General features: G+C 40.0%; 1 protein-coding gene and 1 long non-coding RNA gene across 2 annotated transcripts; both read right to left on the bottom strand.

Annotated features, from left to right (window-relative positions):
• Positions 1–1696: 1696 nt before the first annotated feature.
• On the bottom strand, positions 1697–3918 carry MRPL17 (mitochondrial ribosomal protein L17). The gene is made up of 3 exons (XM_068988362.1): positions 3728–3918; positions 3340–3408; positions 1697–3010 (listed from the first exon to the last, which is right to left on the bottom strand). Exons 1-3 carry the CDS (start codon positions 3899–3901, stop codon positions 2735–2737), a joined length of 519 nt encoding a protein of 172 aa, XP_068844463.1. The 5' UTR covers positions 3902–3918; the 3' UTR covers positions 1697–2734.
• Positions 3919–6915: 2997 nt separating this feature from the next.
• LOC138093055 (uncharacterized) lies at positions 6916–36109 on the bottom strand. The gene is made up of 3 exons (XR_011146013.1): positions 35956–36109; positions 23829–23897; positions 6916–8418 (listed from the first exon to the last, which is right to left on the bottom strand). It is a non-coding gene; the product is annotated as an uncharacterized lncRNA (long non-coding RNA).
• Between the last annotated feature and the right edge of the window lie 24839 nt (positions 36110–60948).

The following is a 60948-nucleotide window of genomic DNA, read 5'->3' as shown; positions in this document are numbered from 1 at the left end:
TGGGTTGCCATGCCCTCCTCCAGGGAATCTTCCCCACCCAGTGTCTCTTCTGTCTCATTGGCAGGCAGGTTCTTTATTTACCACTAGCGCCACCTGGGAAGCCCATGTATAGGGAAACGGTCAAAATAAGGCCTTCCACGACTCTGGAACATAAAATGAGACAAGAGAAGTTGGAGCAATCAGCAGATGCCTACTCACTGAGGAGAGTCACAGTAAGGAAGCTGGACTCCTTCCCTATTGGAAAAGAAGAGCAGAGAATTAAGACAGCAGATCCCTATCACTATGGCTAATAATGATCCAGGATAGAGAGGTCTTGGATTTCAGACTAGGGAGGGGTGTTTACAGATTTGAGAAACACTATGGAAATAAATTTCATATGATGTGCTAATTTGACTGCAGAAAATGAGTGTAATATAATAGCTTGACTTTTGTAGTAGTTTCCTTTGGATTCTGGGCTTACACTGCCATTGCTCTATTGAGACTAAATTTGTTACATTTTGAGAATGGGCATAACTTGTAAGCTGGCACCTGAAAAGAGAAACTTTGCAAGTAGGAGGGAATTTTTACTATATATGGGCCTCTCTTGGGAGTTTGGAATTTATTAAATAGGTGCCAGCATGGATTTGGGGGCATATTCCACCTATTTAGGTGGCGACTTGCCATTTATAGGCCTGATTAGTGAAACTACTATACTGTTTTTTCCCTGGTGTTATCCCAGTGTTTACGTTCAGTCCAGTCCAACTCTGCGACCCCATGGACTGCAGCCCATGAGACTCTCTGTCTATGGAATTTTCCAGGCAAGAATACTGGAGTGGGTTGCCATTTCCTACTCCAGAGGATTTTCCCAACCCAGGGATTGAACTCGTCTCTTGCATTGGCAGGGGAGTTCTTTACCACTGCACCAATCCCTGAGCCTTTAGTAAATGCTTTAGGGTTCACATACTCTATCTACTATATAGGCTAAAACATTAAAGGGGATGCAGTGTCTCTTGAGACTACTGTGGCACTGGACATGGCCCATCAGGCTGTGAGCTCCTTGATGGCAAAGGTTGTTTCTTCTCAATTCTACATCCTAACATGTAGCCCAGGGCCCAACATATGGCCGACACTTGTTAACTAGTATATCCCTAGTGCCTAAAATGATGCTGGGTACTAGCAGATGCTGAAATAAAACACTTGGGGAACTACTGAAAGCCCCAAAGGAAGGAGTATTTCTGGGGCTTAAGAGGAAAAGATGTAAGAGTCCAGTCATAACCCACCTGTTAGCAACATTTAGAGATGTGGTTTTAATTTTAAGAAAAGTGCTTTTTCTATGAGTCAAGGCTGACTCTAAGATATCTGGCTGAGGGGAATGAGTTAGTGCCAAAAACGCAGAATGGGGGCAAATTTTTTTTGAGGAGCATTCAGAGTTAAATGTTAGTCAATAAATATTCTAAGTGTCTACTATATGTCACTTAAAATATAATGTCAGAAAGAGCTTTTTTGTAACAGTGCAGAAGACCAACTGGAGTAGAATAAAAGAGACGAGATCTCTGTTGGGGGCAGATCAGTTTCTCACTTAGGCAGCTGACCTGAAATGGGACCAGAGTAGCTGGCGCTGAGGCTAGCATCTGTCTGCTAGACTGGGGAGCCCTCCACCCACAACCTTATTATCTCAAACAGTGTATCGGATTGGTGGGCCAAATACCCTCTTAAGGTCTGCCCTAAGATAAAAATCTCTATTTTTTAACTGTACTAGAAATCTGGGATCTGCTAGGCCCTGATATCCTGTATTCGTGCAGGGATGATAGCTCCAAGACTTCCCATGACTATCTCCCAAGTGAAGCCTGTGAGTGTGAGGGATGGGCAGCCTGGCTGGGCCCAGTCTGGCTTCACAGCTCCTAGTGCACATAAAGGAACTTCCTACTTCTCACATCCTGACCATTCTGAAGATGCATTTCCTTCTTCCGAGTTCCCAGAGAGGCCCAGATTTGACAACAATGAAAACTTCCAGGAAATTCCCATGTATTTAACTTCCTAGTCTTTCTTCCACTTCTACCCTCTCCTTCACCCCTCCATTCCCACCCTCAAAGGAAGGAGCTTATCCTGCAGTCAACATCCTCTGCTAAAGGCTTCCACTCTCCTGGCCAGGTTGACGGTCCTCTCCTCTGAAGTCCATTCAGGGTTTGAAGAGAGCACTTGAGGGTAACATGTGATCCTGTCCAGAAACAGAGGAATGGAACCTTGAAGGTTCCTAGGGTGCCAGATTATTACAGAAAGTTCACTTCTAGATGTTCACCCTCCAACCCTTCAGGAAGTAATCTTTTAAGAAATCCCAGGGGCTCAGTCTCTGTGCTAGATAACAAAACTCAATCACCTATGGGGGCCAGTTTGGAATTACAGAATACATGCCCCATATAATCAGGCATGAAGAAAAACAAAACCGTGTTAATTCAACACAAGCCAGATTAAGAGCCAGAAACATGCCATGAATTTACTATCTCATACAGACCGATGTGGAGAGTTCTCATTCTCCAGAAATACGATGGGGGGAAAACAATCAGTTTATATGCATACAATGAATTTTTACCTATTGTGCAAAGAAAAGGGTATCTGGCTCTCAGAAAGTTCTGGGCTCCAGACTCCAATCAGACAGTCCATTTTACAACTCAAGCTCCAGTTCTTGGAGCTTAATAGAGCTCCCAAGGCCTGTGATCACGGGCACTGATGAGGGCCACATGCCCTTTGGCTTCAGTTAAACCTCTGGTGTTTGAGCTGGGTGGGAGCTGCGGGTGCTTGCTTCCTGGTCCTGCCGCAGCCCCTGAAGCAGCTGGTTTAGGAGTGTAAGGTTGCTGTCTCTGCGTGGCAGGGGCAGGGGTGGGAGACAGTTCCCTTTGTACTCAATCACTGCCATTTTGGCCCGATCCTGCTGATTCCGATTTGGGATCTGCAGCATTCTCGTGTAGCCCCCATTCTGACCTTGGTACCGAGGGGCCAGTACTTGAAACAGCTTTGGGATCAAGTCTTTCTCCTAGAGGGCGAGAGTTTTCCAGGAGAGAGCAGAGTCAGACACCATCACCGAGACATTAAGTTTCAGCATCCCCAAAGGTAGGGTCCAAACACACACACACCCACAGCCCTTCCCTCACCCTCTGACATGGTATTATAAAGTGATCAATTACAGGCAGTTGTGTAGACTGAGATTCACGTTGAACTCAACGTAGGACATATATCTCTAACTTAGTTCACATTTGTCCCTAAGTGCGTGCCTTAATTTCGCCCAGTTCTCTTTCCTCTAACAACTCCCTTCCACTTAGGGACCAAAGGATAAGATCTGGGACGTGGACAGGATGCACTCACCGTGAGCCAGAAGTCCGCCATGCGCATGGCTTGTTCGTTGGTGTCTCCCAGCTTCCCGTAGTCGATGAGCTGTGAGGACACAACATCACTGACCAAAATCCGAGCAAGAAAGGAGGCGTCAATCTTAATCCTCTAATGCCAAACTGCAACCTATTCATTCCATACGCTAGCAAAGCATGTCGCTAATTCAGGCTACCTCGCAGGCTAACCACGCAGTCCTAATCATGTCTCCATTTGAGGGGCCCCAGGAGTAGGTTCAGCTCATGGTAATAAGGAGAGAGACTTTGGGCACTCTTTACCAGGGCGGTCCCAATTCTTCCCCAACTCCAGCCGAATCCCGCCCCCTCAGGCCAGACCTAGGAGAGAACAAGAGGGTCACGCCCCTTACCTTCTCGGCGTAGCCCCTCAGCTCGTCCACGCGTGCCCATGACGCCTCGATGCGTTCGTGTCGCACCAGTCCCGTAAGCAAGTTCTGCAACAGGTGAATGCGGGACTCGGGACCAAGGCCTAGACGGCGGTATACGCGGCCGTGGGAGACCGCGGCGGCGAACGACAGCCGCATGTTCTCGGCTGCTCCCCGGCCCTGTGAGGCCGGAACTGGAAACTCAGAGACGCGGCCGAGAGGCGGAGCTTATCGGAATCACGCGCCTTACGTAGCTGCGTGGTGGACGTGTTTGCGCATGTGTATCACAGCCTGCCTCGTTGGCAGTCTTGCGGAGGGCGGGGACGGGGCGTTGACCTCGTCCGGAGGTGGAGAGACGGGAGGAGTTTGGTCTAGCGAGCGCGGCTGGTTTGCCCGGGAACCAGGCGCCCCCTAGTGTGAAGTGAGCAGGCCGACGGTTTCTCTGGTGCTGCGACAGTCGTCATATGACCCCGCTCTGGGAAGCTCGGCTCGGAGCTGGCTGGTAGAGTGAGGACCTGAAGAGGAAAGTGCCTGGCGGTGTTCCAGTCTTCAGGCCGGTGGACCTGCTCTTTCTGAGGCGCGGGGCGTCTGACACGCTGAGCGTGTCATTTTGAAAGAAAATTGTTTTCAGTAGTAATGGCGAAATGAATGAATAACAATAATAGGAAAGAAACGGAGATGGTGAAAATTTTCTTTCCTTTAAGTTGTTGGCTGGTAAAAAAAAAAAAAAAAAAAGCACAACGTGAAAGTTGAGAGTTGTTTTACCTAGCAGACAAAACTGAGGACTTGATCCCACGACACAGTAGCTAACATAACTCCAAGAGGCTATGGTGGCAGAGGGGGTTGTAGAAGGGGTTTGGAGTGGGTGGAGGGCAGAAAATATAAAAGATTTTGCAGGGAAGACAGGATAGTTGGAGCATCAAAAGATTACTCTTAAAGAAAGTCAGATATCTCAAGGGATTTAGTGCTTTTCTATGAGAAAATGCAGGAGTCTATGCTCACTGAGATCATTGTTTTGATATGCACCCCAGCTATTGGGGGCTAGTATCCTGTTTTCTCATCCTGTCTCCTCAGGTTGCTGCATTCAGTGAGTGGCTGCAGTGTATGATGATTCACTGGGGAGGGTTGTGTTTCTGTCCTGAGTTTCCTTGGGGTTTACTGTGGTGGAGAGGAGGTGCCTGCAGTGGCTGATGACTGCAACATCGTTTGTTTACTGATGTGGCAGGCGACATTTTTAATTTGCAAAGCACATAGAACCATCCTAGTTCAAGAAAAATTAACTGTGCTCAAAGGAAAAGTAATGATTTAATATTTTTAAATTAATCACTGTTTTTTATTTTAAAAAGGGAAAACATACAATGCATTTATGTGTTAAAGAAATGAACAATAACATTATAGTCTCTGGTTTTGAGCCTTTGTGTCAGCTGATTTGCCATGACTTAGTCAAAATTGTTCCTTGTTGAGAAGGCAGTGGCAACCCACTCCGTACTCTTGCCTGGAAAATCACATGGACGGAGGAGCCTGGTGGGCTGCAGTCCACGGGATTGCTGGGAGTTGGACACAACTGAGTGACTTAATTTTCACTTTTCACTTCCATGCATTGGAGAAGGAAATGGCAACCCACTCCAGTATTCTTGCCTGGAGAATCCCAGGGACGGGAGAGGCTGGTGGGCTGCTGTCTATGGGGTTGTACAGAGTTGGACATGACTGAAGCAACTTAGCAGCATGTACTCAGATGTGTCCCCCCGCAAAAAATATATGCTAAGTCCTACCCCACTCCCACACCTCCTGTATCTCCTTCACCCAGTACCTCAGGATGTGACTTTCTTTGAAAATAGAGTCCTTGCAGATGTAATTGGTTAAGATGAGGTCATGCTGGACTAGTTCAGTTCAGTTTAGTCGCTCCATCGTGTCCCACTCTTTGTGACCCCATAGACTGCAGCTGGACTAGGGTGGATGCCCAATCCAAAAGGGGTGGTGTCCTTATAAAAAGAACACTTGTGAAGAGACAGAGACACACAAGGAGAATGCCATGTCACCAGGAAGGCAGAGATCAGAGTTGTCTAATGCAAGACAAGGATTTCTGGCAAACATAAGAAACTTAAGAGCAACTGAAACTGTCAAGTGTCCTGTTGGGAGGCTCTGAAGAGTTGTGGTCGTTTATGTCTCAGTGCAGAAAGAATTCAGTGACAGGCAAAGTGATAGGTAAGAACTGATTTATTAGAATAGGATGCTTGTGAGACTTAAGCAGGCAGACAAGAGGTTGCTGCACCCCAAGAACTTACTGGGCTACAGTTTTAAAATCAAAAAGTGAGGAGGAGGAGAATACTTCTTTGTCATTCTTGAGTAGAGGTCATGCTTCCATCATTTGTTCCTCCTCCAGGCTGGGCAGGGGAGTTTTCTTGTCCCTACGTGGTCAAGCTAGGTTCACAAATTACTGTTTTTTATGTGTGCACAGAACATGTCCTAACTTACTCAGTTCATTGGTCAGGATGTGGGGCTCATGCTACCGTTGTTTTCTTGTTTGGGGGATGTGTCTTGCTTCCGTTCATGGTTTTGTTGCTAAACAAGCCTGCTTGGTTTTGTGGTTAAGCAAACCTGCTTTCTTGAGTAATCATTAACTTACAGGGGTCTCCCATATATTTTTCTACTTGCAATCCCTTGGAGGGATTAACTATTTAATCACCTACTTCTCTCCTTTACTCTGTTCCTGTCACCAGGAACAGATTCTTCTCTAGATTCTTCAGAGAACGCTTGGCCTAGCTGACAAGTTGATTTTGGACTTCTGAACTATAAGATAGTAACTTTCTGCCCAGTTTGTGACATTTTGTTATGGAAGCCCTAGATACATACTCATGTTTGTTAGAAAGCATATTTATATTTGTCATTCTGTTTTCCTCTTAGATAACCAGAGAACACTTGTTAATTTTAATTTTGAAAAATTTCCTTAGTCTGAAGCAACAATTATGCAAATAGGAAAAGTCTTAAACATATGGATATGTTGGCAGAAAATAATACAAACCACAGTTCACAATAAATTTCAGAAATTGCAGTATTCTCTGTGTCTCATTTATTTGGGATTAATTTTTACAGCTTTCAGTTATCTCTGCATTTCAGTATAACATCATCATCAGAAAATTCATCCTAAATTTCTACTGGTAAAAGTTGGTTAGATTTTCTTCTTTGCAAAATTCAGGGAAATCGAATATTGACATGTGTTATTTGATCCATTACTTTAAAAAAGAAATATCCACATGGTGAAAATGTACAGCATCAAGCATTGTCTTTATTCATTTAGGTAGGTGCAAATGTAAATGTAATTGTAGTTTTGGATCACAAATTTTAAATCATTATAACTAGGCTCAAATACATCTTTATTAATTAAAATATGAACCAATACAGTCAACACATTTTTGCCAGTGAGGCATAAGTTTTGTTTATTCCTGTAGTGTAAAAATCTGTGCTTCAAGATTGGTCAAACTTCTGGGAAGCATTTTCTGCCTCCTGCTGGTTGTGGAAGCGTTTTCCCTGCAAACAGTTTTCGAGATGCTTGAAGAAGTGATAGTTGGTTGACAAGAGGTCAGGTGAATATGATGGGTGAGGCAAAACTTCACAGCCCAGTTCATTCAACTTCTGAAGCATTGGTTGTGCAACGTGTGGTCAAGTGTTGTCGTGGAGAATTGGGCTCTTGCTGTTGACCAATGTCATCTGCATGTGTTGCAGTTTTTGGTGCAACTCATCTATTTCCTGGAAGGACTGATGCTGAAGCTCCAATGCTTTGGCCACCTGATGCAAAGAGCCAACTCATTAGAAAAGACCCTGATGTTGGGAAAGATTGATGGCAAGAGGAGAAGGGGACGACAGAGGATGAGATGGTTGGATGGCATCACTGACTTTATGGACATGAGTTTGAGCAAGCTCTGGGAGATGGTGAAGGACAGGGAAACCTGGCGTGCTGCAGTCCATGGGGTCTCAAAGAGTCAAACATGACTGAGCAACTGAACAACAAATCAATTTGCTGAGCATACTTCTCAGATGTAATGGTTTCATTGGGATTCAGAAAGCTGTAGTGGATCAGACAGACAGTAGACCACCAAACAGTGACCACGGCCTTTCCTTGGTGCAAGTTTGGCTTTGGGAAGTGCTTTGGACTTCTTCTCTGTCCAAGTACTGAGCTGGTCATTGCCAGTTGTCATATAAAATCCATTTTTCATCACATGTCACAATCTGATCGAGAAATGGTTTGTTGTTATTGCATAAAATAAGAGAAGATGACACTTCAAAACATCAATTTTTTAATTTTCCAGTTAGCTCATGAGGCACCCACTTATTGACTTTTTTCACCTTTCCAATTTGATTCAAATGCCAAATGACTGTAGAATCGTCGATGTTGAGTTCTTTGCCAACTTCTTGTGTAGTAGTAAGAAGACCAGCTTTGATGATGGCTCTCAATTGGTCGTTGTCAGCCTGTGATGACTGGGCAATACACTCATCTTCCGGGCTCTCATCTCCTTTGCAAAACTTCTTACACCACCACTGCTCTGTACATTGGTTAGCAGTTACTGGGCCAAATGCATTGTTGATGTTGCGAGTTGTCTCCTCTGCTTTAGACCCATTTTGAATTTGAATAAGAAAATCAATCATATTTGCTTTTTGTCTAAAATCTTTTCTGTATTCTAAAATAAATATAAAATAGCAAATAATGTCATTAGCAAAAAACCATAAAGCAAGAAATGCACATTAAAATGATACCTAACATAACCATATAAGTTCAACAATGCAAACCCACAGTTACTTTTGCACCAACTTAATATTTTTTGGCTATATGAGACTGTCATCTCGTTTGTTCTCCTGGCAGTACTCATATTTTGATTCTTTTTTCTATGACACTTTCCTTACATTTTGTTGGTGCATAGTTAATGGCTTTCTATACAATTTTGTGGATTGATGTTCAAGGAACAATTTTAAACCTTGGTGTCTTACTGGTGTCCAATGCATATTCTGGCTGTTTGCAGATAGTTTTGTGTCTGATTGATCTCATTTGAAACTTCATCTCAAAAAATAACTCAGGAGAGAAATATCTTATATGAGTAGGGTTATTTTAAATTTATAGTTTTAGAAGCAGGGCTATGTTCTACCACAAGGATTGGAGGCACAAAATGTGCCTGATGTGAACTTGAAAGTTTACAAATTGTTATGAGTTTATCAGTACTGTGAAAAGTAATATATGTGGCTGAATCTGACTATGTAACTGATAATTTTTCAAATTAATTTGCCTGTGGAATAAAATGTTTTAGTGGATTAGTTTGTAAAAAGTGATAGTTTGAAGTTTACATGTATTTTATTATAATATGATATCAATTGTAATCGTATCATGCAAAATGCTTGGCTGGATGAATCACAAGCTGGAATCAAGATTGCTGGGAGAAATGTCAACAACCTCAGATACACAGATGATACCACTCTAATGACAGAAAGTGAAGAGGAACCAAAGAGCCTCTTGATGAGGGTGAAAAAGGAGAGTGAAAAAGCTGGATTGAAATTCAACATTAAAAAAGCCAAGATCATGGCACCTGATCCCATCACCTCATGGCAGAGAGAAGGGAAAAAAGTGGAAGCAGTGACAGATTTTATTTTCCTGGGCTCCAAAATCACTGCAGATGGTGACTACAGCTGTGAAATTAAAAGACACTTGCTCTTTGGAAAGAAAGTTATGACAAAGCTAGACAGCATACTAAAAGGCAGAGACATCACTTTTTTGACAAAGGTCAGGATAGTCAAAGCTGTGGTTTTTCCAGTAGGCATGTATGGATGTGAGAGTTGGACTAAAAGCTGAGTGCTGAAGAATTGATGCTTGTGAACTGTGGTGTTGGAGAAGACTCTTGAGGGTCCTTGGACTGCAAGGAGATCCAACCAGTCCATCCTAAAGGATATCAGTCCTGAATATTCATTGGAAGAATTGTTGCTGAAGCTCCAGTTCTTGGCCACCTGATGCAAAGAGCTGATTCATTGGAAAATACCCTGATACTGGAGAAGATTGAAGGCAAAAGGAAAAGGGGGTGTCAAAGGATGAGATTGTTAGATAGCACCACCAACTCAAAAAACTTGAATTTGAGCAAACTCAAAACTTTGAGCCAAACTCATAGTTTTGGCTATGTGAGACTGTCATCTCTTGTTTGTTCTCCCAGCAGTATTCATGCTTTGACTCTTTTTGTATATGTCAGTTTCCTTACATTTTGTTGGTGCATCAGCAACGGCTTTCTATACAATTTTGTGGGTTGATGTTCAAGGAACAATTTTAATCTTGGTGTCTTATTGGTGTTCAAGGAATATTCTGGCTGTTTGCAGATACTTTTGTGTCTGATTGACCTCATTTGAAACTTCATCTCAAAACAAAAGTTAACTCAGGAAAGAAAAATCTTACATGACTAGGGTTATTTTAAATTTATAGTTTTAGAGCAGGGCACTCATCTCACATGCTAGTAAAGTAATGCTCAAAATTCTCCAAGCCAGGCTTCAGCAATGAATGAACCGTGAACTTCCAGATGTTCAAGATGGTTTTAGAAAAGGCAGAGGAACCAGAGATTAAGTTGCCAACATCCGCTGGATCATGGAAAAAGCAAGAGAGTTCCAGAAAAACATCTATTTCTGCCTTATTGACTATGCCAAAGCCTTTGACTGTGTGGATCACAATAAACTGTGGAAAATTCTGAAAGAGATGGGAATACCAGACCACCTGACCTGCCTCTTGAGAAATCTGTATGCAGGTCAGGAAGCCACAGTTAGAACTGGACTTGGAACAACAGACTGGTTCCAAATAGGAAAAGGAGTGCGTCAAGGCTGTATATCACTCTGCTTATTTAACTTATATGCAGAGTACATCATGAGAAACGCTGGGCTGAAAGAAGCAGAAGCTGGAATCAATATGGCCGGGAGAAATATCAATAACCTCGGATATGCAGATGACACCACCCTTATGGCAGAAAGTGAAGAGGAACTAAAAAACCTCATGATGAAAGTGAAAGAGGAGAGTGAAAAAGTTGGCTTACAGCTCAACATTCAGAAAACGAAGATCATGGCATCCGGTCCCATCACTCCATGGTGATTAGATGGGGAAACAGTGGAAACAGTGTCAGACTTTATTATTTTGGGCTCCAAAATCACTGCAGATGGTGATTGCAGCCATAAAATTAAAAGATTCTTATTCCTTGGAAGGAAAGTTATGATCAACCTAGATAGCATATTGAAAAGCAGAGACATTGCTTTGCCAACAAAGGTCCGTCTGTCTAGTCAAGGCTATGGTTTTTCCAGTAGTCATGTATGGATGTGAGAGTTGGACTGTGAAGAAGGCTGAGCGCTGAAGAATTGATGCTTTTGAACTGTGATGTTGGAGAAGACTCTTGAGAGTCCTTTGGACTGCAAGGAGATCCAACCAGTCCATTCTGAAGGAGATCAGCCCTGGGATTTCTTTGGAAGGAATGATGCTGCAGCTGAAACTCCAGTACTTTGGCCACCTCATGTGAAGAGTTGACTCATTGGAAAAGACTGTGATGCTGGGAGGGATTGGGGGCAGGAGGAGAAGGGGACGACAGAGGATAAGATGGCTGGATGGCATCATGGACTCGATGGACGTGAGTCTGAGTGAACTCCAGGAGATGGTGATGGACAGGGAGGCCTGGCGTGCTGTGATTCATGGGATCGCAAAGAGTCGGACATGACTGAGCTACTGAACTGAACTGATGTTCTACCACAAGGATTGGAGGCACAAAATGTGCCTGATGTGAGCTCTGGGAGATAGTGGAGGACAGAGGACACTGGGTGCTGCAATGGCATGGGGTTGCAAAGAGGAGGACATGACTTAGCAATTGAACAACAACGATCATTTGTTTAGCACTTGAGAAACGAAAGATTTTTCTTTGAGAGTTATCATATCACCAACATTGTTTAGCATAGTCATGAAATGTGATGAAAATCAGATTAACTTTCTTTCAGTTTTATTACTATTTTAAAATTCTTTACAGACAATTCACCTGCTTATGCTTACACTGGGCCAGGCTATGTCTACTTCCCAACCCTTTCTACTCATTGTCTGAGAGATTTTAAGAATAGAATTGCTCTGGTGTCAGAAGTGTTGTAAATAGAGAAACATGCCTTTTCCTCTATTCTGAATGACTGCATCCTCTTCTGCTGATGCTGTCATGAAGCAATGTCCTGCAGCCTGTACAGGGATCAAGTGTTCAATAGGGGATTTAGTGATGATGGTGAAAAGGAATTGTCGATTGGATTCCAAGCCAAATTTTGATTCTGTCCCTAGAATCCTGAATGTTGTGAAGTATCATAGGGACTACCTCCTTCTGGATTTTCTTTTTCCTCTTAGGTCATGGTCTTCACACATTTCTGGATCAGTCCAGCGTTCTAGGAAGGATTGGACAAAGACAGAGCTCATCTCTGTTGTCAGATGAAATTGTGATCATATTGGGCTTAGTTAAAATGAGTTTCCCAAATTTGAATCATTGAAATATTGAAGAATGTAATTAATCAAACCATCCCAAATGAAAACAGGAAATCTTGTAAGCAGTTGATTTTAGGAAAATAAATCACTAATCTATATGCAACTAAAGTTGAAGTGGTCCAGGGCTATAGAGGGACATGGAGTTTTGATAGAAATCAGCATAACCCTCTGTGGTGACACTTCCCTCTGGAAATGACTATTGATAATTCCAGCTTGGCTTATTCTCATGTGTGTTCTTTCCCCTCTCTACTTCATTTCCCTTGTATTATTTGTGAGATGAACTGCCTGCTGCTGAAATTATAAGGTCCTTTAAGGTCAGAGAAGGACTGTGATTCATATATCCTATCTCCTCTCCCTGCCTACCTCCAACCTAGTTCTGTGCTGCTCTCACCACCCCCCTGCAAAGTCTTTCAATACAAGTTTGTAAAAAAGAGAACCTGAATTTTTGTTTCTTTGTGTCCCTTGATGATTTCACTTTTACTTATATCAATTGTTTATCTTCCCCTTTCTCTTTCATCTGATAAATATTTGCTGAGAATTTACTATATGGCTAGGTACATTGCTTGATAGCTACCTTTCATTATAGTTCAGTCGCTGAGTCGTGTCTGACTCTTTGCAATCCCATAGACGTCAGCACGCAAGGCTTCCCTGTCCATCACTAACTCCTGGAGCCTACTCAAACTCATGTACATTGAGTTGGTGATGCCATCCAACCATCTCATCCTCTGTTATCCCCTTCTCCTCCCACCTTCTATCTTTCCCAGCATCAGGGTCTTTTCCAATGAGTTGGTTCTTCGCATCAGGTGGCCAAAGTATTGGAGTTTCAGCTTCAGCATCAGTCTTTCCAATGAATTTTCAGGACTGATTTCCTTTAGGATTGACTGGTTTGATCTCCCTGCAGTCCAAGGGACTCTCAAGAGTCTTCTCCAACATCACAGTTCAAAAGCATCAGTTCTTCGGCACTGAGCTTTCTTTATAGTCCAACTCTCCTTTCATGACACTTCAACACCAAACATCTCACTAATAGTACCTCTCACAGTACATCCCTTTCTCTGTGATTTTTTGCTATTGAGTTTAAATTATTAAAAAGGTTTCTCTAGCGCATTTCTTCTTATGAATCTGAATTCACACATGTCACTGACTGTATGTAGTATTTGCAGTGTATCAGACTTGCTTTTGCTTTGGGTCTGTCTCTTACCATAACTGACATATTTCTTCATCACTGGGAGTTGGAATTTTCTTTTATAGTCCATGGCATTCTCTAGGCCAGATTACAGAGTGGGTAGCCTTTCCCTTCTCCAGGGGATTTTCCCAACCCAGAGGTTGAACCTAGGTCTCCCGCATAGTAGTTGGATTCTTTACCACCTGAGCCACAAGGGAAGCCCAAGAATACTGGAGTGGGTAGCCTATCCCTTCTCCAGGAGATCTTCCTGACTCAGGAATCAAACCAGGGTCTTCTGTATTGCAGTGGGATTCTTTACCAACTGAGCTGTCAGGGAAGCCCACCCTTTTATTCCCTACCCACTATCTTAGAAACCCTTAAGCTATTTAAAAGTTGGACAGTAGACCCATCGGAGTAGATAATAGCTATAAACCTCATCCATTTGAAAGAAACCTTGCTGATTATCCAGCCCACCTGTTCTTAACCTTTTCTGTGCCTTATGACCAAGACTGATGAATTCTGTTCTTCTGAAAAATAGTTATTTTTAAATGTAAAATGAATTTAAAAATATTATAAAGAAACCAATTATTAATATATTTAAACACCTCATAATATTTATAAAACTCTCCAAATTGCTTTACAACCCATTTTGAATTTGATTAAGAAAATTGCTAGAATTTGCTTTTTGTCTAACATAATTTCCATACTCTAAATATAAAATACACAATAATGTCATTAGCAACATAACATAAAGTGAGAAATGAGCTTTAAAATGATGTGCAATATAACCACATTTATTGAGGAATGTATTCCAATAGCTAAAAACAGCAAAGTTGAGCAATGCAAAACCATACTTATTAATAGCTTCTCTTTCTTTACTGATTTCATTTATTTTGTCTCTCTTTTTCTTCCTTGATATGTTTTACTAGAGGTTTATCAATTTTATCTCATCAAAGAACTATCTTAGTTTCATTGACCTTTTCACTTGTTTTTCAGTCTCTTTTTCAATTATTTTTTCTCCAAGCTTATTATTTTTCTTTCAGGTTTTGCTTGCACTTTTTATTCTCATTCCTCTAGGGATAAGGTTAGTTTGTTTATTTGAGACATTTTTGTTTGTTTGTTTTCTTTAGGTAGGCCTATATTACTATATACCTCCCTGTTAGCACTTCATTTGTTCTGCCTCATAGGTTTTGGAGCATTGCGTTTTCATTTTCAATTGTCTTGAGGTTGTTTTTTAGATTTTATCTTTGATTTCTTCAAGGAAACATTTGTTGTTTAGTAGCATGTTGCATCTAGAGGCAGACATCCTGGAATGTGAAGTCAAGTGGGCCTTAGAAAGCATCACTATGAACAAAGCTAGTGGAGGTGATGGAATTCCAGTGGAGCTATTTCAAATCCTGAAAGATGATGCTGTGAAAGTGCTCAATATGCCAGCAAATTTGGAAAACTTAGCAGTGGCCACAGGACTGGAAAAGGTCAGTTTTCATTCCAATCCCAAAGAAAGGCAATGCCAAAGAATGCTCAAACTACCAAACAATTGCACTCATCTCACATACTAGTAAAGTAATGCTGAAAGTTCTCCAAGCCAAGCTTCAGCAATATGTGAACTGTGAACTTCCTGATGTTCAAGCTAGTTTTAGAAAAGGCAGAGGAACCAGAGATCAAATTGCCAACATCCACTGGATCATCGAAAAAGCAAGAGAGTTCCAGAAAAACATCTATTTCTGCTTTATTGACTATACCAAAGCCTTTGACTGTGTGGATCACAATAAACTGGAAAATTCTGAGAGAGATGGGAATACCAGACCACCTGACCTGCCTCTTGAGAAATCTGTATGCAGGTCAGGAAGCCACCGTTAGAACTGGACATGGAACAACAGACGGGTTCCAAATAGGAAAAGGAGTACCTCAAGGCTCTATATTGTCACCCTGCTTATTTAACTTCAATGCAGAGTACATCATGAGAAACGCTGGACTGGAAGAAACACAAGCTGGAATCAAGATTGCTGGGAGAAATATCAATAACCTCAGATATGCAGATGACACCACCCTTATGGCAGAAAGTGAAGAGGAACTCAAAAGTCTCTTGATGAAAGTGAATGAGGAGAGTGAAAAAGTTGGCTTAAAGCTCAACATTCAGAAAACGAAGATCATGGCATCCGGTCCCATCACTCCATGGTGATTAGATGGGGAAACAGTGGAAACAGTGTCAGACTTTATTTTTTTGGTCTCCAAAATCAATGCAGATGGTGGCTGCAGCTATGAAATTAAAAGAAAAGACGCATATTCCTTGAAAGAAAAGTTATGACCAACCTACACAGCATATTCAAAAGCAGAGACATTACTTTGCCAACTAAGATCCATCTAGTCAAGGCTATGGTTTTTCCAGTAGTCATGTATGGATGTGAGAGTTGGACTGTGAAGAAGGCTGAGCGCTGAAGAATTGATGCTTTTGAACTGTGATGTTGGAGAAGACTCTTGAGAGTCCCTTGGACTGCAAGGAGATCCAACCAGTCCATTCTGAAGGAGATCAGCCCTGGGATTTCTTTGGAAGGAATGATGCTGCAGCTGAAACTCCAGTACTTTGGCCACCTCATGTGAAGAGTTGACTCATTGGAAAAGACTGTGATGCTGGGAGGGACTGGGGGCAGGAGGAGAAGGGGACTACAGAGGATGAGATGGCTGGATGGCATCATGGACTCAATGGACGTGAGTCTGAGTAAACTCCAGGAGATGGTGATGGACAGGGAGGCCTGGCGTGCTGCAATTCATGGGGTCGCAAAGAGTCAGACACCACTGAGCTACTGAACTGAACTGAGCATGTTGTTTAGACCACAAGTTTATGGTTTTTCTAGTTTTTTAAAGTTATCTTCTTGTTTTATCCTGCTGTGGTCAGACAAGATAGTTGATATAATTTTAGTTTTCTATATATACTAAGACTTGTTTTATGGAGTTGAATATGATTTATTGTTGAGAATGTTCCTTGGGCACTTGAAAAGAATATGTATTCTACTTTATTTGAATGATATTTTTTGTGTATCTAATAAGTCAACCTGATCAAATGCATTGTTTAAGGCCCATATTTCTTTATTGATTTTCTGCCTGGATCATCTGTCCAGTGATGTAAGTGGGCTTTTAAATTCCTGTACTTTTATTGTATTACTGTTCATCTCTCCCTTTATGCCTGTTAATATTTGCTTTATGTGCTTAGGGGGCACCTGTATAGGGTGACTTGATAGTTACAAGTTTGGAAATAAGAGCTGGATCCATAAGAAATCAATCGACATTCAAATTTCAATTTTATGTACTTTTTTTTGGTAGGGAAATCATTATGCAACACATATATCTGATAAAGTGCCTACATGGAAAGAACTATAAAATCACCACAAAATGAATATGGATGAGAGACTTGAGCAGGTACTTTATAAAAGTGAATATTCAAATAGTCACAAGGAGTAAAGGAAGTCCACTCTCAGCAGTAATCAGGAAAATGCAAACTATAGTGAGTTATTAGTGCTACATAGTCCAGAGTGGCTAAAATTTAAAAGTGATAATAGTGTTAATAAACATGAGAAGCAACTGAAATACTCATACATTGCTAGTAAGGTTATAAATTTGTACAGCTACTTTAAATTTGGCTGGAATTTTCTCCTAAAGTTGAAGAGATATCTAGGTATATAGATAAACTATGACCCAGAAATTATTCTCCTGGTATATACCTAATGGAAATGTGTGAGCAAATGCGACAAAATTCATGTGCAAGAATTCTTAGAGCAGCAGTATTTAAATAAACACAAGAAAATGCAAATGTGTGCAGTAGTATAATGGATAAATGAATTGTGATACATAGTGGGATATTATACAATGATGGAAAACCCAACTGTAGCTCTATTTAGTAACAGATAGATTTCCCAAACATTGTTGAATGAATGGAAGTCAGACAAGAAACAATTACACTGAATCATTCAATTTGCCTGTTCAAAAACAGAACTCATCTATGATGTTGAACCTCTGGAACAGAGAGGGTATAGTTATTAGAAGAGGACATGTTGTGAAGGAGGTGATTCTAGGAGGTTGGTGATGTTCTGTAACTTTTCCTCCATGGTGGTTAAATTGATGTGTGTTTTATGGAATAATTCCATGAGCTATACATGTATAATTTGTGTTGTTGTTGTTGTTGTTTTGGTAGTATAACTCTTATATTTCAGTTAAAAATAGGTTTAAAAAAATCACAGGTTTTATAGCCTCCTGACTCTCCAAGAGTTATTTCTCTCTCATTCTATGAGGAGGTGTGATATAATGAATAACAGACTCCCCCAAAAAAGACATCCATTTTCTAATGCCCAGAACCTGTGAATATACTGCTTTGCATGGCAAAAAGAACTTTTCAGATGTTACTAAAGATATTTAGTCACAAGATTGGGAGATTATTATGGGGGTTGTGACAAATGTAATCAGAAGGGTCCTTATGAGAGGGAGGTGTGGAGGTCAGAGGTAGAGTGATGTTGCATGCAGACAACTTGACTGGTCACTGACAGCTTTGAAGATGGAAGGAGATTGTGAGCCTAGGAAGGAGGGCAGCCTCTAGAAGCCGGAAAAGGCAAGAAAACAGACTTTGCTTTAGAGCCTCCAAAAGGAACACAGCTTTGCCAATAATTTGTGTTTAGCCCCGTAAGACCTAATTTTGGACATATCGCCTCTAGAAGTATAAGAGAATTAATCTGTTTTAAGTCACCAAATCTGTAGTAATTTGTTACAGTAGCAATAGGAAACTAATAGTGGGTAATTTCTGTGCAGTGTACTCTGATATTGTACCTGTCAGAGTACACTGTCCATAATAGGTGCTCTGAAAATTGTACTGAATGTATGATCAACCTTCAAAAGTGTCATTCCTCAGAATGGTAAAGGGATTTTTGAAATAAATAAAGATGTTGAGGATTCAACCAGTATGATGTGATGTGACCAGGCAGTTTGTACTAGTCTCTTTCCCTCTAATCTTCAAACTTCCATAAACATGAAAGGCTTAGAGTCTGGAGGTGAAGGAAAAGAGCACAGGGTTTGTAGTTATCAGGCACAAAAAAATTGGAGATGAGGATGCAGATAAAGATGGTATGATTAGGACTTTCCCTTGTCTGTGGAAGGCATTCATTGTCAAGAGGGTGATTACAATATTTTACAAAAGAAATAAGACGGAGGTAATAATTCTCTTGATGTCCCAAATGGATTTTGTTGTTGTAGTTCAACCACTCAGTCGTGTCCGACTCTTTGCAATCCCATGGACTGCAGCACGCCAGCCTTCCCTGTCGTTAACCATCTCCCAGAGCTTGCTCAAACTCATGTCCATTGAGCTGATGCTGCCATCCAGCCATCCTGTCCTCTGCTGTCCCGTTCTCCTCCTGCCAACAGTCTTTCCCAGGATCACAGTCTTTTCCAAGAGTCCGTTCTTCACATCAGGTGGCCCAAGAATTGGAGCTGCTACATCAGTCCTTCCAGTGAATATTCAGGATTGATTTCCTTTAGGATTGACTGGTTGAATCTCCTTGCAGTCCAAGGGACTCTCAAGAGTCTTCTCCAATACCACAGTTCGGAAGCATCAATTCTTCGGTACTCAGCCTTCTTTATCATCCAACTCTCACATACATTCATGACTATTGGAAAAACCATAGTTTTGACTATAGGACCTTTGTTGGCAAAGTAGTATCTCTGCTTTTTAATATGCTGTTTAGGTTTGTCATAACTTCTCTTCTAAGGAGCAAGCATCTTTTAATTTTGTGGCTGCAGTCACCATCCACAGTGATTTTGGAGCCCAAGAAAATAAACTCTGTTACTGTTTCCATTGTTTCCTCATCTATTTGCCATGAAGTGGTGGGACTGAATGCCATGATCTTCATTTTTTGAATGTTGAATTTTAAGCCAGCTGTTTCATTCCTCTTTCACTTTCATCAAGAGGCTCTTTAGTTCCTCTTCACTTTCTGCCGTAAAGGTGGTGTCATCTCCTTTTCTGACGTTATTGATATTTCTCCCTTGAATCTTGATATCCGCTTGTTCTTCATCCAGCCCAGCATTTTGCATGATGTACCCTGCATATAAGTTAAATAAGCAGGGTGACCGTATATAGCTTTGACCTACTTCTTCCCAATTTTGAACCAGTCCATTGTTCCATGTCCCGTTCTAACTGTTGCTTCTTGACCTGCCTACAGGTTTCTCAGGAGCCAGGTAAGGTGGTCTGGTATTCCCATCTCTTGAAGTATTTTCCACAGTTTGTTGTGATCCACAGATTTAAAGGCTTTAGCATAGTCAATGAAGCAGAAGTAGGTATTTTTCTAGAATTCCCTTGCTTTTTTTATGATCCAGCGAGTGTTGGCAATTTTATCTCTGGTTCCTCTGGCTTTTCTATATCCATCTTGAACATCTGGAAGTTGTCAATTCATGTACTGTTAAAGCCTAGCTTGGAGGATTTTGAGCATTTCTTTTCTAGTGAGTGAGATGAGTTCTATTCTGTGGTAGTTTGAGCATTCTTTGGCATTGCCTTTCTTTGAGATTAGAATGAAAACTGACCTTTTCCAGTCCTGTGGCCACTGCTGGGTTTTCCAAATTTGCTGGCATATTGAGTGCAGCACTTTCACAGCATCATCTTTTAGGACTGTTTCCCTTGCTGCCCTGTAACTAGGTTCATAAATACTGTCTTTCTAGATTCCATATATATGTGTTAATATGCCATATTTGTTTTTATCTTTCTGACTTACTTCACTCTGTCTAATAGCTCTAAGTTCATCCACCTCATTAGAACTGGCTCAAATGCATTCCTTTTTATGGCTGAGTAATATTCTGTTGTAGATATATACCACAGCTTCTCTATCCATTCATCTGTCAATAGACATCTAGTTTGCTTCCATGTCCTAGTCATTACAAATAGTGGTGCAGTGAACATTGGGGTACAGGTGTCCTTTCAGTTACAGTTTTCTCAGGGTATAGATAGCCCAATAGTAGGATTTTTGGGTCATATTGTAGTTTTATTTCTAGTTTTATAGGGAACCTTTATCCTTAAAACTATAGGAAGGCCTATTTTGTGCCTGATTCCTTCACGTTTTAATCTTTCTGAAGCTTTAGGGAAAAGTTGTACAATCATACTAAACAGATTAAGACTGCAAATCTCTTAATTCTTACAGATGGTGAGAAATTTCAAAATTGTCAGGTCTTGATTTCTTTTTGTTTAACAGTTCTTTCCTCAATTCATCATTCTCCTCTCACATATTATCATAAATATAAAAAAGAATTCGAGTCACTTTTAACCCTTTACTTGGAAGTCTCCCTAAATATAAAACCAGCTTTTAAGTATTTTCTTGAACATAACTCCAGGATATAATTTTGCTAAGTTTTTTTTTTATCACTTTGTGACAAGAATCTTTTTCCTTCTGTTTCTAATAACATGTTCCTCAATTTCTTCTGAACTCTCACTGTGGCATACTTAAAGATTAGATTTCTACCAACAGTGTGTTGAAAACATATAGGCTTTCTCTCAAAGTTCTTCTAGTCTCTGCTCACTTGACTGATTTCAAAGCTATTTTCCAAGTTTTATGTACCAGTTCTAAGCATCAAAATCTATTATTTTTATATTGTTTTATAATGGATCACCACAAACTTATTATCTCAAAACAGAGATATATCCCAGTTTCTGTCAGGAGTCTGGCTTGACTTAGCTGGGTGCTGTACTCGAGGTTTTATAAGGCAGCACTCCAGGTGTTGGCTGAGCTGTATTTTCATCTAGAGTTTCAACTAGAAAAGCTGTTCTTAGCTTATACATACTGACAGAATTAATTTTCTTGTGACTTTAGGACTCTTAACAGTTCCTGGCTACATTATCTTTTCCATAGGCCTTCCTTCAACATGATAGCTTACTTCTGTAAGTAGCAGGAGGGAAAATTATTTCTAAAGAAGGGCTGAGTCTCTCTTTAAGGCCTTTTGCCTGATTAAGTTGAGCATATCCAGGATAATCTTCCTTTTGGTTAAAGCAAAGTCAACTGATTTGGGTCCTTAATTTTATCTGAAAATTCCTTCATCTATGCTACATTCTATTATTTAGGAGCAAAGGGAGATCATTAGGAAGGCCTTCAATCATGGAGCTACCCTCATCTGCATGCCAAGTGGTAAAGTATGTAAAGTTCTCAGTCCAGTATTTGACATATACTAAGAGCTCAATAAATGTTAACACCTCTTATCTTTCAGTTGTTCTAAAGTCTCTGTTGGAACCACAGTCTCAGTGCCCAGAGGGATGTGGGACTCAATGAGGTAAGTCCCACTGAAGGGGAGGGAGGAAGGAGTTTGCCACCACCTAGCCAAAGGAGAATCAGATTCTCTTGCTTTCTTCGCAGTTTAGAGAAATCTGTAGAGAGTAACTGTTAGTGGAGACGTGAAGACCTAAACCAGAGAACTTGGAAGGAATACATATGCAGATTAGGTTCCAGGGAATTTTTCAGTGCATCAAGGTAGAGTATAGAAAGGAATTAAGAGAGAAGCATAGCCCAGGGAGTGTATGCCATCCAAACAAGTAAGTTGGCTGTTATATGGAGATACATATAATCTTCAAGATATCCTTTTAGTTGACCAAAGGAACTTGGAGTTTAGGTGGCTTAGGATTATAACTGAGCTATTGTGTACATGGAATTCATTTGGTACCTATACCTATTCCATTGGTAGAGGCAAATTTTAAGAGATGACTGCCGGGAGCCAGCATGGGAGACCCATCCATGACAAGGTCATGCAGAAGAGACCTGATGGGCAAGGTGGATCAGGACTTTGGGGGCCCCCTGGACCTGCTCGAGCGTCTACCCCAAAACCAGAATCTGTCTGTCTTACTTTTTTATGTCTCTCACTAAACTCTCCTGACATTAACAGGGGGCTATCTCCGATCACCTTTCTCTGGAAAAAGTTAACTTAGGGCTTTAGTTAATAAGTCTCCTGGGCATGATAAGAGTGTTTCAATTCAAACCCCTCAGATGGCTTTCTAACTTGCCTGACAGGTTTATCTGTACACTTACAACTACATATGTGATTGTTTACAGCCTCCCAACCACAAGAGGCACAGGAAGCTTAAAACATTCTAACAATGTAGAGCCTTTTGAGGAGTTAGAAATTAGTAGAATAGAACTGGTGAAGGATTTCATTGTTGAGCCATTGCTTGCTGCCAAGTTTCCATATCGCCTACCCATTGTGTCCTTGGGAGTATATTAGTTGATATAGTTGGTATGTAGAAAAAATAAGTAGTAGTCTTGGTGTTAACAACATTAAACCTTGAGTTAATAAATTCTTTCTTTGTTATAGCCCACTACACCTTTACCCTATAGGAAGGGAACTTTATCTAGTGCTTTCAGAGAATAGCGCCAGACTTTAGAAAAATCACCTTTAGAGAAAATAAGTTTTCTGGTTGACTAACCTTTATCAGAAGAAAGAGTCATAAATGTTATCAGGCCTCCTGGCCAGAAGATGATGCAAATCATCTAAGACCTTTGTATATGGAAATGTATGCAGAAGGAAAGCCTGGTCTCGATAAGGGTCAGGACTGCTGACCCTGCATGACTCTGCACCTTCCATTATTCTCTATGTACAACTTAAGGTATAAAAGCTCCTTTTGAAAATAAAGTCACGGGCCTTGCCTACTGAAGCTTGGTGTCCTCGTGTCATTCTTTCATTCATTCTCTCTCTCTTTTTTTCTCTTTCTTTTTCAGGCTGATCCCTTGGAGCACAGAGGCTCTCTGAGTTCACTTTCCTGCCCGGGCTTCTAAGACCCTCTTGAGAAGGTGCTCCGTGCCTTCGCCACATCGAGGGGGCACCTGAGGCCTTTGTGAACAGAGCAAGTCCCATGTAGGGGCTTTATTGGCTTTCTGAGTAAACAAAGGAATATCAACCTCATCCTCTCATTCTCTCTCTCTCTCTCTTTTCACCAACGCCATTCATCCTGAGGGTATCCCTGGATCTTGCTGGGGCTGGACCCCAGTAGAAGACATTCAGTTAAGATTGGCCTATGAACTAAAGTAACCTGAAAAGTGGCAAGTGTATCAGGGAAAACATCATGAAAAGAGACAAAGGCTGTTTGAATGGGATGAATAAAACCCAAAGACTAGAGGATCCTGTGGGACAAAGAACGGAAATGTAGGAAAAAGAGAAGCTCCCCAAGGTAGAAGCAGGTTCCAATCTCTAGCAGACCATGAAGACTGAAAGTAAAATGTCAGATCCACCACTCCAAGGAGAATAAATATAGGGTTTAATGATAATATGTCAAGTCCAATAAAGATTAGGAAGTTTACATACATTGGAGAATGAAAGGAAAGATCAAGATTTAAAGGTCTAAATTAGGGCCAAGGTTTGTTTTTTGTTTGTTGGTTTGATTTTTACTTTAACTAGAAACTACATACCACAACTGCAGTCAGGAATGCTGATCCTGTAGGTTTTCTTTCAGAAGTGGGTCCTATCTCCTGAAGCTTCTGCCATGAGATAATAGGAAGTATTAGTTATGGAAATTACTGCAACATGGAAAATAACTTTCAACATTTTAGTATAGATTGAAAGTTAACGGAGATGCTGTGTGTCTCTTCTGCTAATGTTTTAGCAATTCTATTATTTTCTTGTTGTCTCAAAATGGGGGGATGCTTTCTTTTAGGAGATGTTGGAGACTGTAACCCAAAGAAGGCCTCTTCAGCATTTGAAATCCCATAGTTATTGACCTCCACATAGGTTAGGAAGGAACAAAAAATGTAGGACAATAGCTCTTGCTGCTTTTTCCTTCTAAGACTTTAAGACTAAGCCTACTGACCTAGAATTCTCAGAGCTGTCAGTTTGAGGGCACAGACAAAGACACATAGGGAGGAGAGTAGACTTCTCAATGATCATCTCCACTGGATGGTCTGGTTCATATTTGGACAGATACTGTGACACTGGAAAGCTGGGGAGTCTGTCTGTCTTGTCAGACTCTCAGGCTTGTATCATTTTCATTCTGCATAACTGTGCTGACTGTCAGGTAGGAGTTGAATGCGTCAGAAGACATTTTTCAAGATTACCATCCCTGAAGGGAACTAGCACACTATGGATATATCCCCGCATTAGGAGATGATCTGCCTGTGATTTGAGAGCATTCGTTATACCCCAATGGACACAACCTTTGATCACCAAGCAGCATGGTAAAAGTAAGATTTTATATTGACTACAGAAAGTGTAACATAGAAATCAATCCATATATTCAATTCTTGCTAAAGACTGAATCCTTGGTATCTACTGTAACCTAACAAAATGATCTCTGCTGAAGATGAATGCCAACGCCTTTACTAGGTATATGTAGGTCCAGAACACACTAGTATTTCCCTCAAGAGTAAATCAATTTTACAGTTAAGTTGTATACCAGGATCCCTCCTTTCCACCTCCAACTAGAGTGTCTGGGAAGAAATCCTTTGAAGTCACATAAAAATCACCTTTGTCAGTTCCAGCAGGGATCTAGTAATAGTCATAGAACTACATCATTGTTGAAGATCCTGTTTTGTCTTTCACTGACTTATTTTCTAAGAAAAATACATATAAAATAGTGTGTATATTTGAGCACTTGTTCTGATACTTTCCAATGTCAATGAGTCATTCCTTGTAGCTTTATGTTCCTCAGAGCTGATACTGGTGTTGTGTCAATGAAAGAGAAGTAGAGACAGGTGTAGTAGGAAGAAGGATGATGAGAAGAAAAGATTCTTTTAGTTCTTGTCTGCTTTGCATTTGCCTACAGTGAAGGACTTTTGGGCTAGAGGTAGATTATTTACCCATTCTTCGTGGTGTGGAAAGATTTTATCGATGATTTCTCTACCTTGCTTATCATATGAAAATGAAGTGAAAGTGTTAGTCTCTTCATCGTGTCTAACTCATTGTGACCCCATGGACTATAGCCCACCAGGCTCCTCTGTCCTTGGAATTCTCCAGGCAAGAATACTGGAGTGGGTTGGTATTCCTTTCTCCAGGGAGTCTTCCAAACACAGGGATCAAACCCAGGTCTCCTGCATTTCAGGCAGTTTCTTTACCATTTGAGTCACCAGGGAAGCATATAGTTTGGTCTATTTGAATGCCAAATTATAGAGATAGATTTAAAGAAGGCAGGAATCTATTCGAAAAAGGCAGAAATTGCAGCAAATTAATGCAGGTGTTAAGGATTGTATTGTCCTCACTCTTCTGACTGATTGAATTTAACTTGGTTGTAAACCGATTTAAAGTTAAAAACATGAGTTAATCTCTCAAAGTAGCTGTTCTCAGACTTTGTATTGTATAATGATTACCTGAGGACATCTTAAAAATGTGTAGTCCCAGCCCCACTCACAGAGAATCTGACATGGAAGGTCTAGCTTGTTGGTCAGGAACTATGGTTTTTATAAACACCTCAACTTCCATTTTGCAAATGTTGCCAAGTGGTAAATCACATTTTGAAAAAAAAACTCTATTCTAAGAAAACATTTTTTAGTGGAGAAAGGGTGGGAGTGTAAAAAATAAATTTGCTATTTCTGTTGGCCTGAACATGATGATGTATCATTTGACTCTCTTTACTTCTTAGTTTCCAGTGGAGGTACTCTTTCTGTCTCAGTAGTTGAATGAATACACATGAAAATTCAACTGCTGTGCTAGAATGTTCAACTGAGTTAAAAATTTTAAGACTTTAACTTCAAAGGGTAAAGAAATGCAGTGCTATAAAGCTTTTTAAGGAGACAGGTAGGCTAGATCCAGAAATGCTGCTGACATGTGCCTGAGTTTAAAATGGTCAGAAAAATTACCTGAAATTTCTGATAATTTCAGAAATTATCAAAGGAAAAAAAAATAGACTATTTCCCAGAGCTGTAGTAGGCCTGATTGTCCATAATGAAAATTTAAATCAAATGTTGTATGAAGTTAACGACAACAACAGAAACCACTTTGTTTAATATATCATAGAAATACTCTCCTATTAGTAGAATAGATAGTAAGGAGTTTGAATATTAAACAAATGAACATCTTGGTTATTTACAGATGTGTTATTAATAAAGACAGATGGATTTCAGAGTTCTCAGTAGCAGCATGACATTGCTACATGATATTATAGCACTACTTTTTAATATTCTTAAGAAATATAATTTGGATCCTAAGATTATCTGTCTACCAAATTAGTAGAGGTAAAAGTAAAGCTACTAGTGTAAATGATTTTTGTTGTATAAGGTAAAAACTAAAATCAGTTATAATGAAAATTCTAGCTAGTTAATACAAGCAATGAATGCTTGAGAGGGTATGGAGAAAAGGGAAACCCCTTGCACTGTTTGTGGGAATATAAATAGACACACCCTTTAAGCAGAACAGTAGAAATATTTCTTTAAAAACTAAAAATAGAACTAAAATGTGACCCAGAAATCCCACTACTGGGTAATTAACCCCCCAAAAAAAAATCATATTTCAAAAAGACACCTGCACTCCTGTGTTCATTGCAGTACCATTTACAATAACCAGGATATGGAAACAACCTAAATGTCCATCAACAGAGAAATGGATAAAGAAGAAGTAATACATATATACAATGGAAAATTACTCAGTCATAAAAAGGAACAAAACTGGGTCATTTTTAGAAATGTGGATGGACCTAGAGACTTTTATACAGAGTTAATTAAGTCAAAAAGAGAAAAAATATAGCATATATTAATGCATATATGTGGAATTTCAAAGAATTGGTATAAATGATCTCATTTAAAAGCAGAAATAGTGACACAGATGTAGAGAACAAATATATAGATATTAAGGGGGAAAGGAGGATGTGATGAATTGGAAGGTTGGGGCTGACATATACATACTATGTATAAAATAGATAACAAATGAGAGCCTACTGTATAGCTCAGGAAACTGGACTCAGTGCTCTGTGGTAACCTAAATAGGAAGGAAATCCAAAAAAAGAGAGGATATATGTATTTGTATAGCTGATTCACTTTGCTGTACAGTAGCAACTAATACAATATTATAAAGCAACTATACTTCAATAAAAACTGTAAAAATTCCAGTTAGCTCAATACAGGATGAGGTGGTATAGGTGAGGATACTGTGTGTGTGTGTGTGTGTGTGTGTGTGTGTTTGGTGGTACTGTGAGTGAAAATGCACCAAGCTGGTAAAAATTTATTTTTGAATGTGACAGATAAAATGAAAGTTAGTAATAACATGAAAGGGTGATTCCTTTCTCTCTGTGTGTGTGCATGCTCAATCATGTCCAATTTTTTGTGACCACATGGAATGTAGTCCCCCAGGCTTCTCTGTCCATCATTGTAACTAATGAAATAATAAAATGAAATAAAGAAATCTCAATTGGTATCACAAAAGTAGACATGAAAAAATTCAAAGGAAGAAATTATGGGTACATATAAATAAGTGACAGGAATAAGTCAAGTTTTCATCTTTATGTATTTGCCACTAGAACTGTGTATAAACATACATCAAGACATATCCACCAGAATGTTCATAGGTCACTATTCATAAAAGCAAAATATTGGAAACAATCCCGATGTCCTTTCACAGTGACATGGTAAATAAAAAGTGACATATTCATACAATAATAAAAACAATATCATAGTGATACACAGTATGTGTAAATCTCACAATTTTAAGTTTGGAAACAAGCCAAACACAAAAGAATACGTATAATATGATTCCATATACAGAAAGATAAATACCTGCCAAAATGAATTTGTAATATCACAAGTCTGAGTAATGACTAGTATAAACTGTAGGAAGTAGAGAGATTAATGATAAGAAGTAGCTAAGGGTATGAGAGATTGTTCTGGAATATGGGCTGTGTTCTAATACTCCGTCTGGACATGCTTATGCAGTCAATTTGTGATACTCATTAAACTATAGATACTGGTAGACTCTAATCTCATGGCATGATCTTCTCTATGGTTTGAGAAGTCATTGGTCAGTGGAGGAAGGATCAAAGAGACCAGGAGAAAAGACCAAAGCAGTCTTTGTTCCATCCCAGGAGGATTGTCATGTTAATCTGTGTTGTTGGGCTCAAATCTTTCATAGTCACATAAACAGAAAGCAGAGAATCTCAGACCTTATATGGAAAAACCCCTGAGAACCTGTTTGTTACTTCCTGAGCTAAAAAGCCTGAACATGGTCGGTCTGAGACAAATTTGAGGATACAGTTGGACAGGACTAGAGGAAGACATAGTTCTTTAGGGTAAGGGTCAGGCCACTGGAAAATGGTGATTTTCAGAGACTAACAGATAAACTTAGGATTTTATTAAATGACTTGTCCCCTGTGAAAAAGGAGAGCATAATGCTTTGTTTAATTTCCTGTTAAGTAGGAAAAACACAGATAAAGTTGTGTGGACATCTATGTGACAGAAAAATAACATCAGATAACTTGTATTCTGAGATTTTCTCTGACATCCCCTAACTCAAAGTTTCCTTTCTATTACACCTCAGGTTCTAAAGAGGAAGATTGTGGAGAATAGGCCTCTCAGCCATATTTAGCAGAAATTCAGTAGAAGGGATATAGTTGATGACATAGATGTTATAAAAGTTCAGATATTTGTTCATTTTTCTAATCTATATTGATCTCAGGCTTGTTAAAGTTCATGAATACTATTAATTCCAACTTGCTGAGATTGTCAAGAAGCTTTGAGCTATTCAAACTCAAGATGTCTTCTCTCAGAATTAGGAATTTTTTGGACTCTTTTGTTCTAAGTAAATTGCACATGTATATGTGGTTTGGGTGTGTATGTAAAAAAGAAAGAGTTCGTTACATTGTCTCATTTTAAGACTTACATACAGCTAACAAGAAGAAGACGGTATTAATGAAGACAGATATAGGTCAATGAAAATCGAAGAGTATAGAGCATCTAGAAATATACTCATACATATATGCTACACCGATTTGCAAAGAGGAATGGAAAATCTTTCAACAAATGGTGCTGGGACAATTGGACATCCATGTGGAAAAATCCTGATCATCGACCCTGCTTTATACCACACCCCAAAACACCACACCGAAAATAACTCAAAATAGACCAAACCTTAAATGTAAAAATTAATCTATTAAACTTCTGGATGAAATAAGTGTGAAAAATATTAATAATCATGGCCTGCAGTGGGCAAAGCTTTCTTAGGATACTAAAATCATGAGCCATAAAGAAACTGATCAATTAGACAATGAAAAATTTGGCTCTCTGAAAATTACAATAAGACAATTAAAGGTTGAACTAAAGGATGGGAGAAGATATTTTCAATGAATCTATCTGACAAAAACCTGGTATCCAAATTATATAAAGACACTTACAGTTCAATAATAGATAAGAGAATGCAGTAAGAACAGGGTGAAGTGTTTGAATAGTTGATTTCATAAAAGAAGGTATTGAGTGGTTAGTAAGTTCATGAAAAATTGGTCATCATCATTAGTCACTAGGGAAATTCAAATTAAAACTGCAATGAGAAAACAGGGCAAACTCATTAGAGAGGCTAAAATTAAGAAGACTGACAATATCAAGTGTCAGAGAGGATGTAGAGCAGCTAGAACAGCCTCACTATTGGTAGTCCATTTCAGAAACTTGTTAGGCACTTGTGAAACATGCACACACCATGTGACTCAGACATTTCACTGCTAGATATCTATCCAAGAGAATTAAAAGTTTTGTCCACACAATGATTTGTTTATAGATGTTCATAGTAGATTTTTGCATAATAGTTAAAAACTGGAAATACTTAAAATGTCCATAAATAGATAGATACTGGGTTGGCCAAAAAGTTCTTTTGGGTTTCTGTGTAACATCCCCTGAATGAACTTTCTAGCCAATCAAATAGCTAAACAAAATACGCTATACAATAAAATACTGTTTAATAATAGAAATGGATAACTACTCATAGAAGCAACAACACGGTTGAATTTAAAATTTATTATGCTCTGTGAAAGAAGGCATCAACGAAAGAATACTTATTGTATTATTCCACTTATATAAAATGCAAACTAATTTATAGTAAGCCAATGTATATCTGGTTGCTCAGGACTAGAGCAGAGGGAGGAATAGACTGCAAATGGGCCCTGTAAATTTTGGAGGATCATGAAAATATTTTATGTCTTGATCATGGGAATGGTTTCACAGGTTAAGAGGTTTCAGCTTGGCAAAATTCGTCAAAATATGCACCTTAAATGGATGCATTTTTTTGTGCATAGTTTATTTCTCAGTAAAATTGACATAAAAGTAAGTAAATAATTTTAAACTAGGATAGAGGAACTCACATGATTCCATCTTCTGTGGGACCTTTCAAGTGCAAGAACGTAGGGCCCATTTATGTGGGAGGGTATGTTTACACTTAGACATGACTTCCGTGAGACCATTATATTCCTATATTCTAATTTGCTTTTAAACTAGTGAGGCTTCTGGGAGCATTGTAAAACAACATACATGTACCTAGCGATTAGTAGCAAATGCCCTAGCTACAGTTGAAACATGAGGCATTGTCTTGAGGACAGAAAGAAACTGAACTGGGACCTGAGCCAGTAGCAGCCAAGTGTATAGAGGATGTTTTTGAATAACTGAGGAGATGGAAGAAAAGAGTTGAATCCCTGGGGGCCCAAGGGAATGTGAAACCAGCATGGGAACAGCCTAGGACAGAGTTGTACTTCTTACCAGCAAGTGAGACCCTTGAGGTGGAACATACGTGCATCCCAGCTTGCACCAGTAACTTGTTTAAACCTCTTTCTGCCTTTTGTTTTCTCAACACATCCATTCTATTGCCATCTTCCCAGTGTCTCAGGCCCCCAAAAAGTCTAGTTTGATTCTTCTTCATTCTCTTCTTCACTTCCCACAATCAAACGACTCATCTTCATAATTTTACATATAATTTACACTTATTGGTCTAGTCCTAAGTGCCAGTCACTTTTCGAGACAGTGGGGTTAGGGAGATAAATACGAAAAAGGCTGAGTAGGTCCTTGAACCCAATAGTCCAGAAGCATTGATAGGGGTCTATGATTGCAGGAAAAATTACATCAGAGAGCATTGGTTGGGGCTCCTCTCACATTTGGTGACATCCCTTTCCATTTCTACAGAATGTAGAAGCTATGTGGTCAGACGTTCCTCATCTTCAAAGATTGTCACCTTCAAATTAAGACTCTTATCCATTCTTGTGTTCTTCCCTCTGGTCCCTAAGGAAGAGGCATCCCTAACCTCTTTGCAATACTAACTCTGTCCTCTAAATCCTGCTGCTACTCACCTCCCGCTGGGCTTTTTCTTTTTCTTTATCTTGGGTCTAAAATATCTTGAGTATTTTACTTTTGTGGTTGCTTCGCTTTGGATAAGAAAACACACATCTTCCCATTTTGTTTAAATATAGAGTGGATCTTGCCTCCTCCATAAGCCTTTCTTTGTATTTCTTTTATTGCCAGATTTCTCTAAAAGGAATTTCAAATTTAGCACTTCTGGCTCAGTAAATGTTTCTTGGTGAAATAAATTGCTGAATGCATCCTATCCAATTATTATTATTTAGTTTCACTTCTGCCCTCACCTTTTTCTAGAAAAAGTTCTCTAGAAGCCTGAGATTCACATTCTAATTATCCAGTCCAGGGAGCCTTTCCAGCTTTGTATCCTGTTAAATCTGGGAGCTCCTCTTTGTGGACCATCTCTCCTCTCTTGTACCATTCATGATAATGTGCCTTTGAGTGAATGAGATCATACAAGTACTGCTGATTGGCAGTTTGGTAAAAATTTTTTTAATGTCAGCATTTATTTCACACATATTTATTGAGGGCTTTCAGCATGCTGGGAAATAATGTTTTAGGTACTACGTGTTGACCAATCAATAAGGCAGGTTAGCTCCCTGAATTTACATTGTTTACCTCTACTGACGGAAGCAGACCATAAACTTCAAAATATCAGAAGAAGGAAAATAATTTCAGGTTAAGTGTTAGCGAAGAAACAATCAGATAATTGGATGGAGAGTAACCTGAGACTGCTTTTGATCATGTAGTTAGAGAATATGTATTCAAAGACTCTGCTGCTAATCGTGAGCTGCTTTAAGATCTTTATGCAGTGTTTAGCCTTTTTCAGTTTCTATCAAATGTCATGATCCACCAGTGACACCACTGGGTATTTATTTAAAGGAAAAGAAAATACTAATTTGAAAATATCCTCCGCATCCCTGACCAGGTTCATTCCAGCATTATTTACAATAAAAAAAGTTGAAAGCAACGTAAATGTCCATTCATGGATGGATGGATAAAGAAAGTGTGGTACATTTCAAATGGAATATTATTCAGCAAAAAAATAAATAAGTAAAAAGAGAGAGAGAAAGAAAGAAAGAAATCTGCCATTTGTGACAACATGGTTTGACCTTGAGGTCATTATGTTAAATAAAATGTCAGACAAAGATAAATACCTTATGATCTCACTTACACATGGGATCTAAAACAAAACATAACATAACCAAAACAAGCTAAATGATAGAGAGAACAGATTGGTGGTTGCCAGAGGGTGGGGGAGAAGGACGGAAAATGAGTGAAGGAGGTACAAAGGCTGACATTTCCAGTTATAAGGGAGTGAGTCCTCGGGATGTTATGTGCAGCATGATGACTACAGTTGATAATACACTATTGTGACTTGAAAGTTGCTAAGAAGACTGTAACATTTTTCATCATAAGGAAAAGTAAACTATAACTGTGTGGTGATGGCTGTTCACTAGGCTTGCTGTGGGTTATCATTTTGCAATATATACACATATGGAGTCATGTTGCACAGCTTAACTAATATTATATGTGAATTATACCTCAATAAAAGAGAAAAAAGTAACAAAATGTTAGCTTGACTCTTAATCTCTACCTCCTACTGTAGATTTTACTATTTCTGTAGCTGCTCTTTGTACTTGGATTTATGGTGTTGAATGGCTTATCCAGTGAGAAACTTATTTTGAATCCCTAACTCTGGCCCTTTGGAGGTATTATTCCATTTTGATGGGCAAATGGTGATGTGGGTACCTTTTATTTCTTGGAAGCCATTTTTTCCTACTTCACCTAAACTATGTCCCTGTTACCTACTAAATGCTGGGCATTCAGTTCAGTTCAGTTCAGTCGCTCAGTCGTGTCCAACTCTTTGCGACCCACATGAATCGCAGCATGCCAGGCCTCCCTGTCCATCACCATCTCCCGGAGTTCACTCAGACTCACGTTCATCGAGTCCATGATGCCATCCAGCCATCTCATCCTCTGTCGTCCCTTTCTCCTCTTGCCCCCAATCCTTCCCAGCATCAGAGTCTTTAGTTTGTGCTATTTGACTTCTCTGAATAAGAAGCTCTCAAATCTGTATCTCTATCCTTGTATGGTCCACCTTTCACAGCACATCCTGGAACTCATAAACTTGTTTACAAAACTCAAAAAGTCCTCATTGGTTTATGATATGATCAAATTACTTGGCCCTAGCATTCAATCCCCCTCGCAATCTGGCAACAATCAACCCAGTCCCCCCTTTTTTCTTTGAAGTTAAGTTGCTCAGTTGTGTCTGACTCTTTGTACCCATGGACTGTAGCCTACCAGGCTCCTCTATCCATGGGATTATCCAGGCAAGAGTACTGGAGTGGGTTGCTATTTCCTTCTCTAGAGGATCTTCCCAACCCAGGGACTGAACCCAGGTCTCCAGCATTGTAGGCAGACGCTTTACTGTCTGAGCCTTCTGTTATAATATTACTTATGTTTTATGGTTTGGATTCCTGGCTGCAAGGCAGGTGGCATCTTGACTCCCCCACTGGGGATCAAATGTCAAAAAGCAAAGTCTTAACCACTGGACTGCCAGGGAAGTCCCAACTCAATTCTTTTTCCAACCACTCTTTTTCCTTTTCTGAACTTCTAGTTCACTTTCTTCCCTTAAAAGCTGTACTCTGTCATCTTTCCTCAATCTCATAGTTTTGTTAACCCTGTATGTTGAGGTGGAGCAGAATATGCCACCTCCAAATCTGCCACTTTGACATGCGGATTGTTCTGAGCAGAAGGCAATTAAGACCCAGCAGACTCAGGAAAAGCTTTTTTACCTCTCCTTGAACTGCCTAAAAGAATTATATAGAAGGCCTGTACCAGAAAGTCTTGGAGAAGGAAATGGCAACCCACTCCAGTATTCTTGCCTGGAGAACTCTATGAACAGAGGTGCCTAGTGGGCTACAGACTGTGGGGTAGCAAAGAGTTGGAGCGACTGAGTGACTAACACTGTACCAGAAAGAGCTATTACCAGAGACAGCTTTTTTATCAGAAAGACATATTTGCACGGCATTGCAAACATTTCCTTACTAATCATTTGCTCTTCCCATCTGCTTAACTGTCCCCCTCCACTTTGAAGCCCCAGACCCCTACTGCCTCCTCCTTAGCTTGAGATGGTATATATGCCTCAATTGCCAGACCATCTTTGAGTCTTGGTGGGGATTCTGTAAGTATGTAATTAAACTTAACTTTGTCCTGTTAATCTGTTTTATATCAATTCAAATATTAGATCAGCAAAAGATTATGTTAGATGAGCATTTCCCAGGACACTATACTGCTAACCCATTTGCCTTATTTGTGAAACGTTCCTTTATTCTTCCAGGTCCAATTAGTTCCCTTCTCTGTATTAACCATAGCACCTCTTACTTACATGAGTCATAATAAACTTAAACTTTTCATGAGTCCTTTGCTCTTGGAAAGCAGAGATGGTTAAAAGAACTCCATGCAACCTTTTGTGTTCTGAGAATTAACTTACAGCAAAGAGCCACCTTTTTGCATATGACTTAGGTAAGACTCATTTGTGTGTTCCCCTATTACTTATAAGGAGGCCAGACACAGACCCCCTTTTTAAAATTTACTTTTCTTTCTCTGTTTCTTTATTGTTATACAGTAGATCTTTCTTGGTTACTTATTTTAAATATATCATCAGACAAAGACCCTTTAAATTCCATTCTTTGCCTCATGAAACTTTCACTGAACTGTTTGTCCCCCTGATCAATTGGAGTGTTTGAAACTAAACATTAATTAAACTTCTCTCCTTTATAGCCCCCTTAAGGTTGACCCATCCTCATTCTGATCCAGCATTACAACCCCTCCTTAATATTTCCTTTCATACACACCCTCTATTCTGTGTTCATTCTAGCCTGTTGACCCTTCCCTACAAAAGAAAATTCCTTTCTTCTTGTTCTTTGAGATGCTTGCAGTTCTATTTGAATTGTTTTCTCTATTACAATAGTCTCTTTCCCTTGATTGCAATAATCCTTTCAAATGAAGTCTCTTTTTTATGTCAGTGTAGATTTATTTTTATTTGATGATAGAAGTTACCAAATTGTTTGTCTCTTTTGATAATGTACTCCCTTTCCCTCCCATTTGGAGCCGTTTATTGGAATAATGAGAATGTTAGCTTCATATTTCTGTTCTCATCGTGCCTTAATCTGCCTTGATCGCTGCCTGTCCCTGTTCCTGTTTCCATCAATTTCTGTTTTTATTTTAGTCTGTGAGTATGCTGTTGTCTCTCTCTGTCTACCCATTTCTCTTCTTTTCCTTCACTTACCTGTCGTTCAAGCCAAGCTCCTGTCTTCAGTTTGCTCCAGAGAGATGAACGAGAAAGCAGAGCAGGTTCCTTCCCCGAGTCTGGCAGTTTTGGCTTATTGAAATCTCCAGCCTAGACTTCAGCTCCAGAGAGATGAGCGAGAAAGCAGAGCAGGTTGCTTCCTGGAGTCTGGCAGTCTGGCTTATTGAAATCCCCAGCCTAGACTTCAGCTCCTTTTGTGGTAAAAGGGCAAGCAGGAAGTGAAAAACTGGTTTCACTTTTGTGTTATTTTTCCCTTCTTTAAAAAGATCAGCTGAATTTAAGGAATCCGACTCATTTATTTATTTATTCATTCTTTCATTCATTTATAATTATGACATATTTACATATATAATTATGATTAGATAATTGTGATTTATAATTGTATTTACTCTGTGATTCCTGGGTGTGAAACTTATTGCAAATGGAAGACTAATGTGAGGGGGAGCAGTGTGTGTGTATGTTTATTTATGGTGGCCTGGGGTGAGCACCAGATAAAGAACATGGGAGAAACGGGATAGGGAAAGAATTTCAGAAAAGAGACAAGGGCACATTACAATGTCTTCCTCAGGGAACTTGCTTTAACTGCTTTACTGTTCTAGCTGTGTGATTGATTTGAAAATTAACAAATTTTCAAAATTTTATTAGCTGGTGTGGATAATTCAACACTAACATGAGCTAAATTCTTAAAAGCAAATTGTGTGTTTATAGTGAGAAGGAGAATTTTACTGTTCTCTAATTTTATATTAGAGCTTTTGTAGTAGTTGAGTTGCTAAGTCATGTCCAACTTTTGCAACCTTATGGACTGTAGCCTGCTAGGCTCCTCTGTCCATGGGATTCTCCAGGCAAAATTACTGGAGTGGGTTGCCATTTCCTTCTCCAGGGCATCTTCCCAACCAAGGAATTGAACCCAGGTCTCCTGCATTGCAGACAGATTCTTTGACTGAGCTACAAGGGAAGCAGAGCTTTTGAGTAATGTTAAAAATCTGTTTTCCCTTACACATCTCATGTAAAGCATTTTATTTCATAGATTATTATCTTACCCCATGATTTCATTCATTATAATTTTGCTTGTAAACAGTACGGCCTGCTCCATTGTTCCTCTGTTTCAAACTCTGTATGTCTGCACATGTCTTCTTGGAGGAGAACCTCATACTCACTTTCCCCAGGACCTCTAGAAATGCTACCCACGTCATCTCATATTTCCCCTTTCCACTCTCGGTGCCCCTGTGCGTCTCCCCTACACGGGCCTGGACTGAGCTGTCTGTGCTGCTCTCAGAGCCCTGACTCCACCTGTGATGCCCCGTCACAGTGTGTGCACTGTAGCTGAGCTCGCCTGCCTCATTTCTCCCATCCCCCACATCAAACACCCCACCTCCCTTTGTTCCTCCCGGTTGTGGGGGATCTGTCTTATTCATCTTTGTATCCCAAACATAGTGCATGAGCCAGATAGATGAACAAAATGTCATGATTGAATAAGAAAATGGTTGGTCTGTTTGAGCCTGTGTCTTCAGTTATATGTGAGATTATTAACAACTATTTCAGTGAGTAACGTGAGACACAAGGAAGGGTATAAGAAGGGCTGGAGTGGTACCCTTCCAATAAGACTTCTCTTTTCCTACTTTTAGAATAGGAATGAAAGTGTTTTCTAGTAGGCCAGAGTTTAAATGTCAGCCATCAGTTTGAGTCCAGGATCCAACAGTTCCTAGCTATATTTGCTTATGAGTGTGGAGAGGGTGACCTAAGTGATGAGGAGCAGTCGAGGACTGGAATGAATTTGTGTCAGTAGCACCATCCACTCGCAGAATATTAATGAGGATAAAATGAGGTAGGTTAATCTCACCCAGTGCTTGGCCTGAAGTAGACGTTCACGAATGAATTCTTTTCCCCAGCACACAATTAGTTTGATGATCAAATCTGTCAGAGCAAGAACTATCAAGGGAAGTGTCTTTAGGGGCAGAGTCCCCTCCACTGCTCAGCCTGCACCTCTGCGTGTTTTTGCGTTCTTGTGCTGGGCTTTGTGTCAGTGCCCGTGTCTTCTCTATTGCTATGCTTTGGGTCCAGAGATCATAGAGTCTGTCTAATGCACCTCAGATTCTCTCACAGAGTGAGCAAACTTTCTGTGTATGGTAGGATTTCAGTAAATGTATAAATTAGTGAAGGAGTAAAAGCAATCCCTTAGAATAAAATCAGATTTGAAACCAAGTTTATTTCACCACACATTTACCTCCCATTCCTCCATGTCAACGCCCAATACAGGAAACAGACTTTTGCTTTCTTTTTCAGTTTTCTTTCAATTCCAGGAAATGTTTGTTTTTAACAGGAACTTTGGTTAAATGACTATTGAATGTTTTTTGAAATGTTTTTTGAAAGAATGTTTTTTCTCTGGGCTGTTTTGTTTTTTATTGCCAGTTTGTAACTTAAGTTCTCTTTGAAAAATAATAGCCTTATTCTGAATAAACTGAGGAAAAAAGAAGTCAACCAGTCCTCCACAGTGATACTAGAGAGAGCCAAGCATTCAGGGCTAGAAATAGGGTGAGGCAAGAGAAGAGTTTAGGGTACAAGGGAACTTGAGAGTGACAGAGATTTAAATTTTGTAGTCTGGGTGCTTCACTTGCTACACCCTAATTTCAGCCATTCTTTTAGCTTCAGGTAAAAATCCTGGCATGAACCAATCCATCTCTAACCCACTGATTACAGAGAAAGGGGCAGCTGAGATCACTGGGTCTCTCTTGTGTGACATTTCCCTCTGATTCTTTCCTTCTAATTGGCTCTTCTTCGACTAAGAGAATATACCCATTAAGGGACTCTGTTGGCTTCTTCTGAAATCATGTGGGTGATACTTGCCAACAAAAAAGGGGTGGTGGTATTTTTCTTTTCCCCCTTTTATTTCTTTTGGCTAGTCAAATAATTAAAATGACATAAGACATTCACAGTAGAAAATAAGTTTAAAACATATGTCTGGAGAGTTAACAGGCATGCGAAATTTGAAAGATAGTAAGGCAAGGTGAGGTACATTTATAAATCATACTGGACTAAGGAGAAAGTGGTAGGAGTCTGGGACTTCAAAGGGAAGTAAAGTAATTCACAGGAAAACATAGAGATTTAATGTTTGTTAAACAAATGTTCGCTGGTCAATCTGGAGAGACTAGGACACAGAGAGAACTTCGATCAAACTGACCTCGCTAAGTCCCTCCCTGTTTAGCGCACCTGGTTCATAGTTTACTATAGTTATATATAGTGTTGTATAGTTATCTTTAGTGGTATCTCCCTCCTGGAACAGGCTCTATATTCTGTTCTGTTAGGCAGTTAGGTAGAAGTTCAAAGTTTCTGAGTCTTTTGGAACTTCCTTACCTTCAGGTTGAAATAACCTACACACCCAAGTGGCACATGTTGGGTCACCTGCAGTGTATCCCATCAAAAGAGAGGAAGAAGAGGAGAAAAAATCAGACAACCCAGGTGTTTAAAAAAAAAAAGAAAAAAAGAAAAAAAGTTTTCCTTTGTTTCAGCACCAGATGTGTGAGGGGCTTTCCCCACAACAAGCAATTCTGGAGCACTAGCTGGTGTCCTACAATTTAACTTGATTCTGACACTATGTATCTTTCTGAATGTACTGTCAGGTCCCACAGTTTAAGGGCCCAGTCCCAGGAGACTGCCACTGGCTTCACATGTCAATTTCAGGCAGTAGATCCCCAGATTACCCTCAACTTCTGTGTGACTTGGCTATAAATCAGAAATTCCTGAAAGCTGCCTCTTCAGGTTTGATGTACTTGCTAGAGCAACTTCTAAAACTCAGGGAAGATGTATGTTTACTAGTTGAGTAAAGAATGTGATAAAGGATACAGATGAACAGACAGGTGAAGAGACACATAGGTTGAGGTGTGGGTGGCTTCTGTCCCTGTGGAGTAGGGGTCCATCCCTCTCTTAGTATATACGGACGTGTTCACCAAACTGAAAGCTCTCCAAACCCCATGCTCTTGGGATTTTATGTAGGCTTTCTCACATAGGATTTATCTATTATTAAGTTAATTTTCAGCCCCTCTCTGGAGAATGGAAAGTAGAGGCCTGGAAATATGAAACTTCTAATCATGGTTCTGTCTTTCTGGTGGCCATTTCCCATCCAGGGGCCCACCCAGACTTGCCTCATTAGAACCAAAGTGCTTCTACCATTCTTACTACTTAGGAATTTGTAGGCATTTCAAGAACCCTGTTTTATGAGTTGGGACAAAGATCAACTATACATTTCTTATTATAAATAACTCTATTACAGAGGGAAAGACACAGAGGGATTGGATCCTGCCTTCAGTGGGCTTCTCCCTCTCCCTCTCAGGGCAGTGCCCAGCTGCAACCAGTAGGGCTTTGCTTGCCCTAGGTAGAGGTAGAAAGGAAGAGTGTCCTCTTCTCCTGTGAACTCTGAGATTTTCCTGCTTCTGCTGTCTGATCCTACTTCCAGTCTACTCCCTTTAGAAAACATGAATTTCTAAGCAAATATTTGGATGGTATTATCCTTGCAGATGACAGGGATATAAAAATTTCAGCTGATTTGTCAAGTTTAGGAAAGGCTATCAATACTAGTCTCCTTAAATGTGTGTATTTACATGGAAAGTGGACCCAAACTCCGTTGTTGTTACTTTCTAATTATTCAAACTTTGGTCACTCATTTAATCTTTCTCCATTTTTCAGTAACTAAGTTGGACCCTATAAGGCTTTCCCTAAACCAAACTGCCCACCCTCCCATGTGCTCCATCTGCATCTTTGTAGAAAAGCTTTAATCTCCCATGTCTTCCCTGAGTCAAAAAAGGGCTGGCTCAAGGCTTGATTTAAAGACTGTGAATTTGTAGTAACAAAAAATAGCAGCTGGGCCAGGAGAACTGGTAACAATTTAAACAATGGATCAGCTATATGGCAAAGTCACAGGATCTTTAGTTCCTTCCTGAAGTACATAGATAATGGTGTCTGATACAACTTCCTGAGTTGTTTTGCAAATACTAGAAAACCTCGACCAGATGTAAGAAGTTAACTGCATTATGACTATGAGAACATGGCCCCCAGACTGATTGGAGTCTGCGGATTGATGGTATTAACCCGTATGACACTAACTTGTTATATCACCATCAACTAATCAGAGAATTATGCACAAGCTGATCACACACCTACAATTCTGTCCCTCACTTTGCCTTAAAAAAAAAAAAAGCCTTTTCTGAAATCTACTGGGGAATCTGGACCTTTTGAGCCCATATGACTCCTTGTATGGCCCTGTAATAAATGCAGCATGTTCTGTAGTTCAGCGGGTGAAGAATCCACCTGCAATGTAGGAGACCCTGGTTCGATTCCTGGGTCAGGAAGATCCCGTGGAGAAGGGATAGTCTACCCACTCCAGTATTCTTGGGCTTCGTTGTTGGCTCAGCTAGTAATGAATCAGCCTGCAATGTGGGAAACCTGGGTTCAACCCCTGTGTTGGGAAGATCCCCTGGAGAAGTGAACAGCTACCCTCTCCAGTATTCTGGGCTATACAGTCCATGGGTATATTCCGCAAAGAGTAGGATAGGACTGAGTGACTTTCACTTGCACTTTCCTTCACCAAAACTTGATGTCAGTAGATTGACTTTACATGTGCTAGTGGACTCAAGTTTATAAACGTTCAGTAACATTTCTTCTTGCTACTTTTCATTGTGTTGATGAAATGAGAATTCCAGGGCTTAACCTGAGGTAGGGGCTCAACATATTAGTTCTTTCCATCGCTTCTTCCTATTTAAGTTCTGCTTAAAGGATCTCTAGTGTAAACTCCATCTCAGTCTCAGACGGAGATACTGAAACCTATTGTGCAAAACTGAAGGTGTCTCAGACAGTAAAGAATACACTTGCAGTGCAGGAGTCCTGGGTTCGATCCCTGGGTCAGGAAGATCCCTGGAGAAGGGAATGGCTACCTACTCCAGTATTCTTACCTGGAGAATTCCATGGACAAAGGAGCCTGACAGGCTATAGTCCATGGGGTTGTAAAGAGTTGGACATGACTGAGGAACTAACTTTCACTTTCACACTGTGTGAAACAGAAGCTGAAATTCAAGGACTCTTCCATCACCAAGCCAAGGGGAGAACTTACTACGCCTTTCTAGACATTAGGATAGGTTTTGTAATTGATGGTATTAAATACTTTAGAATCTAGCGTAAATATTCATAATATGAATCCAGAAGAGCATATGTAGAAAATTTATAGTGGTCGGGGACATAGGGTGGCCCCCTTTTCAGAAGAACCTGAGGGATTTTCAGAATAGCCAGGAAGAATGCAAAGGGAGATTAAGTCAGTAGCTTAATTCAGAGTGTCCACCATGGAAGTGGTAAGAATGAACTTAGGGAAGAACCCCCAGGAATATGGGAGCAGTCGTGGATTTTGCTGGCTCTGAAAGGGATTCAGTTCCATTCTGGTACTACTCATGAATATTGAAAACTTTAGAAGAGATTACTAATTACTAAAGGTATCCCTCGGGTTTGGGGTCAGATATGTGGGGGAAGCAGATCCAGGATTTTTGCTAATTTGGTCGAATAGACACTTGGAGTTGGTGTAATGTGGGATACCATTTTAGGGGAATATTTTTGAACCCTCAATCTGATTATCACAGACATGTTGGGAGGTCCTGGATATTAATTCAATTCAACAAATCTTATTGGTTCTACTATCAAAATATATCCTGGATTAGGCTACAGGTCATGTGTAGCACTAAGTACTATCCTAATACAGACTGTTATCATCTCTTACCTGAATTGTTGCAATAGTCTTCTAACTTATTCCCCTGAATTGTCATTGTCATTGTACTCTACCTCATTTTCTGTCTATTCACACAGTATGAACATTTTAATAGGAGAATGACCCTTTTAAATCAAAAGTAAGATGTCACTCCTCTCCTTAGAAATCTCCAAGAGCTTCCCATCTCTCTGTTAACAAAAGTGGCAAGTCCTACAATGTCCCACAAGCCCTTATATCAGTTTCCCTTGTGACCACTCTCTCCCTTGTTTTTTTTTTTTTTCTTTCTGTGTTTATGTTACAACTATACTGGCTTCCTTGTTAGACCTCACCTGCTTTCATCTTTCGAGTCTTTGCTCTTACTCTGTCTGAAAAAAATTTTGGTTTCCATCACTTTCTTCAGAATTATGCTCATATTTCACTGTACCTGGAAAGTATAATGACCCTATATTAAATAGCAGTCTTGTATGCCCAGCACTCATTACTTTCTTTACTTTGCTATATTTTTTATTCTTAGCATTTGCTAACTTATGATGTTAGCATTCATCTAACATATGATGTATGACCTAAATCAGATCCCTTACAAGGATACAGTGGAAGTGACAAATAGATTCAAAGGATTAGATCTGATAGACAGAGTGCCTGAGAACTATGAACAGAGCTCTGTGACATTGTACAGAAGCCAGTGATCAAGACCATTCCCAAGAAAGAGAAATGTAAAAAGGCAAAATGGTTGTCTGAGAAGGCCTTACAAATAGCTGAGAAAAGAAGAGAAGCCAAAGGTAAAGGAGAAAAGGAAAGATATACCCTTCTGAATGCAGAGTTCCAAAGAATAGCAAGGAGAGATGAGAAAGCCTTCCTAAGTGATTAACGGAAATAAATAGAGGAAAACAATAGAATGGGAAAGACTATAGATCTCTTCAAGACAATTAGAGATAGCAAGGGGAAACGTCATGCAAAGATGGGCACAATAAAGGACAGAAAGAGTATGTACCAAACAAACTGAAGATTCAGAAGAGGTGGCAAGAATAACCCAGAAGAACTATACAAAAAAGATCTTCATGACCCTGATAAATCATGATGTTGTGATCACTCACCTAGAGTCAGACACTTGGAGTGTGAAGTCAAGTAGGCCTTAGAAAGCATCACTATAAACACAACTAGTGGAGGTGATGAAATTCCAATTGAGCTATTTCAAATCCTAAAAGATGATGCTCTGAAAATGCTGCACTCAATGTGCCAGCAAATTTGGAAAACTCAGCAGTGGCCACAGGACTGGAAAAGGTCAGTTTTCATTCCAATCCCAAAGAAAGGCAATGCCAAAGAATGTTCAAGTTCAGTTCAGTGCAGTCGCTCAGTTGTGTCTGACTCTGAGACCCCATGAATCGCAGCACACCAGGCCTTCCTGTCCATCACCAACTCCCGGAGTACACTCAGACTCACGTCCATGGAGTCAGTGATGCCATCCAGCCATCTCATCCTCGGTCTTCCCCTTCTCCTCCTGCCTCCAATCCCTCCCAGCATCACAGTCTTTTCCAATGAGTCAACTCTTCTCATGAGGTGACCAAAGTACTGGAGTTTCAGCTTCAGCATCATTCCCTCCAAAGCAATCCCAGGGCTGATCTCCTTCAGAATGGACTGGTTGGATCTCCTTGCAGTCCAAGGGACTCTCAAGAGTCTTCTCCAACACCACAGTTCAAAAGCATCAATTCTTTAGCACTCAGCTTTCTTCACAGTCCAACTCTCACATCCATACGTGACTACTGGAAAAACCATAGCCTTGACTAGACGGACCTTTGTTGGCAAAGTAATGTCTTTGCTTTTCAATATGCTGTCTAGGTTGGTCATAACTTTTCTTCCAAGGAGTAGGCATCTTTTAATTTCATGGCTGCAATCACAATCTGCAGTGATTTTGGAGCCCAGAAAAATAAAGTCTGACACTGCACTGTTTCCCCATCTATTTGCCAAGAAGTGATGGGACCAGATGCCATGATCTTCATTTTCTGAATGTTGAGCTTTAAGCCAACTTTTTCACTCTCTTCTTTCACTTTCATCAAGAGGCTCTTTAGTTCCTCTTCACTTTCTGCCATAAAGGTGGTGTCTTTGCATATCTGAAGTTATTGATATTTCTCCTGGCAATCTTGATTCCAACTTGTGCTTCTTCCTGCCAAGCGTTTCTCATGATGTACTCTGCATATAAGTTAAATAAGCAGGGTGAAAATATACAGCCTTGAAAGTATTCCTTTTGCTATTTGGAACCAGTCTGTTGTTCCATGTTCAGTTTTAACTGTTGCTTCATGACCTGCATATAGGTTTCTTAAGAGGCAGGTCAGATGCCCTAGTATTCCCTATTCTATCAGAATTTTCCACAGTTTATTGTGATCCACACAGTCAAAGGCTATGGTATAGTCAATAAAGCAGAAATAGATGTTTTTCTGGAACTCTCTTGCTTCTTCCATGATCCAGCAGATGTTGGCAATTTGGTCTCTGGTTCCTCTGCCTTTTCTAAAATCAGCTTGAACATCTGGAAGTTCACAGTTACGTATTGCTGAAACCTGGCTTGGAGAATTTTGAGCATTTACTTTACTAGCGTGTGAGATGAGCGCAATTGTGCAGTAGTTTGAGCATTCTTTGGCATTGCCTTTCTTTGGGATTGGAATGAAAACTGACCTTTTCCAGTCCTGTGGCCACTGCTGAGTTTTCCAAACTTGCTGTCATATAGAGTGCAGCACTTTCAGAGCATCATCTTTCAGGATTTGAAATAGCTCAACTGGAATTCCATCACCTCCACTAGCTTTGTTCATAGTGATGTTTCCTAAGGCCCACTTGCCTTCACATTCCAGGATGTCTGGCTATCGCACAATTGCACAGTATCTCATACACTAGCAAAGTAAAGCTCAAAATTCTTCAAGCCAGGCTTCAACAGTATGTGAACAGAGAAATTCCAGATGTTCAAGCTGGATTTAGAAAAGGCAGAGGAACCAGAGATCAAATTGCCAACATCTGTTGGATCATCAAAAAGGCAAGAGAGCTCCAGAAAAAGATCTACTTCTGCTTTACTGATTATGCCAAAGCTTTGGCTGTGTAGATCACAACAAACTGTGGAAAATTCTTTAAGAGATAGGGATACCAGACCTCCTTACCTGCCTCCTGAGAAATCTGTAGGCAAGTCAAGAAGCATCAGCTAGGATCAGACATGGAAAAACAAAGTGGTTCCAAATTGGAAAAGTAGTATCTCAAGGCTGTATATTGTAACCCTGCTTATTTAACTTCTATGCAGAGTACATCATGCGAAATGCTGGGATGGATGAAGCACAAGCTGGAATTCAGATTGCCAGGAGAGAAATATCAATTACCTCAGATATGCAGATGACACCACCTTTATAGCAGAAAACAAAGAGGAACTAAATTGTCCCTTGATGAAAGTGAAAGAGGTGAGTGAAAAAGTTGGTTAAAACTCAACATTCATAAAACTAAGATCATGCATCCCCATCACTTCATGGCAAATAGATGGGGAAAAATGGAAACTGGCTGACTTTATTTTCTTTCCTCCAAAACCATGCAGATGGTGACTCAGCCCCAAAATTAAAAGATGCTTGCTCCTTGGAAGAAAACCTATGACCAACCCAGATAGCACATTAAAAATCAGAGACATTACTTTGCCAACAAAAGTTCATCTCGTCTAAAGCATGATTTTTCCAGTAGTCATGTATGGGTGTGAGAGTTGGACTCAAGCTCACCTTAAGAAAACTGAGTGCTGAAGAATTGATGCTTTTGAACTGTGGTGTTGGAGAAGACTCTTGAGAGTCCCTTGGACTGCAGGGAGATCAAACCAGTCAATCCTAAAGGCAATCAGTCCTGAATATTCATTGGGAGAACTGATGCTGATGCTGAAGCTTCAATACTTTGGCCACCTGATGTGAGGAAATGACTCTTTGGAAAAGACCCTGATGCTGGGAAAGATTGAAGACAGGAAGAAAAGGGGATGACAGAGGATGAGATGGTTGGATGGCATCACTGACTCGATTGAGATGAATTTGAGCAAGCTCTGGGAGTTGGTGCTGGATGGACAGGGAAGCCTGGCATGCTGCCGTCCATGGGGGTCACAAAGAGTCAGACACGACTGAGCAACTGAACTGAACTGAACATTCTATTTATATCCTTGTTTATTTATTGTCTCTTTCCATTAGAAAGTTTATAAAAAAGTTTATAAAAGTAAGTTTGTTTGTTTTAACACTAGACTCACTACCTTTTATATTAGTAGCTAGAACACAGAATGTGCCTCAATGATTATTGACCATATGTAATAGTAATCGTTTCTTTATTTTAACAAAATTGGATCATATTATACACAGCTATTTGCACCTTGCTATGTTTATTTAATGTGTGTTCATATTTTTCTAATAGATGTACAAAGCATTGTCTCATTTGTCTTAATTTCTGTATTAAATCCTATTGAAGAGATAGACTGTTTTCATGCTTAGCATCTTCAAAATAATGGACTTTTAAACAATTTTCACATTTTGTTTTATGTACATTTCTATGACCAGTACTTTTCCATAGTTATCTTGTATATGTTTATATATTTACTTAGAATAAATTCCTACAAGTAAAATTGCTAGGGCATGTCCTTTATTAAGGTGTTTGATACACATCATGAAATTGCCTTCCAGTGTACTACTTTATATTTCTATTAGCAGTACAGGTGCTAATAAAAGTGACATGATTGTTCATTTTTATGTTTGTTAACTTTGTTTTAATTTTATTCAGTTTAAAATTATTTTGATATTAATGATATTTAAGATTTATTCATATATTTATTTATGATTTTTATTTCAGTTTTTTTGATATGCATTTTAAATTCTACTCATTTTCCTTTTGATGTATTTATTTTTCATGTTTACTTATTTTAAATAAACTTTATACATTAAAGATGGCAAATTTTTGTCTTTATTATATATTGCAGTTATTTTTTTCTTTTTGTTGTATCTTTAAATGTAATTGGTTTTGTTTTGTTTTATTTTTGCTATGTTGATGAGTCACTCAGTCGTGTCCAACTCCTTGTGACCCCGTGGACTGTAGCACATCAGGCCCCCCTGTCCTTCACCATCTACAAGAGCCTGCTCAAACTCATGTCCATTTTTGCTATATAAAAATTTTAAAGTTTAAGTGAAAGTGTTAGCTGCTTAGTTGTGTCCAACTCTTTGGGACCCCATGGACTGTAGCCTGCCAGGCTCCTCTGTCCATTGAATTCTCCAGGCAAGAATACTGCAGTGGGTAGCCTTCCCTTCTCCAGGGGATCTTCTTGACCCAGGGAATGAACCAGGTCTCCTGTATTGCAGGCAGGCTCTTTACCATCTGAGCCACCAGGGAAGCACATAAAAGCTTTAAATTGATATGAAGTCATATCTGCTAATATTTTCCTTAATATTGCCTGCTTTTGGTTTATTAAAAGGTCTTTCTCACTGAAACAGTGTAAGTTACTCAAAATATTTGTCACTTCTATGGGATTTTTGTTCATTTGGATTTTTATGTTATGTAAAGTATGTGTAATTATCTAACAAATATTTTCCTAAATGATATATCATGTTTTTCTAGTCACATTTGTCAAACCCCTTCCATTCTGTGTTTGATCCCTGGGTCAGGAAGAATCCACCTGCAATATGAGGAGACCCGGGTTCAATTCCTCGGTTGGGAAGAACCCCTGGAGAAGAAAATGGCAACCCACTCCAGTATTCTTGCCTGGGAAATCCCATGGGCAGAGGAGCCTGGAGGGCTGGTTAATGGGGTTACAAAGAGTCAGACACAATTGAGCAACTAACACTTTCACTCTACACTGGCCTTAGAAGTGTTAAAAACAAAACTCAGCTGAGTAAATTTTAAAGATCTCTTTGGCTTTATTCAATGAATCATGTACTAGTCAGAGTCCAACCTAGTAGACAGAAGGGATCTCTGAAAAGCTATACAGTGAAGTAATTTCATAGACAGAGGGGAAAAGGAACAAGGAAGCTGAACTAGGCGAAAAACAGATTGGTTACTAAAAGGTTAATTTCCTTATAGGGAATGGGTAGAATTTATCAGGCAGATTACCTAATCCATGCTGATCAGGATATTCCTGATTGCGTGGTTTTAGACTATTTTGGGGGAAAGCCAAAAGTATAATTGTCTCAGTTTGCTGTATAGGATTAGCATGAATGACTCAGTTTAGGACCTGTTGTCTTGTTTTTTTTTTTTCCTAATGGAAATCAGTCCTGAATATTCATTGAAAGGACTGATGTTGAAGCTGAAACTCCAATACTTTGGCCACCTGATACAAAGAGCTGACTCATTTGAAAAGACCCTGATGCTGGGAAAGATTGAAGGTGGGAGGAGAAGGGGACGAGAGAGGATGAGATGGTTGGATGGCATCACAGACTCAATGGACATGAGTCTGTGTAAGCTCCAGGAGTTGGTGATGGACAGGGAAGCCTGCAGTCCATGGGGTCACAACAAATCAGACACAACTGAGTGACTGACCTGAACTAAACTGATCTGTCTTGTTTTTAACAGAGCCTGTGACAGTCTTCCTTCTTCTTGAAAACACCACATACTTTCAAGACAGAGCACTTTTCTAGTTTCCCTCCTTTGCAAACCTGGATGCACTTCTCCTCTGTTGGCTTTGCAGGCTCATCAAAACTTATACAGACATGCATACTGTAATTCATTATGGCATTTTGTACAATGTTCCTCATCTACTTTGTTCTCTACTCTAAATGACCCTTTGGCTTCACTGGTCAGTTCAGTTCAGTTCAGTCACTCAGTTGTGTCTGACTCTTTGCGACCCCATGAACCAAAACATGCCAGGCCTCCCTGTACATCGCCAACTCCTGGAGTCCACCCAAACCCATGTCCATTGAGTCGGTGATGCCTTCCAACCATCTCATACTCTTTAGTCCCCTTCTCCTCCTGCCCTCAATCTTTCTAAGCATCAGGATCTTTTCAAAAGAGTCAGCTCTCTGCCTTGGGTGGCCAAAGTATTGGAGTTTCAGCTTCAAAATCAGTCCTACCAATGAACACCCAGGACTGATCTCCTTTAGGATGGACTGGTTGGATCTCCTTGCAGTCCAAGGGACTCTCAAGAGTCTTCTCCAACACCACAGTTCAAAAGCATCAATTCTTTAGCACTCAGCTTTCTTCACAGTCCAACTCTCACATCCATACATGACTACTGGAAACACCATAGCCTTGGCTAGATGGACATTTGTTGGCAAAGTAATGTTTCTGCTTTTCAATATGCTATCTAGGTTGGTCATAACTTTCCTTCCTAGGAGAAAGTGTCTTTTAATTTCATGGCTGCAATCACAATCTGCAGTGATTTTGGAGTCCAGAAGAATCAAGTCTGACACTGTTTCCACTATTTCCCCATTTATTTGCCAGGAAATGTTGGGACTGGATGCCATCATCTTAGTTTTCTGAATGTTGAGCTTTAAGCCAATTTCTTCACTCTCCTCTTTCACTTTCATCAAGAGGCTCTTTAGTTCTTCTTCACTTTCTGCCATAAGGGTGGTGTCATCTGCATATCTGAGGCTATTGATATTTCTCCCAGAAATCTTGATTCCAGCTTGTGCTTCTTCCAGCCTAGCATTTCTCATGATGTACTCTGCATAGAAGTTAAATAAGTATGGTGACAATATACAGTTTTGACGTACTCCTTTTCTTATTTGGAACCAGTCTGTAGTTCCATGTCCAGTTCTAACTGTTGTTTCCTGACCTGCATATAGGTTTCTTAAGAGGCAGGTCAGGTGGTCTGGTAATCCCATCTCTTTCAGAATTTTCCACAGTTTATTGTGATCCACACAGTCAAAGGCTTTGGCATAGTCAATAAAGCAGAAAGAGATGTTTTTCTGGAACTCTCTTGCTTTTTCCATGATCCAGTGGATGTTGGCAATTTGATCTCTGGGTCCTCTGCCTTTTCTAAAACCAGCTTGAGCATCTGGATATTCATGGTTCACATATTGCTGAAGCCTGGCTTGGAGAATTTTAAGCATTACTTTACTAGAGTGTAAGACGAGTGCAATTGTGCAGTAGTTTGATCATTCTTTGGCATTGCCTTTCTTTGGGATTGGAATGAAACCTGACCTTTTCCAGTCCTGTGGCCACTGTTGAGTTTTCCAAACTTGCTGGCATATAGAGTGCAGCACTTTCAGAGCATCATCTTTCAGGATTTGAAGTAGCTCAACTGGAATTCCATCAACTCTACTAGCTTTGTTTGTAGTGATGCTTCCTAAGGCCCACTTGCCTTCACATTTCAGGATGTCTGGCTCTAGGTGAGTGATCACACCATCGTGATTATCTGGGTTATGAAGATCTTTTTTGCACAGTTCTTCTGTATATTCTTGCCACCTCTTCTTAATATCTTCTGCTTCTGTTAGGTCCATACCATTTCTGTCCTTTATTGAGCCCATCTTCGCATGAAATGTTCCCTTGGTATCTCTAATTTTCTTGAAGAGATCTCTAGTCTTTCCCATTCTGTTGTTTTCTTCTACTTGTTTGCATTGATCACTGAGGAAGGCTTTCTTATCTCTCCTTGCTATTCTTGGAACTCTGCATTCCAAAGGGTATATCTTTCCTTTTCTCCTTTGCTTTTCATTTCCCTTCTTTTAACAGCTATTTGTCAGGCCTCCTCAGACAGCCATTTTGCTTTTTACATTTCTTTTTCTTGGGGATGGCTTGATCCCTGTCTCCTGTACAATGTCACGAACCTCCATCCATAGTTCATCAGGGACTCTATCTATGATATCTAGTCCCTTAAATCAATTTCTCACTTCCACTGTATAGTCATTAGGGATTTGAGTTAGGTCATACCTGAATGGTGTAGTGGTTTTCTTCACTTTCTTCAATTTCAGTCTGAATTTGGCAGTAAGGTTTTCATGATCTGAGCCACAGTCAGCTCCCAGTCTTGTTTTTGTTGACTGTATAGAGCTTCTCCATCTTTGCCTGCAAAGAATATAATCAATCTGATTTCAGTGTTGACCATCTGGTGATGTCCATGTGTAGAGTCTTCTCTTGTGTTGTTGGCAGAGGATATTTGCTATGACCAGTGCATTCTCTTGACAGAGCTCTATTAGCCTTTGCCCTGCTTCATTCTGTACTCCAAGGCCAAGTTTGCCTGTTACTCCAGGTGTCTCTTGACTTCCTACTTTTGCATTCCAGTCCCCTATAATGAAAAGGATATCTGGTCAATTTATATGTAAATTATTGTTTTGTCTATCAAGCACTGTATCAGAGTTCTATCTAAAAGAAAATTGCTACTTTGAATAATTTGGAATATGGAATTTATTCTAGGGGTTTGATTTCATGAAGCAGTATGACTGTTGCCTCTGTGATTAGCAATGGGCCTAAGTCATAGGGGAGGAAAGATAAATGGGGAGGAAAGATAAATATGACATGGTGGAGGATAATGATAAACTAGAATTCATGAGGATGAGCTATAGACTGTTTTGGTCCCTTACAGCTCCAATTACCTGATTTTGATAATTCAGGTAATCTACAAAAGAAGCTGGTATCCTTGGTCATGATATTAAACTTCTACCTGGCTCATGAGTTAGTGAAGATGAAGGAGGGGAGCCAGATGGGAACTGATGGAGTTGTCAACTGATCCACTGCCCTACATCTACAAGGTTAGTCAGTGACAGCATCTATGAGTTGAGATATTGTCCCTAATCAACTTCCTACATAGAAGAAGAATACAAAGAATATAGCTAATGCTTCAGCTCTGCCCTCTAAATCTCACACAAAATGTCTCTGTGGTTTACACTAACCTTGAACTATTAATGACACAGGAAGGAAGTTCTAGAGAATGTAGTTTCAGTTTAACTAAGTAGAGCCAGGACAGCTCCACTACAGTCTTGATTTTCAGCCCCATAAAAAGATGGTGACCACATGATTTGCTTTTAAAATGGGGCACTTTAAAGAGTGAAAGATGATGGGGCAAATGCTAAAATCCTCACAGCAATCCAGGCCATCTATTTAGAATATATATACTCTAACCCTGCAAATTATCTACTTTAGACTGGCATTTCCTCCAGGTTCAGTTTCTGATGCTAGTCAAGTTTATTCTTAGCATCATGCTAAATTGTATTAAAAAGACACATTCCTGTGGCAACCAAAATTTCTTCCCTGGCCTTTACAGTCTTCTGCCATGGTGGTCTCTGTAATGGGCGTGTGTTCTTAGTCATTCAGTCGAGCCCAGTTCTTTGCAACCCTGTGGACAGTAGCTCGCCAGGCTCTTCTGTCCATGGTCATTCGCCAGGCAAGAATGCTGGAGTGGGTTGCCATGCCCTCCTCCAGGTCTCTATAATAATGAGCTCTAAATGTATTGTTTCCCTGTTTTCCGTTTACTTCTGCTTTTTTCCTCCATGGAATCTTCTCAGTTTAAGCGAGAAGATTCTCCTCTGTCTGTGAAATTACTTCACAGTATAGCTCTTCAGAGATCCCTTCTGTCTGCTAGATTGGACTCTGACTAGTACATGATTCATTGAATAAAGCCAAAGAGATCTTTAAAATTTACTCAGCTGAGTTTTGTTTTTAACACTCCTAAGGCTAAGAGTCGGACACGACTGAGCGACTTCACTTTCAGTTTTCACTTTCCTGCATTGGAGAAGGAAATGGCAACCCACTCCAGTGTTCTTGCCTGGAGAATCCCAGGGACAGGGGATCCTGGTGGGCTGCCGTCTCTGGGGTCACATAGAGTTGGATACGACTGAAGTGACTTAGCAGCAGCAGCAAGGCTAGTGTACGTGAAAGTGTTAGTTGCTCAATTGTGTCTGACTCTTTGTAATTCCGTTAACTAGCCCGCCAGGCTTTTCTGTCCATGGGATTTCCCAGGCAAGAATACTGGAGTGGGTCTGTATAAGGCTTTAAGCTTTGTCTTCAGGACTCCCTGGTGGTCCAGTGGTTAAGAATCTGCCTGCTAGTGCAGGGGACATGGATTTGATTCCTGGCCTGGAAAGATGCCACATGCCTCAGGACAACTACACCCACATGCTACAACTGAACCCACGTACTGCAACTGCCAAAAATCATGTGCCTAGAGCTTATGCTCAGCAAGAGAAACCACTACAATAAGAAGCTCAGGCACCAAAAGGAAAAGTCCCTCCCACTCACCACAATTAAAGAAAGATTGAGAAAGCCCTTACATAGCAATTAAGACTCAGCACAGCCAAAAATAAAAACAACAAAACAAAGCTAAAAATTTTGGCTTCTTTTCCTTAAATCAGTATATGGGCTTATGTATGTACTAATGGCCTTAATGTATTGGGGGCACCATTATATCTGGAGTTTATCTTGTCATTGTTCAGTCGCTAAGTCATGTCTGACTCTTTGCAACCCCATGGCTACAGCTTGCCAGGCTTCCCCGTACTTCATCATCTCCCAGAGTTTGCTCAAACTCATGTTCACTGAGTCGGTGATGCTATCTAATCATCTCATCCTCTGTCACTCCCTTCTCCTCCTGCCCTCAGTCTTTTCTAGCATCAGGATCTTTTCCAATGAGTCGGCTCTTTGCATCAGGTTGCCAAAGTATTGGAGTTTCAGTTTCAACATCAATCCTTCCAATGAATATTCATAGTTGATCTCCTTTAGGATTGACAGGTTTGATCTCCTTGCAGTCCAAGGGACTCTCAAGAGCCTTCTCCCACACCACTATTTGAAAGCATCAGTTCTTTAGTGCTTAGCCTTCTTTATGGTCCAACTCTTGCATCCATATATGACTGCTGGAAAACCGTAACTTTGACTATATGGATATTTGTTGGCAAAGTATGTCACTTCTTTTGAATATGCTGTCTAGGTTTGCCATAGCTTTTCTTCCAAGGAGCAAACATCTTTTAATTTCATGGCTGCAGTCACCATCTGCAGTGATTTTGGAGTCCCCCAAAATAAAGTCTGTCACTGTTTCCATTGTTTCCCCATCTATTTGCCATGAAGTGATGGAACTGAATGTCATGATCTTAGTTTTTTGAATGTTGAATTTTAAGCCAGCTTTTTTATTCTCCTCTTTCACCTTCATTAAGAGGCTCTTTAGTCCTCTTCACTTGCTGCCATTAGGGTGGTATCATTGTATATCTGAGGTGTTGATATTTCTCCCATTTATCTAACCTACATCAATTCATTTGGTGAATAAATGCCTAACTTAAAAAAAAATTCACATTTGATTTAGAAAGATGGTAATGATAACCCTCTATGTGAGACAGCAAAAGAGACACAGATGTATAGAACAGTCTTTTGGACTCTGTAGGAGAGGGAGAAGGTGGGATGATTTGGGAGAATGGCATTGGAACATGTATAATATCATATATGAAACGAGTCGTCAGTCCAGGTTCAATGCATGATACTGGATGCTTGGGGCTGGTGCACCGAGACGACCCAGAGGGATGGTATGGGGAGAGAGGTGGAAGGGGGGTTCAGGATGGGGAACATATGTATACCTATGGCAGATACATGTTGATGCATGGCAAAACCAATACAATATTGTAAAGTAATTAACCTCCAATTAAATAAATTTATATTAAAAAATTCACATATGAAAGTTTTAATTGTTGATCTTAGGGGAACATCCAGCTCTAAATGACTGTTCATAACAGAGATGGATGATTGGAAATTCCTGAGTTCAGTGGATCTTTCCTTCACTAAACAGGATTGTCCTCTCTCTTCAGAAAGTTCTCTTTGATGATATTCCATCATTGTCAGGAATAAAGGAGAAATTTAATCAGGAATTGAAAGTCACATAGGATAGCAAAGATTCATGGCTGAGTGCTAAAAAGTTTATCTCAAATGACTGCTTTACGTTTATACTAATTATTTAAGAAATATACACATAGAGACTTAGAGAAAAATACAAGAAGAAGAAACCAGATCAAGAACAGACTAATGTAAGTTGAGCCATGGTCTGAAGTAGAAAACAGTTGAATCTGTGTCCTGTGTGTGGAATTAACACAATCAGGAAAATATCCAAAAAGCAACCTATTCAATAGTATGATTCGGAGACATGTTTAAATAAGAGGATGTCTTTGAATGTGTTGAGAAATAGCCACTTTAAATTGTTATAAATATCATTTCTATACCTTGGGAAGTATACATTATTGAAATGATGAATATGATAAACATTTATTAGTTAGAAACAGTGTTCCTGCAGACTAGATCACGGAGACCAGGAGTGGTCAGGTGATCTGGGAGTGGTCAGGTTTACCAAGTATGTCAGGAAAATCTTTCTGCCCTCCTTCGTTCAGTGCTTTCACCTGTGTAGGTGGAGAAGGAGCCCCAGAACTCTGTGTTTATCTTGGCAAGATCCCTTTACTTCTCAGTATATCCCCAAACTCACAACTTTGCTGTCAGTATCTGCCTTGAGCCTTGATGGTTAAGCTCAGTTTAATGGGTTGAATTGTGTCCCATAAAATATATGTTAATAAATTTTCACTTCCTGTTGCTCAGAATGTGACCTTATTTGGAAATAGGGTGATTCCAGATGTAATTAGGTGAGATGTGGTCATCTCTGAGCAGGGGCCCCTTAATCCAATATAACCGGTATCTTTGTAAGAAGAGGAGAAAGAGACCCACAGTGGGAATACCACGTGATGATGGAGGCAGAGATTGAATTGCTGTAACTGCAAGTTCAGGAATGCCAAAATTTGTCAACAAATCACCAAAAAAATTGAAGAGGCAAATGAAGATTCTTCTTTACAGGTTTCAGATCAAGGATGACACTCTTAACACCTTGATTTTTAACTTCTAGCCTCCAAGAAGTTGAGACAATGAAATTCTGTTATTTTAAGCAAAAGAGTATGTGGTACTTTGTTAATGAAACCCAGGCAACTAATGTACACAGTATCCTTACACCCTTTATCTTTATTTGTGCTTGTTACAAGAAATCCATGACATACAGTATAGCACATACCTCTGCATGTTAATTCTCATACAATTTAAACAGCCTTCATTTGACTATCTCTTATGCCCTTCACTCAGAGGTCAAAGCGTCTGCCTCTAATGCGGGAGAGCTGGGTTCAATCCCTGGGTTGGGAAGATCCCCTGGAGAAGGAAATGGCAACCCACTCCAGCATTCTTGCCTGGAGAATCCCATGGACGGAGGAGCCTCGTGGGCTACAGTCCACGCGGTTGCAAAGAGTGGGACACGACTGAGTGACTTAACTTTTAACTTTGTGCCCTTCAAATCCTTTTCTTGTGTCTTGTGGAATATGAGGTCAGACAGCAAAATGAAACTAGGCTTTCGTGAAAAGTCAAAGCTTCCTGTACTAACATCTCAAACACATCTGCTGCATTCCCTTCCAAGGAATTTTAAACTTGCTGTTAGCTTTGTCCAGAATGCTTTTTCCTCAGATAACTGAATTACTCCCTCTTTTAATTCCTTTAGGCCTTTAATTCAAAATAACTTTCTTAGGAAGGCCTTTTATTTTTTTAAAAATAGTTTTGTTTATTTATTTGTTTGTGGCTGTGCTGGGTCTTTGTTGCTCTGTAGGCTTTTTCTCTAGCTGCAGCGAACCGGGGCCACTCTCTAGCTGCAGTGCACAGGTTTCTCATCGATGTGGCTTCTCTTGTCGCAGAGCCCTGGCTCTAGGGCCCTTGGGCTTCAGTAATTGCAGCTCCTTTGCTCTAGAGCACTGACGCAGTAGTTGTGGTGCATGGGCTTAGTTGCTCTAGGCATGTGGGATCTTCCCATGTGTCCTGCATTGGCATTCTTTATCTATCACTAAGCCACCAGGGAAGCCATGGGAAGGCCTTTCTAATTGCTTTACGTGAAGTTGACATCCTATGTTTGCAATTCCCTTTTCTACTACCCTCCCCTGATATGTTTTTTAAACGTATAGCTGATTTACAATATCATATTAGTTTCAGGTGTGCAATATAGTGATTCACTATCTTTATAGGTTATTTAAACTTATTATAAAATAGTAGCCATTTCCCCCTGTGCTGTATGGTATATCCATTTTGTTTATTTATTTTACACATAGTAGTTTGTATCTCTTAATCCCTTACCCTTTTCATCCCTGATGTTTTTTACCTTATACTTTTCACCATAAAATATGATTTCACTATGAAATATAACTTGTAATTTATTTGTTCTGCTTGGAAGGAAAATTCAATAAAGTATAAAATTGATATAAACATCTAATAATAATGTAAATGGATTATTAAATGGTGCTGAAACAAATAGACAGCAAGACATTTCTCTAGCAAGTATGGGTTTACTCATGGTCAGCAGAGAACTACAACCAGGGGGCTGCCATCTTGACAAGCCACATGCAAATCCCCACCCACACAGCAAGGGAAGGAGAGTGCTTGTATAGGAGGAAGAAGGACACTGCAAAGGTCATAGTGAAAAAAGGAATCCATGGCTTTTCATGTCTGAGTCCTGACAGGAACAGGAGGCGTATTTCTTCTTGCTGTTGGACTCTGCTATTGCTCCAGAATATTTGTGAGCTTCCTCTCTGGTCTGTTCTATTTAATTAAGGTTTCTATTTATTATTTTTTACATCCCTCCCCCTTTATTATCAGGACTTTTCTCGGAAAGCATTGCTGATCAAGAGTTAGGTTTTCTGATTTCAGGCTTTTTTTTTGGTCCATCATCAGTGCCAGGAAGGACCTTTCTTCCTATAAGTGTAGCGTGAACATAGTGTCTCACATTGGAGGGAAGGTGCAGATTGAAAACCTGTTGGAGTTACATTTGAGTAATGAGGGGTAGGACGGAGAACGTTCAGGAACTTTTAATCTGAAGTCCATATGTTATCAAGATCATGGACATGGGGGTCATCTGAAGCTTTATATCATCATCAAAGTTTTATGTCACAAAACTTTATGTGACAAACTCCCAACAATCCTAATCTGGATATCTTGGGAAAACTGTCTTATCCAATGTCTCCTGCTTCAGTTCTGGGAAATTTTTACTATCCGGTCACCAGATGATGTGCAGTCTGGTCAGGATTTGGTGCTTTCTTTAGGTATGTTATATGAATCCAAAGTCTGTCTATTCCTTGGAGTTTGGTGGCACAAGCGTTGGTTAACAGTGCCTGAAACAGGCCTTTCCACCTAGGTTGAGGAGAGCTCTGCTGGAGGTATCTTTTCCAATAGTGAAATCTGTAGGTTGCAAGCTGTGATCCTTAAGGTCTTCATCTCTTGAAAGTGCACTGTGAAGCGATTGATCTACCAAAATATGGTTACTTTTAATAGAAATAATTAGATCTTTGCAGTATTAGAATATCTCTCCTTTTATCAGTTTTGAGTCAAAAGAAGCAGGACCCAAGTGCACTGGCATCCTATCACTATCTGAAAAGGTGAGAGCTTATAAATTCCGAAAAAGGTGGATCCAAGATATAGAAGAACTGATGGCAATGATATTTGCCAATGTGTTTGGAGAGTCTGTACGAGTTTTGCAAATTAAATCTTAGGAATCTTGTTAGTATGTTTGACTAAACCAGAGGAATGAGGGTGGTAGCACAGTGGATGTATTGTAAAACCAGCATAGCTGTTGAAGTATCTGGCCAGTAAAATGAATCTCTTGATCATTATTGGATTGAGAGGAGTTTTATAGGTATGGATTATCTTCTCCAGAGGACTTTGACCACAGAACAGGCCTCTTGCAAGGGGAGGCTTCAGTTCAGTGTGAAACCATACAGATCAGATCATGATTAAAATATATTTTTATTTATTAGACAGATGAAATTTTATGAAATATATTGGCCAGATTCCAATGACCAGTTTAAATTGTTAAGGAACAATACAAACAGGCTTGTTTCTGTTGTGCTTTGGACAAGTGGAACAAGTGACGTAAGCACTCTTTGCAACCTTGTTAATGCTTTCCCACCAATATTGATTCATTAAGGCTATCTTTGTGTCAGCGGACCAACAGTGTCTCCAACAGTGTTGAGGCATAGGAATTTAGAGTCTCCAGGAGGACTGGTGATACTGAGACCACCTTGGGTCTGCTTGTTCATGCACAGTAAAGTCAATATGTGACCTCTAACTGTGGTGAAGTGAAGTGCAGTGTTTATTGCAAGGCCAAGCAAGGAGTATGGGCTACTAATGCTGAAAAGACCAGAACTCCCTGGTGGATTTGATGGAGTGTTTTTAAAGACACTTTCTCATGTGAGTGAGTGGGTTGTAGGGTTCCTGATCAACTTATGGGCATTTTGATTAAGTTGGTGGTGAGGTATATAATTGAGAGTCAATATTATCAACCTTAGTACCAACAGTTCTGGGGTCTATGTGCTTGTGGTCAGCATGCAGTTAACTTCTATCTGATGGGGCTTTCAATATCTGCAAGACAGCTCAAGGATATGTGTGAGAATATTTGATATAACCTTTGAGAGGAACTGAAGTCCTTGACTTGGTTGTATGACTAAACTATTATTATTTTGTCTTACATAACTGTTTCCCTTTGTTTCTGTATTTTCTCACTTTCCTGATTAAATTTGCTCTTTTGAACTTGGCACGAAGATAGCAGAGTGAGCAATCCTGTCTCCCAGCTCTGAAGATCCAAGTCCTTTGATTGTTTTTCTTTGTACTGTATGTTTTTATACAGGCTGTGGAGGGGTAGAGAGTGTACCCTTAAACGGAAGCCAATGAATGGCCCTATGTCAGACATGAGTAACTTTTTTCTTTGCATCAGGAGTCCTTCATATCATCAGCTTTGAGAACCTAGCATAAGTCATTGTTTCAGAGGGTATAGGTTTGCAGAGTGGAGATTTCCTCCCCTCTCAGGTCCTTGGTTGGCTTCAGTATGTTCTTTTTTATTTCTGATCATGACTCTATGGCTCAGATAGTGTGAAAAGTCACAAAGGTGCTTGATTGGAGATAGGCATTTTCTTACATTTTAATACACAGAAACATTTCTTATTGAATTATCACTATGGTTTTGAATTATCACTTATGGACACTAAGACGTGTCCAACTCTTTTGCCCCCATAGACTGTAGCTAGCCAGGCTCTACCCGTGGGATTCTCCAGGCAAGAATACCAGAGTGTGTTGCTATTTCCTTCTCAAGGGAATTTCCCAACCCTTGAATTGAACCTGGGTTTCCTGCATTGCTAGGCAGACTCTTTACCGATTGAGCTATGAGGGAAGCCCTGACTTGGTCCACAGCCTTAATTAAGATGGCCCTTATTCCCTGGTCATAAATCTCATTCCAAAAATGGGTCCTTCTCAGACTTGTACAGAAATCTATGCTTTGAATATCTAAACTCCTG

The sequence above is a fragment of the Capricornis sumatraensis genome, chromosome 16 (genome assembly GCF_032405125.1).
Source record: "Capricornis sumatraensis isolate serow.1 chromosome 16, serow.2, whole genome shotgun sequence".
Taxonomy (NCBI): Eukaryota; Metazoa; Chordata; class Mammalia; order Artiodactyla; family Bovidae; genus Capricornis; species Capricornis sumatraensis.
This window is presented reverse-complemented; position numbering and strand designations above follow the sequence as displayed.

Bases quoted from the DNA above. Each gene is read 5' to 3' on its own strand.
- MRPL17 (XM_068988362.1), bottom strand. From the start codon at position 3,901: ATGCGGCTGTCGTTCGCCGCCGCGGTCTCCCACGGCCGCGTATACCGC. The intron at 3,409-3,727 runs GTAAGGGGCGTG...GTGTCCTCACAG, and splicing joins TGAGGGGCTACGCCGAGAAG to CTCATCGACTACGGGAAGCT. The intron at 3,011-3,339 runs GTGAGTGCATCC...CTCGCCCTCTAG, and splicing joins TGGCGGACTTCTGGCTCACG to GAGAAAGACTTGATCCCAAA.